At 37.0% G+C, this 71,421-nt stretch overlaps 6 protein-coding genes, 1 non-coding gene and 3 pseudogenes across 9 annotated transcripts; 5 read left to right on the top strand and 5 right to left on the bottom strand.

Annotated features, from left to right (window-relative positions):
* Positions 1 to 488: 488 nt before the first annotated feature.
* TRNAA-AGC (transfer RNA alanine (anticodon AGC)) lies at positions 489 to 561 on the bottom strand. Its single transcript has one exon. It is a non-coding gene; the product is annotated as a tRNA-Ala (tRNA).
* A 4,040-nt stretch (positions 562 to 4,601) lies between these two features.
* LOC149029843 (protein LURP-one-related 8-like) lies at positions 4,602 to 5,742 on the bottom strand. Its single transcript, XM_089151665.1, has 2 exons — positions 5,310 to 5,742; positions 4,602 to 5,197 (listed from the first exon to the last, which is right to left on the bottom strand). Exons 1-2 carry the CDS (start codon positions 5,610 to 5,612, stop codon positions 4,778 to 4,780), a joined length of 723 nt encoding a protein of 240 aa, XP_089007791.1. The 5' UTR covers positions 5,613 to 5,742; the 3' UTR covers positions 4,602 to 4,777.
* Positions 5,743 to 16,164: 10,422 nt separating this feature from the next.
* Positions 16,165 to 22,171, bottom strand: LOC149029842 (uncharacterized). The gene is given in 3 exon segments (XM_089142185.1): positions 16,165 to 17,262; positions 21,150 to 21,767; positions 21,769 to 22,171. Coding segments are annotated over 3 exon segments (1,029 nt in total). The 5' UTR covers positions 21,967 to 22,171; the 3' UTR covers positions 16,165 to 17,049.
* A 9,396-nt stretch (positions 22,172 to 31,567) lies between these two features.
* On the top strand, positions 31,568 to 37,610 carry LOC149029841 (respiratory burst oxidase homolog protein A-like; annotated as a pseudogene). Its single transcript, XR_016172797.1, has 13 exons — positions 31,568 to 32,490; positions 32,572 to 32,620; positions 32,911 to 33,024; positions 34,543 to 34,965; positions 35,108 to 35,488; positions 35,581 to 35,676; positions 35,803 to 35,918; positions 36,023 to 36,196; positions 36,300 to 36,476; positions 36,565 to 36,730; positions 36,831 to 36,959; positions 37,036 to 37,114; positions 37,209 to 37,610. The product of XR_016172797.1 is annotated as a respiratory burst oxidase homolog protein A-like (transcript).
* Positions 37,611 to 43,777: 6,167 nt separating this feature from the next.
* On the top strand, positions 43,778 to 44,926 carry LOC149029840 (uncharacterized). The gene has a single exon (XM_089151642.1). The coding sequence runs from the start codon at positions 43,941 to 43,943 to the stop codon at positions 44,679 to 44,681; it is 741 nt and encodes a 246-aa protein (XP_089007768.1). The 5' UTR covers positions 43,778 to 43,940; the 3' UTR covers positions 44,682 to 44,926.
* Positions 44,927 to 48,084: 3,158 nt separating this feature from the next.
* Positions 48,085 to 50,009, bottom strand: LOC149029839 (putative membrane-associated kinase regulator 2). Its single transcript, XM_089151630.1, has 2 exons — positions 48,640 to 50,009; positions 48,085 to 48,552 (listed from the first exon to the last, which is right to left on the bottom strand). Exons 1-2 carry the CDS (start codon positions 49,766 to 49,768, stop codon positions 48,407 to 48,409), a joined length of 1,275 nt encoding a protein of 424 aa, XP_089007756.1. The 5' UTR covers positions 49,769 to 50,009; the 3' UTR covers positions 48,085 to 48,406.
* A 5,769-nt stretch (positions 50,010 to 55,778) lies between these two features.
* LOC149029838 (RING-H2 finger protein ATL67 pseudogene) lies at positions 55,779 to 58,496 on the top strand (annotated as a pseudogene).
* Positions 58,497 to 59,302: 806 nt separating this feature from the next.
* LOC149029837 (putative methyltransferase At1g29790) lies at positions 59,303 to 62,243 on the top strand (annotated as a pseudogene). Its single transcript, XR_016171201.1, has 2 exons — positions 59,303 to 60,262; positions 60,668 to 62,243. The product of XR_016171201.1 is annotated as a putative methyltransferase At1g29790 (transcript).
* An 88-nt stretch (positions 62,244 to 62,331) lies between these two features.
* On the bottom strand, positions 62,332 to 64,867 carry LOC149029836 (glycosyl hydrolase 5 family protein-like). The gene is made up of 3 exons (XM_089142184.1): positions 64,207 to 64,867; positions 63,518 to 64,115; positions 62,332 to 63,349 (listed from the first exon to the last, which is right to left on the bottom strand). Exons 1-3 carry the CDS (start codon positions 64,795 to 64,797, stop codon positions 62,913 to 62,915), a joined length of 1,626 nt encoding a protein of 541 aa, XP_088998310.1. The 5' UTR covers positions 64,798 to 64,867; the 3' UTR covers positions 62,332 to 62,912.
* Positions 64,868 to 67,332: 2,465 nt separating this feature from the next.
* LOC149029835 (uncharacterized) lies at positions 67,333 to 70,826 on the top strand. The gene is made up of 3 exons (XM_089142183.1): positions 67,333 to 67,667; positions 69,922 to 70,013; positions 70,667 to 70,826. Exons 1-3 carry the CDS (start codon positions 67,422 to 67,424, stop codon positions 70,677 to 70,679), a joined length of 351 nt encoding a protein of 116 aa, XP_088998309.1. The 5' UTR covers positions 67,333 to 67,421; the 3' UTR covers positions 70,680 to 70,826.
* Positions 70,827 to 71,421: the final 595 nt, after the last annotated feature.

Below are 71,421 nucleotides of genomic sequence, written 5' to 3'. Positions count from 1 at the left end.
TCTCACAGCTGAAGGGAGAGAGAATAAGAAAGTAGCTTTTTTTATTTAACCACGTGCTACATTGTACCTGTGGGGTTAATCTGTTGACGGAACGGAATATCAACAAGGAAGTATTATGGAAGCTCGAAATTGAACCACCACGTGTGTCAAGAATAATTTGGTAACCATAGATCAGTTTTTCAGATTTTACATGTGCCTGTTGTGAACTAGCGCTAATTTCGGCTGCCCACTTGCTTATAAGACTTTCCATTCAGTTCCAATTGATACACACCCCATTTAGCAAATCATATGCATTTCCGGATGAGAATTGGATCTTTCATTTCCTTGTACATGTGTGATATGTATTTCTTCAACATCAGATCAAATAATTGAAATTCATTTATAAGTCACATCAAAAAGTTGATTGATGTGATTTGTAAATAAATTTTCATCATTTAATAAGGAACCTTTACTTACAAAATTACGCGCAAGAAGTGAGAATAAAGAAATGGAGATGCGGGGTATCAATCCCCGTACCTCTCGCATGCTAAGCGAGCGCTCTACCATCTGAGCTACATCCCCATCATGTCTTGTATTTCCTCATTACCTTAATTACTGCTGAGAACTTGATCAGGCCTTAATCAACCATTCTTGAGCGAATAACCCTTTATTACGCATGAAGTCGAGCTTGTCAATTTACGTTTCATCACACGTTTAGGAAGAGAGTTTATCTGTCACACCTCTGGTATTGGTCACAAGATCCAGTTTAACGATCGGTAATAATAAATGCACCACCAAATCAAGAGCAAAGAGCAGTTCAATAATTCATGTAAAAGAACAAAGTGAAGAGAGGGAATCGCCAACACTTAGAAAGGGTTTTTTTTTCCGATGAAATTTTGTTCATTGGATTAGAATAAGCCACGTGTTGAAAATCTAATGATCAACTGCAGGAAACTGGACGTTGTCAGTACTGGAGCGGATAAAATCATGCTAGGGATATCAGAGAACAGTGTCCCATACCACAGTCCCTGATATCCCAAGCTAGGAATGCCAGCAAGGATAATCCTTCATGATAGTCGCACCAAATACATCATTCTACATCAAATAATAAATTAAATACATTTAACATCATTCTTAATATGTTATGATCAAGTAATCATATTTAGCTATTGTTATAGTATGTTATAAAACTACATACATGTTCAAAATGGTAGACAATTCATCATAACATATGTCAATCATATATGCAATTGTAACCTTACCTGTCTAAGCTGAAATATCATAGAAAAATGTATTATGTCTCTCAAACTACCACTCCCATAAACCTCAGAATCACTTAGATTAGGGTTAAGAAGTTTTATTAAAGTCTGAGATCCAAATGGAGCAAAAATCATACTAACATGACCACTGTGACCTAGTCGGTCGCTTGGGTCAATTAATCGCTTTTAATGACCGCCCCTCTCTCGGACAAAATTCCAAGTTCGAAATTCGGACTTTTGATCACCCATTCTCGATATGATTTTGGGGTGATTCAAATTCGAATTTCGTCCTTAGAACTCTAGAGAGGTCACCACACTCCAGATCACAGAAGAAGAAAAATTTAAAATCCACTTTATCTTATTTGACAAAACTAGCCATTGATCCACATATGAGAATCCATCTTCGAGCGTGATCTAGTCTAGATCATTCATGGGAATGATTCTAATCACTCAAATTCACCACTACAAAATTTTAGAGGGAGAAACAACTCTCTAACAATATAGAATTTAAGTAAAACGAGAGTGTGATTAACTAACCTCTGAAAGATCTAAAAGTCAAAGTAAGATCCAAGCTTTCTTCGTGAATCAAGGTTTCTTCACCATTAACCACGTGTACACAACCTCCACTTAGTCCACAGTAGCCTCCATGAATATAATAATGCGAAATTAGGTCGTGGACGACTATTTAAAGAGGGTCAGGGGCAAAACAGGGTTTAAACCCTACAACTAGACCAACTGATCGCTTGGGGAGGTTGGTTGGATCAATCAATTGTCTTAAGCAACTACCTCCTAATACTTTTCAGTATTTTGGTGCTTTGCTCTCTTGGTTGATTCCCAATACCAAATTAACTAAAAATAACATGTGGGGGCTTTTACCTTGATTTCAAACATCTTTAAACTTGACTCATCCCATATTGGAAGTCCATCTGCCTAGTCCATCCGGTTCCACTGGATCTTCTTCGGGTTCCCAATAAGGCAAGTTCTTCTCCGACTATATCCAAATCTATGAGCTCAAGTTTGGATCATAGACTTCAATCTGGATAGCTCACAGCTTCTTCCAGCTGGAACTTCGGGTACTCGGATTTGCAATACAAATTTCATGTTATAATTACGGGGGTTAATTTTTACACTATCTCTTAGTGAAAGGAATCTAAGTACCGATAAAATGGATTAAAGATATATCTTCCTCCTAAATATATGGTAGAGATGTGAGGGGAGCATAATGCTTTACCAATCGAAATAAAGGATGGAAAGTTGTTGATTAAAAGAAAAGAAAAAAATCATGTAAAGTTGGTTGTGCCCATAAATTAGTCTTCCATATACATACTTTAAGTAATGAAAAAATATCTCATTTATATCAAAATATGACTACTAGTTTCGCCCAACCAATCAACAAGTGAGTTGGGTGAATAATGAAAAAATGCTAGTCAAAATTAGGTTCCCATTTGAATTATACTGCTCATGATTTTGACATTGCATTAACAGTCGACAAAACCCACATTAATAGAATTGAAGTTTTTCTGTCATGGTTCAAAGCATATATTTCTATATAAGAAAGTAAAACTTGAAAAATACTAGATTAATTGTTGATGATACAACCAATATAAAATTTAAGTGTTGATAGATGTATAATTCAACTCAACAAAAAATTCGCAATATCTGATAAAAATATTCTGTGCACAAGGAATTGTTTCAAGAAAAAAATTTGATCCAAGAAAGATATCAATTGATTGTGTAGTGCATGCATGCTCTTTTAACTCAGCTATAATGTAGGCTTTTGTAATGGAGGAAGCATTTTGCTGGTTCAAGTGGAACCAGAGAGAACAACTTTTTAATTTGTTTACTGGCTTACAAATTAGTGAACTTGCTCCATTGAGATCAAAGCACTGTCAAAAGATACTAAATGTTCTTCCTCTCTTTAATAAATTTGATCTTCAAAGGCCGTATCAGTTGTGTGTATGATATTCTAACCTAATTTCACTCATTGGTTTAATGAACAATGTGCAATGAAAGGCTAGGCTAGGCTAGGCAAGTACATATTTTTATTATTAATAGACTTTTTATCATGTATTTGAAAAGATAAAAAAGATAAGGTCACTACTTCAAAATTCTTCACTTTTATTGTACTAACATTCTCTGTAGATAAAATATGTATAAATGGGAATAAGATCTCTGATGTTGGAGAAAAAGAGAGAATGCTATTTTGTGGATCACCATACTATTTGGTAGCAGAGAGAATACGATCACATGAAGAGGGATAAAAAAGGGTTCACATATTAGGTTTTGAAGAGAAGGGCATTTCATGAGAATGTGTAGAGAGAGAGAGAGAACCATTGTTATATATTTCCTTTCTCAGATAAAGAGTTGTTATATATTCTCAACCTTAAGTAACAAGACTTTCGGCTACCACAAAAAAAAAGGACAAAAAAGAAAAAAAAGGGCTTTCTATCAAAAAAAGTAACAAGACAATCTAGAAAGGAATCCATTACATTAGAAATAAAATCTACTCTATTGTAGAATGCATGATGAATCATATGTGGATGGTTCCTAGAGTGTCTTGAATGTGCTTAATTGCAAGGATATGATCCAGAGTTGAAAGGATTATAAGAAATACTAAAACCAACTAGACATTTAATAAACTAAAAGAGAAGTGAATTATACCTTTTTTTGGGGATCATGCTTGGGTGCAATGTTGCTCCTAGCAGTGCATGGTCAAGATCTAATTGTTCATTCAACGGTATAAATTTGCTCTGGATTCCAAATTAAATATGGGCGGCAGACTGCTGGGTGCAACGCTGCTCCCAAGCAAAATGCTTTTTTGGCAGCTAGCGATGTAGTAGCACAGTTATTTCCACAATCATGTGAAATTTTCTATTCTCACATGTACATGTGTATTGAGAAATGTCAAATTTTATTAGTTAGGGATGGTGCGAGGGACATGCATCGTATATAGGGAGTTTTTTTAGGTTTTCGTATGTCTTTGGCACGTGATGGAATCCAAGATAGTGATTGAGATACAATCTGTGTATCCAAGGAGGGGTAGAGCCAGGATTTAACACTGAGGTGGAGGTGAGGGGGACACTAATGATTACAAAAAATCCTCCTTTTGTTCTTCGGCCTTGGTAGTGGTTAATCCTCCGTGTGAATTTGTATAAATTTGTCCAATACCCTAAAAGCTAATTATTGACAACAGACTCCCATATCATAGAGCAAGAGCATTCGAAGTTGGTATGCAGATGATACACAGGAAGACCGTATTTGAGTTTGGATCATGTCCTTATACAAGGAGTTCCAAAAATAAAGTCCTAGAACCAATCATAAGGAATCCATCATGGTGGTATAGGCAACACATTCTAGAGTGCCTCAGACGATCTTGTGCAAGAACATGATGAAAACTCATCAACCTTTGTTTTCACATTTACAGATTTTAATTTGTTTTGATTTGGTATAGTGCCATGAAGATTTTGAATAACCTTGTGTGTATATATATATATATAAGAGAGAGAAAGAAACATAAGGAAGGTAAGTGAAAAAGATTGTTAGGTGAACATTTGATCTAGAAGCAAAACCAAAGACATTGCAAAGGCAGGATCAAAACCAGATCGAACGACCAAAAGGAAAACATCATGCCCATAAGAAATGCCTCTGATGTTAGCATCCTTCCTCTTGATCTCTGCAACCACTTCTCTTGATAGCCCATCTACCACTTGACATGACCTCCTCTCATAAGACCCTTGAATCGCAAATATTGCATTTCCTTTCTCTTTCTCAGCAAGATTATCAGATGATGATGATGATGATGATGATCCACCAAACACTTGTGCAACCACATCTTGTTGGTTTCTCTGTAACAGCAGATTTACATGTTTCTTCACCCAACAGATCGGTTTCTTCTCCTTCCCATCTCTCTCTTCTGCTTCTCCTTCGAATACTAACCAGTTATCTACGAATCTCCTTTTCTGTTTCAAGCCCAGTAATCCAACCATGTTAATTATAACAGAAACCCAAGAAAATGCAGAAATAATTAATACCCAACAAAGAAAGAGAGAAAGAGAGAGAGAGAGATGATACCTTTCGACGAAGGGTGAAGAGGGGATTTCCAGAAGCATCCATGAGGACGATATCGTCGTTCCGGTCACCTCTGTAGTTGTCGACACGATAGATGAGATTTCCAGCAGAATCAATGACAGTAAAACCATTACAGGCGAATAACAGAGACTTCCTCCACACTGTTAAAGCTGTACCACTGCAACTACTACTCCAACTGGTCATCGCATCGTTTATCTTGTGCTTCTTTTGATCTTCCTTCTCTATGCTTTCTGAATCTCCTACACGCACAGCTGCTGCTGAACCACACCTTGATAGAATAGCCATCTTTTTTCTTCTTCTTCTTCTTCTTCTTCTCTATACCCAGATGAGTAGATCTCAGTTTCTGAAACTCTCGGGCAAACGCTATTTATGGATGATGAAGCCCAGAGAGTCTTGACCAAAAAACGAAGCCCAGAGAGTCTGTCCATCTACAGTGAAAGCGACGAGGAACCGATCGAAGGTGATAGGACAGAATAAGCGCGTTGGCATCCTCTACAATTCTCATCCACTTCAATTTCCTTGTAGTTTCTATCTATATGATTGTGACACGTGGCAATTAATTATCTAATTTCAGAATTATTTGAATTTAATAATCCCTAAAACTAAGCATAAAAAATAGAAGAGAGATAAAATTAGAAGAAATTTTAGGGATTTATTAGATTTAGTCCCTAATCGTATTCTAATTTATGACCCTTGGTTAATTAGCTGCCACGTGTCGCAATCATAGATGAGAATTATAAGAAATTGCACGGGGTGAGAATTGTAGAGAATGTGAACCCAAAGAAGCCTTGGCTGGGTAATGTTGTAGTCATAAATAAGAATTATAGGGAATTGCAAGGAGTGAGAATTGTAGAGGATGTGAACCCTATGCAGGTTTTGATACACTAGCGTGTCCAACATGTTGGTGCCTATCTAGCATTGGATGGGTTTCGCATAAATCTTGGTCGCACAAATAGTATATGCAGAACTACATAGTATATCGATTTGAATAAAATAAATCAATTTTTGTTTGATACAAGGGATATTTTTCTTTTGTGCAATTTTAAGCTACTGTTAACGGTCGAGATCAAAATTTCAATTGCAATACTATTACTGTGAGAGATCACCAGCCTAGCAAAATCCAAGGCCAGCTAACTCTGATTGGTACAGAAAGGGAAAAAGAGTAAAAAAAGAGGGAGAAGAAAGAGACTCTACGCGCCTTTACGGGCCGGATTTGGGAGGTTTCTGGTCCACAGATTATGCTTAATACGTGGTGCTTCTGATCAGAGTTTCAAATTCCTCATGTGAGTTTCAAATGTCACATCAAACGGCATTATGCCACGTGGCTATTTAGTATTTAGTTTTTAATTCTTTCTCTCTCTTCTCTCTTCAGTGCAGTATCTATCTCTGTCAGTGAAATATCAAAGTGGTCCCCGATGAATGATGATTTTGATGTTAGGCGGTCAATATGTTTCTGGTATATCAACCATCCACGTGGCTGGTCACACTTGGCCCGTCCAGCATTAAAATGTGACTTTCGCTTTTGTGAGAACTGGAATTTCACTTTGTTTGGATTTGAAATTTGAACCTCAGAGAGTTTGGAAAAGTAAATATGCCCCATGGAAAGTTCTTAGTTAATTTGAATTTCATCTTGGGGTCAAAAGTAGTAAATTATTGTAGTAAAAAGTTTGGCTCATTGGATTCCATGCAAACTCATTGTGGGTTCTTCAAAAATTGTTGAGATTCAATGTTAGATGAAATTTTCTAATTTTTTTGTTTAATCGTAAAAAGAAATATTATTCATTACGAGTCTAGTGCACAATTACACAGTGCTAGCGGAGAGGTATAGATTATTATTTGTAGTTTTGTTAGGAGTATAGGTCCTAATAAGAGTTTCTTTGTTAGATGAGACAAATAAAGACGAGATTGAGACGTTGATATCATAGTTTTCAAAATGCTGGAGTTAAATGCATTGGATGTGAAATCCATAGAGACATACAAGAAGATAACTATGGACGAGATCACGAGTCACGTAAAAGATAACATGTTAGGTTTCCATCTCCAGAATCAGAATCTATCACGTGGCTACCAAACACTATATGTAGTTGAATTACTTCCCAATATCTCAAAACCTAGAAGCCTAGTTGTAAGAATAAAATACAAGTAGCACACAAACATATACGTACAATTATTTGATTTGTCATACTTAACTCTTGTATACATGCGTATACGCCCCACATTGAATGAGGGCGTAGGAAAAGGTGTCGGTGCTTTGTATACAAGAAACCCACAATGGTAGAGAAAAAAAGAAGAAGAGAGAATCATGAGAAAAGGAAAAAAGAAAATAGGAGAAGGTTTAATCAATATATGGCACTTTTAATTGTCACAAAAAAAGAAAAAAAGAATAAGAGTATCATTCAGACAAGACCCACATAATTATGATATAGAAGAAAAATAATACTGAAAAGCTTCCTACTGAGAACTAAAGAAATAAGATTCTACAATCTTGAGGAAGCTTTTCCCTTTAAATATACATAAAATGAAGGGTGAGGTTATATATGTGTAGCATTTGGGTTGGGGATTATATATATTTCCTTTTGTTTTGATAAAAATGATTATATTTAGTACTTAAAGTTTCCTTATTATATGCCCATATTGTCTGCCCATGTAAGACATGAAGAATCGTTAATATAAGCCTACCCTTTTCTTTTTTTATTTTTATTTTAATGCCCCTACCCAATTTAGCATCTGAAGTGTTATTATATATATACATGTCTTCTTTCTAATTTAGGTGAAAAGGAAGCTCAAACTCCCCCACCCCTCTCCCTCTCTTTCTCCCTTCATCACATCTAAGAAGCCCAAACTAGCAGTGATAGTCATTTTCATCAGTAGTTAGTCAATTAGATTATTATTATTATTATTATCTTTTTATAAAATATGTGTATATAGAATCTTATCAGGTCAGAGCTAAAATTTAACATCAAGAGGTCAAGTACTCATATTTTACATATAGAAAGAGAATTAGAGAAAAATTTTCAAAAAATTATGGGAGGGGGAGGGAAATGGGGGGTTGCAAATGCCAATATTTCACATATAAAAAGAAGGCAAGGGAGAAAATTTTTATTAGATAGTGGTCCTGGGGTAGCTTGCCCCTAACTCTATTATTCATAGAACATAATTTCTCAAATAGTTGATATGGGGTGGCTAGTGTTCTAAAATGCTTTCATTGAAATTTTATAATTCTCATTTAATCCTGATGTGACTTAGTCCCTGCAATTCTAGGGTTAGTATGAGCTCTTGAGATTTGTCAAGCCAAAGGTCTAGATATCCATGTTAGCAAACAGAAAAGAAATAAAATAATTTGTTTTAAAAAAATTAATTATATTGATACACATAAGAGTTTTCTCATTATTTATCTATTACTTTGTTTAAATGCTCACAATCTTTACAACCATTTAATAGAGAGATTTTCCCCCTCATTTCACCTCAGAACCTTGATCCTCTACCTTGACGTGTAAATGATTGTATTCTTTTCTATGTTTTCAACCACATAGTTAGGAGGGAAGTTCACATCTAGTCTACCTTATTAGAACTTAGAGGTAGGACCAAGGTTTAAAGTATTGGTATCGAATATCATCTCGTTCAGGTGATTCTAAGAGACATATCGTTCTGTATTGAGTATTATATCGCTCTGGCTAATGTATTTTAGTGTAATTCAATGGAGAGACGTATCGAGATGTATCGTATTAGTTGGTCAAATATGGATACGTATCAGCTAGTATTGTATGGTATCGTGGGATACTTTAAACCTTGGGTAGGAAATCCCTTCAAAATGTGTGGCGAGGAGGATGTAAGGGGGAGTACAATCATCTATCCTGATGGGTAGAAGATCTCAACTCTTCAACTCATGACTAGTATGTCTTTTTGTTAAACTGAAAACTGCCACCTATTCATGAACTTTACATCAAATAATCTAATAGTCTATTTCCATTTAGCTAACAATAGTTGTTAGATATTTGACCAGTGTTTTAAAAACTTCAAAGTTGATAGAACGAACTAAGTCAAGTCCTTTAACCTATCTCATAGTAGGTTAACCTAATTTAATGCCCATACGTTAGATGACTCAATTATCCACATAACTATAACTGTTTTATATTAATATTAATAAGTGAGATAGAGATTTAGGGCTGTTTCCACTGGAAGTTTTGGTCGGTGTGTTTGGTAATTTGGTGCACTGCTGAAGATTTTTCAGAAACTTGTGCGTGTCACCAAGAGTTTTGATTAGTTGCTCAAATTGATTTACAGAAGTAACTACTAAGTAATTAAGTTTCCACAGAAGTTGAAATGTAAAACTAAGAAACTATGAGAGAAACGAAAATGGTTTAAAAATCAGAATAATTTTGTCTTTGTCTCCTTCAATCCAACTCTGAGTTTAAAAGTCACAGGAAATCCAGGCGTGGAAGTAGACAAGACTTTTGAATGGTGAATTTTGTTTTCGAGTGAATCAATTTTCTTATCTACTTAGTCTGGAATGTACGAAGCAGAGATGTCTCTTTCAAATTTCAATATCTTTCTTGGGCTTCCATTACATGTTTGATAAAAATGACCCACCTGAGAAGAAAACCACTTCTCTCTTTGAACACGTCTCTGCCTGTGTCTCTTCAAAGTCTCAAACACTACAGGAGTAGTGTTTTGGATCTTTCAAACAAAAACTGTGACTTCCAAGAAGATTTTTTTCCCCTTCCTTCTTTCTTAGTATCTCACACAAAGCAGTTGAACAGAAGAAGCACATGTACATGGGTTTGTGTCTCTTTATCATTGGTTTCATGGTTCTGAAAGCTTAGTCAAGGTCACCTGCATGTGTTGGTGTTGCAGCCAAATCTTGAATTCTTCATAGGTAACCGACCATTCCCTTCTAGTCATTGTCTTTTCTGCATGTTATACATATTTTATTCCAATTTCCTCTATTGTCCAGGTCTTACTAAGCATCATCATAGTCCAACACACAAACCCAAAGCAATATTTCAGAGATGAATTGAAGGGAGACCTGCTTTAGTGAAGCTTTTTGAATTTTTAAATTATGAACATCTCCTAAGCAAATCAGAGCTACCCAGATGTCTGGAAGCTTTGGATTGATATGTGTTCTCCAGAATTATTAATATGGTGTTGCAATGTCCAAACCTGTCACCATCTTTCTAGCTATATTGGGAAGATTTTATTCAAAGATCTTCCATTGTTTAATCAAATGGTTGTCCAAACCTAACAAAACTTTCTTCAATAAGTATATAAACTAAGGAAAAAAAGATTCCTTCTTAGGTTTTCTCACATAATGAGCTGTGAGATTCATGTTGATGTTCCATTTCATCTGACAGAACATGGATTTCTATTAAATGATTCTGTCTCCCATCCTCTTATTAGTTTGAATTTTCACGTTGTCATCATCTAAAACATAACCATAGAATATAATTTCTTTTTCTTAAGCTCCTAGGGTTCTTATTCTAGATAAGTAGATATTTACACATGGCAAATTAGCAAAGCTTGCATCATCCTTGAGAAATGAATATCATGAGTTTTGAGATATTACTTCTACGGTTCTACCTACTCAAATTAGAAATGAAAAACCTCGTGGGCACTTCCGATTGGCTTTTTTATGAAAAGCGAAGTTGACTAGCCTTTAGTTATAACCGATTGCCTCATGGCTAATAACTTCATTATGTTATGAAAGAAAATGAAAAAGATTTTGCAAATGTCATGAGAATCTTAACCAATACAATCTACATATTGATGCAAACACATCTTTGGATGTCACAGTCATAACTTACGGTAAATAAGATAGAGAAGAAGAAAGAGTTAATATGCTTGTTTCCAATTCTTTTTGAAAATTTTCATCGAATATCATGAGAAAGTCTCAGCTTCATCTCAAAAATTTTATTTTCAGAACAAAAGATCTCAAACTAGGTAATAATTTCTTTTAGTTTCAAAGAAAATTGTGGAGCAGTTGGGGTTGCTGGGCTTTAGAGAGGATGTGTTCATGCCTCTCACACTCTGTTGCTTTTGCCTCTTTGAACAGTGAAAAGAAAAAAAATGCTGCTTTTGCCTTTTGTTTTTGTCTGTTTGAATAATTAAAAAGGGAGAAACACAAACTTCTATAGCTCTTGTCCCTTTGAACAATGCAAAGACAAGAAAATCTCAAAATCTCCCCAGTTTTTGCTACTTAGAGTTTTTTATTTTCCTCTTTGTATTTTTCTTTCTCATATTTTTTTTGGGTGTGCAAAGATAAGTTAAGTTCTGTAACTCATGTCTTTTCTGACAGGGAGAGATGGAGTTAAGTTATGTAACATATGTCAGAGATGGAGATGATTCATAGCCCACTACAAATATATTGTGTGGCAACCAGTATTTTGTTGAAAACCCTTGAAACCTTAGCTTTTAATGGCATTCTGATATTGTCATCTGTGAGCTCAAATCCTTAAGAATGTAAAGGACACTCTTATTTGTTGGGCTAGGCCCAGGCAATAGCCCAGACCAGTTAATAATCAACTCATAAGCTATAACCAAAGGCAACTTCAAACTAAATAACCTTTACTGATGAGTAACTATTGGGGATCTCAGAAATGAAAAAAGATGCTCTATACCTCGGGACAAACTTGCTTCATTGAAGATTCAAATCCAAAAATCTCAAGTTCCTTCTCACCAAAATCAGTAGCCAGTTTGCCTTTTGGAAAGCGTCCACCCTCTCCTTTGCTGGAAGAGAAGTTCTCATAAAATCTGTTTTACAACCTCTGTCCTTCTATCACATGCAATGCTTTCACTTCCCAAAAGTAATTTGCAAACAGATTGACTCCCTCTACCACAGATTTTGGTTAGGGATCCCTACGAAAAAAAGTAATTGTTATTAACCTTTTGGGATAAATGCTGTACACGAAAACCTTTAGGGGGTCTGGAGTTCAAAAAAATTGAGAATATCAACAAAGCCTTGTTACTAAAACAAGGTTGGAAACTTCTTAAAGGACCCACATCCCTATGGACTACCACTCTGAAAGCCAAATACTTCCCCAATTCGAGTTTGTTCAATCCCAAGGTCAAACTCAAAAGTGGCTCTTGGCCTTGGCAAAGCCTGTAACTGTACAACATCACCTTGGATTTGAAGAATATGATTTCCCGACAGGTAGGAAATGGCACCAACACCTCTTTCTAGTATGATCCTTGGCTCCTTGACGCCAAGAATGTAGTGAGAAGTACCAATCTAACATTTGGTCACACAACACCACAATTGCTCAAATGTCACAGTACACTTCAGTAAGCAGGGAGTATCTCTCAAACTTTAATCTTCCTCAATTCCCACTCTCTCATTTAAATCTCAATCATTCACATGATACCTGGCTATCACACATATCTACCAATGATGAATTCTCTTCTAAATTGGCAGGTAAGGCATTGATGAAACAAAAATTTGCTATAATACCCAATGAATTCATCCAATGGAGGAAAATGTTCTACAAACTACCACTACATCCCAAACTCAAATATTTCTTTTGGCGTCTACTGAATGCACGGCTACCAGTTAGAGCTATACTATCTTAATGGACAAAAATGTACGATCTTTGTGAATTGTGTGGAGATAAGACTGAGACTCTTTGCCATGTCTTCATTTCATGAAAATGGACCAAGAGAATTTGGGCGGCAGAACCTCTTGGATTGCGAACGGACACCTAGCCCAAAGTTCTATTTTGCACTTGTGCAATGATTTCCTAGTTGATTTCCAACTAAACAAACATAAAAACCTATGGTTCTTTTATGTCTTTGTGACTACCTGTTATTTTATATGAGAAGAAAAAAAATAATGTAACAATGAAAAAACTTAAACCCAATTCTCATAAGATTATAATAAATATTAACAAATGGCTTTTGGAGATGAACATAACACCCTTCATGGATAAAAACCCAAATACTCTAGTGCAAAACCCACAATATGAGTATACAATGCTAAATACTTATTCTCTTACATTATTATGTAGGGTATATAACAAATCTTTAAAGATAGCAAGATGGAGTGTGGAACTTATGGAGCATGGCAAATTTATTTTTGCTAAGGCAGAGCAGTTGGAAAGAAGCAATTCGCTGGAAGCTTTAATGAGGGCAATAAAGGAAGGCATAGAGTTTGCAAACACAAATACAAACCAAATCCAAGAAGTGTGGGTAAATGATGTGAATGCAACTCTTCTCTTTCACGCCCTATCCAAATTGCACTGACCTATTCACCTAATACCTGATTTGATAGATATTAAATCTACATTGGTTAATGCCACATTTTGTAATTATACGTCCCCAACACTCCTTAAGTACTCTCTTATGGCTTAGCTAGTAAGTCTATTAGTACTAATGCCTCAACCAACAGACGAGGTAGTTTTAGCTTTAGAGAAACTGATGACCTATTTATGATGCTTAACAGTAATATATGTATTTTTTCTTTGATAAAAAAAAAAAACCCTACCATTAGTCCTGTTAGCATCTCAACAACAGTGCAAAAGTGCATCAACAAAGCCATCACCCAAGATTCCCCATATTTTTCTCCTTCATCTCATGGTTAGACCAACCAAGTTACAACATTTTCTTTTTCTATTTATAAATGAAACTGTGGTTTTCATTGCCAGTTTATGTGTTGTTTCTCACTCTAACTTGTCAAAAAAACAGATCTCAAGAGTCAAGACTGTACATATCAAGGCACAAGAGGAGCAGCCTTAAAGAATAACTAATACCTAACCTAACACCTACCTCCCTCCAAGCATCTCCCAATCATTGATTTCATGGTTCTGAAAGCTTTGTCAAGGTCACCTGGATGTGTTGGTGTTGCAGCCAAATCTTGAATTCTTCATGGGTAACCGACCATTCCCTTCTAGTCATTGTCTTTTCTGCATGTTTTACATATTTTATTCCAATTTCCTCTGACGTCCAGGTCTTGCTAAGCATCATCATAGTCGAACACACAAACCCAAAGCAATATTTCAAAGATGAATTGAAGGGAGACCTGCTTTTGTGAAGCTTTTCGAATTTTCAAATCATGAACATCTCCTAAGCAAATCAGAGCTACCCAGATGTCTGGAAGCTTTGGATTGATATGTGTTCTCCAGATTTATTAATATGGTGTTGCAGACTCCAAACCTGTCACCATCTTTCTATATTGGGAAGAATTTATTCGAAGATCCTCCATTGTTTAATCAAATGGTTACCCAAACCTAACAAAACTTTATTCAAGAAGTATATAAACTAAGGAAAAAAAATTCCTTCTAAGGTTTTCTCACATAATGAGCTGTGAGATTCATGTTGATGTTCCATTTCATCTGACAGAACATGGATTCCTATTAAATGATTCTGTCTCCATCTAAAACATAACCAATGAATATAATTTCTTTTTCTTAAGCTCCTGGGGTTCTTATTCTAGATAAGTAGATATTTACACATGGAAAATTAACAAAGCTTGCATCATTGTTGGGAAATGAATATCATGAGTTTTGAGATATTATTTTTACCTACCCAAATTAGAAATGAACAACCTCGTGGAGAGTTCGGATTGGCTTCTTTTTATTTTTATGGAAAGTGAAGTTGACTAGTCTTTAGTTATGATCGTTTATCTCATGGCTAATAACTTTATTATGTTAAAAAAAATGAAAAAGATTTTACGAATGTCATGAGAATCTTGACCAATGCAATCTACATTTTGGTACAAACACATCTTTGGATGTTAAAGTCATGACTATATCCTTGTTACCAATATTTTTTAAAATTTTCATCGAATATAAGAAAGCAGTCACTAAAATATTTTCTTTTTGACCAATATTTTTTAAGAATTTCTTTTAGCTCAAGATCATGGATCATGCCTACGAATGTGAAAGTCCCAGCTTCATATAAAATATTTTCCTTTTAGAACAAAAGATCGATCTCAAGCTAGGTAAGAATTTCTTTTAGTCTCAAAAAATTCATGTTTGTTGAGGAAGTTCTAATTTGGCCTTATTCCTCAAGATCTTTGGAGCTTATCTTAAGATTTTAACCTTGGGACTTTGGTATTATTTTATTTTTGAAAAATTTCAAGTTGGTGTGACGTTGCACTATATGTGGACTGAAATTCCCCAAAACTCATGCATGCAACCCTTATTAGTACTAACCTCTTTCGTTATAAAATGTATCCTAAATTTGCATAATAGTAATACAAAACTCGCACAAAACTCTTAACAAATTACAGCCCTGTTGAAGGTTGGTAAAGTGAAGTTCATGATATTCCAATCATATCTTGAGGCTGTAGATTGGAAGATTAAGCACCTACTTTGAACAATCCAGAGAAAAGAAAACTCAAATTTCCCAATGTTTACTCCTTATAGAGTCTTTCTATTTTCCTCTTCGTATTTTCTTTCTTATTTTTCTTGGGTGTGGAGCAAAATCTGCAGTACGAGGAGCAAGTGTCTACTTCTGCAACTTATGTCAGCATGTCCCCCCCCCAAGGGCTGGTAATGGGATTTCATCCTGCATTAGTTTCGTCCAGGAGTTAGTAAGATTTGGATGCAAATTGGTTGGTTCAACCTTGTTTCAGGTTTGTTGAGAAACTTTATATTTTATCCACGGAATTGATTAATTTGGGTGATTAATACAATCATAAAAATGTTATCTGCTTTTTACTTTTTTTTGAAAAATTTCAAGGATGCCTAATTGGCCAGAAACCCCAAAACTACGGCAAATGAGCACTAACCTCCCTAAATTTGCATAATAGTAGACTCCATTAGCAAATTATGTTGAATCATAAATTCATGGTTAGATACTTCCATAATTCCTACATTGCCCTTAATCTTTAATGACTTCAAATTTTGGCCTTAGCAAGTATACTTTGGGATATTTATGTTTTTTGATAATTTTCTTGGGTGTCTGAGAAATTTAGGAAAGTATGAATGAATCGGTATTGAATTGATGCTTTATTACACTGTTTTTGTAAGATGATTCATAGCCCATTACAAATATAAATTGGAATAATATATCATTGGTGTATATATAATGTGTGGCAACCAGTATTTTTATTGAAAACCCTTGAAACCTTAGCTTTTAATGGCTTTCTGATATTCTCGTCTGTGAGCTTAAATCCTCAGGAATGTAAAGGACACACTTATTTGTTGGGCCAGGCCCATGCAATAGCCCAGACCAGTTAATAATCAACTCACAAGCTATAACCAAAGACAACTTCAAACTAGATACCCTTTTATTGATCAGTAACTACCATTAGTCCTGTTACCATCTCAACAACAGTGCAAAAGTGCATCAACAAAGCCATCACCCAAGATTCCCCATATTTTTTTCCTTCATCTCATTGTAAGACCAACCACGTTACAACATTTTCTTTTTCTTGCCCTCCTTCTAATTAAATCTCCCAGTTTATGTGTTGTTTCTCACTCTAACCTGTCAAAAAAAAAAAAAAAAAAAAAAAAAAAAAAAAACAGATCTCAAGACTATATATATCAAGGCAAAAGAGGAGCAGCCTCAAAGAATAACTAATACCTACCCTAACACCAACCTCCCTCCAAGCATCTCTCAATCGGGAGAAGGGGAACAGAAAAATTGAGGAAAGCCAAGAGATCAAAAGACCCTAAGCCTCAACTGCTTATTTAGACACCACAGATACACAGCTCCATTCTGATCCATAATCATGGGGTTCATTCCCCAATTAAAAAGACCAGGTGGAATCCCAAGAGCTTCTAGCTTTTCAGGTTTTTGGGTGGTAATGGCTTCCTGGAAAGGTTTGAAGGAAATTTTTCATGGCTTCATATGTGGACCAGCATATTGCAGCTGCTGGGGCATGGAACAGTATCCTTGGCTTCAGACCTTGCAGCAAAGCTCGGGGCCCTTCCTTGGTCACTATCTGCTTGATAGCCATGCCAATAGAATTACTACCAAATGTGTCTGCACCACCCACACCCTGTGACAGAACCATAAGCACAATATATCATTAGGACAAATCTTGAAATCTACATGAGCTTGGTTTATATCTTTAAAGTTCTACTGCCAATTTGCTTGTGGTCTCTAAGATACAATTCATTATTGTATTCACAATGTTGGGGGGCACTTGGTGATAATTTCTCATAAATTTTGTTGAACAAGCGATGGTTATAATTAATAATTTACATGTATATCAGTAGACCTTGCTCTTAAACAAGTCAAAATCACAGTAAAAATCCTGGTTGAGACACCGGCCCTGCTGCATGTACAGTCATCACTCAACACCTATCCTTTTTGGTTACAAAAATACTGACTATAAATGACAGTGAATGGGACAGCACTGAGCACTGCCCACATTTGCAGTGTAACCAACCTCCAGGCTTGTGGCATGCAGGCTCCAGGGCTCAATCATCTCATTTTGGATGCACAAACCAATTGCCAAGGTCACAGTGAGCTTACTTTAATGTACTCTTAGAACATACCAATGGCATAATACCATGAAGAAGGAAAATAAAGAGAGGTAGAATTAGAGGAAGTAACGACATTATTTTTTGGGTCTCCTGTGAAAAGTCTTCAGCTCAACTGTTCTAGATGCCCTACCACAAGTGGGCAGTGAAAAGCACACTTGTGGTTATGCCTACCTCGCTCATTCAGAGAGAACCCATTTCATGCTTGCCTAAATACCTTAAAATAGTTTAAAAAGACTGAACAAAGTTAGAAAGGCTGACCTGCATAGAAACCCTATGACACAAACCAGCGATTCGTATAAGAAAATTAATAATAAAACAAGACAAACAGGCAACAATGGTGCCAGTAACCCCTTTCCTCACACCTTTTCTCTTATTTATAACTCCAAACCAATAGTAATCCTCTCTCTCTCTCTCCTCCATGTGGCCTAATCCTACGGCCCTAACACCCCACCTCTTCACACCATGTGAAACGTCACAAAGTAGTGGTGATATATATATTTATGGTACCCTTCCCAAAAAGTTTGAGCATTCAGGTGAAACAGGAGCTAATATTGTATCAGAGTGACAAAGTCGTGCACTAGGAAGTATATCGGAAGTTTATTCTATTTTAATTCATCTTAGTTTGTTTTGTACTCAATCCATTTCTCCTCCCTGAATGCCATGTGATCCAGGCGATGTGCAAGGACCACGCAACATTGGTTGGCATGTGCAACAAAGTGTTGATGTATGTATTTAAGCTGCCCTAATGCCTTTCTTCCCTAACTATTTGAGCTTTTAGATGAAATGGTAGCTAGCAAGTAGTGCAAGCCCAACTGAAGGATTAACAACCTCGCCCAACCCCCTTGAAGTGAGAGGATATGTCATGCACACCCACTTCCAATGGATCACTATGTACATAAACCCAATTCTGTTAAACCCTTTGGAAGTCTCTCCACTTCCAATAAGAGATTAAAGAGGAAAGAAGAGTCACACAACACAAAACATACACAACCTCACTTCTTCTGTCTCATAATGCATTTCTACCCATACTCTCAATAATTTGCGACTAAAGATCAGCCTAGTCTTTGCTGTTGAGCAACATGAGCTCTTGATTGTGTGTTGTCTCCCCAACTCGCTCTTTGGCATCATTGGCACTCAACACATACAACATGGCTACCACCAGCCACACATCATATAACCCATCATCCACAAACCACCTTGTAGCAGACGATATAGCAATACAATACACAAGCACACACCACAAGACAAGTCCATATTGTTCAGCAGCATACCTGCTACATCCACAGTGCAAATGACCTCTTGAGCTACAACCCAAATCCAGACTCTTAAACTGCAGTACAATGTTCACTGGCAACCCACCACCAGGAACTAAAAGCCCTACTTTATGCAGCTACAACTGCAAGGAAGCACCCAAACCCAATTTGGGTAACATTCACTACCAAGGGCCACATGCCTTTTGGTGCAACTTTACGTCCAATCGATCAACTTGGCAAAGCAATGCAAGCTCGGGTGATCTCTAGAACGGAGATGGTTCCCTTAAATGGACATATCTCTCTCATTTTAACTCTCATTCACTCGAACTTTTTTCCACGTGAAAATTAAAAGGGCAAAAATATGTCTACAACTCAACTCAGGTACAGTGCACAGGTCCCGCAACTGGATTTGAATCTGATGCATGAGAAGAGTCTTCTAGTAAAATTCCAACTTTAACAAGCAAATAAACATTCCAACTGTAACTCTTAACTCTTGCAAACGTATCCAACTTTCTAAAATCGAAAGAGTAGTATATTATAACCAAAATAAATAGTCCTAATATTCCACTAGACCCATGACTCAAATTGGACTTGTTTCATATTGGTCTGGAAACCCAGTTAGGCATGGTTTGGTCCAAGGCAGCATATTCACATCACTTTCCCTTCAATTCTCCTTCCTCCCTACAGGCCAGCCATCAGCAGCTGCTCCTATAAAGGTGGTAGTTAAGTGTGATTACTGGGAATGTCCTAAGCACACTAGAGAAACCTATTGGAAGCCAAAAGGGCATGGTGGGAAACATCAGGTTCATCTCACCAGAATAACTAACAGATTTGCCTTTACAACAGCCTCCTCATTTTCCTCAGGGTAGATGGTTTCGCTCCTTCTCCGTAAAAGGCAAAAAGTAAAAGGAAGATGGTTTCTCTCCAATGCATGAGGACACAGCTTTGTATGACACTCTCTACTATGGCTTCTTCCACTATACCTGCTACTCATTTAGTCCAGTCAGGAACAATTCATGTTCCTTTTCACAAAATCCTCCTCCACTCCTAGATTCCTAGATCTCCAACCATAAAATTGGCTCCTTGAATATGCTCCAATACCTTGGTGCAAGTTGTTAGTTGCCAATGGATCCCTGTCTGCTATTTCTGGCAAAGGATATGTTTCTTGCTCTCTTACTATCTTCATGTCCTAAAATTTTAAATTCCCTAACCTTTTGTGCATATTTACTTCCTATTTATTGTCTCAGTGTCAAACTTGACTATTCGTGTTTACTTCGGTTCCGCTTATAATGTTTTTCAGGATCTAGTGCTAAGAGCAACAACTGGATGTGCAGGATACATGATGGGTCATATGACTGATTGATTAGAGAAACTGGCTTGTAACTCAAGTTTACAAAGCCTGGGAGAAGAAATAATGATATGATGAAACCAGGAAGTTTTTTGAACCATCATTTGATAAAACAAACAATTTTTCCACTAAACTATTACTACACTGAATAATTCTAATTTTCTTTCACTTTTCAAGATAAAATTCTAAGATTGGTCCTGTCCAATGAAGTGTTGTTTGACACATGGATGGCTTACCATTGGTAGTACTGGAACAACTACAGTTTTGCTACAAATCTGTTTTACAAGCTTAGCAATAGTAAGCCATGTGTGAAATCCATAAGTGTTTCACAGAGACTCCAGATCCTATACCCTCAAAGGGTAGAGGATAACACTACCCTCATACTCACCACCACACATTTAAGAGGCGGTCTACCTTGTCAGTGTTCAAAGGTGGGCCCTCCTAAATGTATGGTGAAGCGGTGTGAGCCTGTGATGATTGTGTTGTAGGAGGATGCCAACTTCATTCCACTAATGGATAGCTTATCACTTTCAACCTGGGGGAAGGAGATCACATCATGCTGTCTGCTCCAGCTTGAAGAACAGATTTACACCAAAATAGTAGATTCTTTGATACTACCAAAAGTAGTTATCCAAATAATTAACCCAAGAAACCTAGATTGTTTTAGCAGTAGGAAAAATCTCAACAATGCAACAATTAGCAGCAGAGTCCAGGATGATAACCAGTTATAAAAAATCAAACAGAGAGAAGCCTCATCTATTTCGTTAAAAGTGGGAGCTTTAATTTAAAACCTAACCTGACACTGCAGTCTTGTTTTGACAACATCCAACGGAGTCGTAATCGCACTAGCCAGGGTACCCGCAGCTCCACCGGCAGTAATATGAACAATAAGCTTTTCGTCTCTAGCATTGTCTGGAGATATCTCATTCAGAACCTTCTTGACGGCCTCATAGGTAGAGAAATGCACGGCCGTAAAAGGAGCATTTATAACGATTGTCGTACGATAAGAAGCATAAAAAGCCCTCCAACCTTCCTCCCTAAGCATCTTTACTATACAATCCTTTACTCCACTATATGGGCTGCTCTGCAACTGCAATCTCTGCTTCACAACATCCATAGGAGTGAGAACGGCATCACTAGCAGTGGTAGCGATAACCCCAGAAGCGGCATGAACTAGAGGGTGGTGACCTGAACGATTTCCACCAAATTTTTCCTTGCAGACTTCGTAGACGGCGAAGTAAACCGCATGGGCAGGGCCAGCTCCGAGACCCATAGCGCCGATGCCACGGTAGAGACATGAGGGGCCTTCTGTACGTAGAATTGAGGCAATAAAACGGCCGAAGCCGGGGCGGTGATAAGTCTGAGTGGGAAAGGGCGAAGCAGAAGTGGCGCCGAGCATCTGCATACGGGTCTTTGAGGGTGTCGACGGGGAACATTGCCATGTGTTCGCCCATGCCCGCAATGGAACCCGCCACCATGTATTGCCAGAAACGCAGGCCGTCATGCTCGGCCTCGGCCTCCGCCGCAGTAGCGGTGGTGCTTACGTCGGCAGAGATAATGTCAAGGTGATCGGAAGTGTTGACAGCATCGAGGACGACTGGTTCTTCAGTCATAACTCGATAAGACCCAATTCGAAATCTTTACCTTTAGAACTAGAGGATCCACTGCCACCAACCACTCGGATTTGAGTGAGGACGATAATGGAGGGAAGAAAGTGGGTGCAGTGGGTCTTCGCTTCGTTCTTAGGGTTTTGGTCTCGGAAGATTGCAGAGCGTCACCATTTCTGGTTTGATTCGGTTATGGAGCGTCACGTTTCGTTTCGTTCCGTTTTTATTGGAATAACAGAGACTTTATTACAATGTGGGATATCCCATCAATTTAGCATACATCATATAGCCTGCCATGATTCATAGGGTGTAGCATCCCGAGGTTTCTAACTTTGGGTACGGCATCTCTTGACCTGTATTTTTAGGTACTTTGGAATGGCTTATCTTCCTATGCAAGAAACATGAAACTCAAAAAAATATATATAAAAATAAAATTCAAGGGAGTATGTACGTATTAGTTTACAATTCCAAAAGTGGGCATCAAGATGAGATATCCATCATGTAGGTGTTCATCACCTTTGTACTTTATGTGGGATATCCCATCGACTTAGCATACATCATATAGCGTGCCATGATTCATAGGGTGTAGCATCTCGAGGTTTCCAACTTTAAGTACGGCATCTCTTGACTTGTATTTTTAGGTACTTTGGAATGGATTTCACTAACACCGATGAGTTGAGGAACCACATGGGAGAAAATATTGGGAGAAGGCTTCTCTCACAGATGGGTATTTAGAGTGGGCCCTCCTCTCCGGTCCCGTTCGCCGATGGTGAGGGAGGTAAGTCTCAGGAGCTGCACTACATGGAAGAGGATGAGTCTTCCCATTGTAGGAGGGCTTCACCAGCACCTATTGCTAACCTAACTCAATGGGCTTCTCTCTTGGCCCAACTAAGAACAATAGAACATAATCAGAATTTTTTGGGTCAACAAATTATTGAGCTTTGTACTCAGCAACAAGAGGTAGGTCGCCGAATGAGGGACTTCCTAGACCAACTCAAGCACTGGGATTATGTCCTGCATCAGTACATGCCGCAACCTCCACGTCCACTAGAGCGCTAATGATCTTGGCTCTACATTGTTCTATTGTTTTATTTCCCCAAGTTATTTCACTCGGTTCCATTATGTTCGGACATATAATTTGTATTATTATTACGCGTGTTTGTCCACGCTTGCACTTAATATTTGGGTTGTAATATTTTAGAATTTAAGTATTCTATTAGTTATACACTATAAAATTTCATTTACTTTATTGTGCTTTATGTTTTTGTTTAAGTAATAGCATCTGTGTGATTTGATATTTTACATACTTATTGTATCTTATTCTAATTAGATTCAATATGCAACTGTGATGATAAAATTTCCAAGTTCATATCAAGCCTATTATTAACCTCTATTTTATAGAATCATTTATGGATCAATAACTCAAGATGTCCTTACCATATCACATAAGAGTTAGGACTTGTACGAACTAAGGCTCTGATATCATATTCTGTCACACCTCACCCAGTCGGATCCGGTCATACCCGAATATCTGCGAGGGTGATACACCATAAGACCTAGGTTTAGTGACACATCCATACAACATATAACATAGCAAAATTAAAAGGACAAGAATAAATCAAGTTCAAGTATTAAATTCCAGAAACCTGAATATCAGTTACAATCATCCAACAAAATTTGCTTATTTATCTCTAAAATACTTTGGAGTTGGCCCATAATCACATCTCTGGCCCATCATGCTCCAAGTCAGGCCCATTTTTGCATTTGAGAACTTGAACGGACCTCTTGATGTGTAAAATCGCATGTTTAATACCCAAAACTCCAAATATTCGCTCAAGTCCTGAGAATTCATAAAATCTGCAAAAACAACATAAAACCCAAGGTAGCTCCACTCAAAGTGTGTAAAATGCATGTTTTATGCCTAATATTTCACACATAAATGTGCTCATCAATTCTCCATGTGTTTTTGTGTCCTCTCTTGCCGGTCCCTCATAGGACTTAGCTGGTAGTGGGCCCTCCAGGTAAAAGGAGTTATTATAACCTGTAGTAGAATCTAAAAGAAAATACGTATAAAGGAGTTAGTTCCACAGAACTCAGTCCGGTCAACATAATCACACATTGCATAACAATCAGACGCAGTTATATTCAATATAGTTATAATAAAATAATAAATGATGATGATGATGCAAATATGACCCTAGACTCTAACGAATGTAGTCTCTATGGTAGGCATGTATTAAATTACAACCCCAACTTCCCCTGGGCGGTCTTTTCACTCTCCTTCATGGCACTCAAGCAAGTCTTTTGGATTCCTTGCAGTAATTGAGTCAAATCACATCATACCATGATTGGGGTTTAGGTCTTAACTCTCTCACCAACTATTGGTCCGAGAATTGGCGTGTGTCAAGGATAAACCCAACCCAAATGCAAAATCAACTACATCTCGTGCTACATGTGTTCCGGATACCTTCCCTCATGCTTAGTGCCATTTTGGTCCGCATGTCTTTCCCACCTAGAAGTGGTATTCCTCACGCCACTCAAGCCGTCTTTTGGACTACCATTTTGACCCTATGGTCATCCACATATGTTGGGGTAGACGCCTCTAATGTCTCCACATGACACTCAAGCCGTCTTTTGGACGCCCCTTGAACTCAACACTAACATATGCAACCCGATCACTACACGATAACAATGGGCCTACATGATGCTCACAGGACCCAACCACTACCATCATGGGTCACTCGGCTTCAATACCCCCTCCGAAAGGGTAGTAGAACTCAATCGAGTTTACTAGCCAAACACGTTTAGACACATACCGACTATACATCTAGAGAGTCTATGTAGGTGTAAAGGCACCATGGGTAATGGGTGGACCCACAACCCCGAGTTTGTATATGTATTTATAAAGGTAGTAATCGACCATCAAATTCCAACACATCACACATCATTTGAATGAGTTGAAATAATAACATGAACAAAGATTCCAATAAGTAGTAACATAAACATAAGCATCAAATTACCTTTCATCCATCCGCAGTCTCACACATTTCATAAGAGAATAATTAATTAACATTGATAGTAATGAAAAGTATAACCAAATTAATTACATAATGTATGATAGTGCCCCCTTCATAATATAATAACAAGCTATGAAATCAAACTAACTACATGACATATGAAAATCCATCCCTCACTTGTGAATGATAATAATAAATTGCAATGTCCAAGAATCCAACAAATTTGAGAGTGTAAATGACCCAAAATAACCCTAGAAACATGTAGATCAAATTAGCTATTAATCGGGAATTGATTGAGCGTCAAAGGAGACAATATACATACCTGAACTAGGGGGTAGCAAGATAAGCCTGTTAGGGCTGGTTGACCGCCCGCTCCCCTAGGGCTGCGACCAAGAATGCTCGATTTTGAACTCATTTTGATATCCAATCATTTGGGGGGGGGGTTTTGGGACTTCAAAGGAACATTAGTATTGTCCCAAAAAAAACTTCCAATCCTTCCAATTAGTCCTCAACACAATAGCCCCAATTTGGCTCATAAAGAGTAGCCCGCAAGCATCTCAGAGAGGTTCAATCAGTCTCAAATGGATGAAATGAGACCAACTAACACTCAATAAAGACTAAGAGGCTTAAAGGGAACTTCAAAAAACATTCAATACTACCAAACTTCCACAACTACCACCATTATTGCAAGTATTCATCATAAATACTTCAAAAGAAAGGTTGCAAAGTGGGTTTTAGAGTCTTCTTACCTCCACACACGATTCTCCTTGTGATTCGCACTTCGACACCACCAAATGAGCAAAGATTCTTCAAATCTCCAAGCTCTCCTTCTCTCCCACATTCTCAACTTTCCTCTAGCATAAACAATTCGTTTATGTGGTGGGAAAACCATAAATAGGGTTTTAAAAGCAAAATTACCGAAAATACCCCTCTCCTGGGTAGGTGCGGTTGATCAAAACTGTGCAACGGCCTTATCAAATGGCCCTCTAATTTCTTCATATAAAGGCCGATTTTGACATGCTTTGAAGGGTAGAAACCTCTAAACATCTTCCAATCAATGGTATAATTTACCTTGGCATTTGAGTCAATGGTTGGTCAGGAGAGACACACGGTGGTTGGTCAATGGGAAGATGTTAAGTAAAGTTGGGGTAATATTGTCATTGTTCAAAGGGCATTTGGGTAATTTGAATTTAAATTTTAAATGAGTTAGAATATAAGAGGGTAACAAATTAGGGACATTATTGTCATTTTTATGCCCATAGGGCATTTGAATAATTTGAAATTCAAATTTTAAATGACTTAAATAAGGGTAAGGGCATTTAGGTAATTTTACTCTCCATTTAGTAGTAGAATTTAACTATCAATAACTTGTAATTATATATGTGAGTGCTATGTAATTTTGGAGATAATAGTGGGTGGTCACTAGTTTCACCCGAAAAATAGTTAGTGTCATGTAATTTTCTCAAAAAAAAAAAAAAAAACACTTACCAAGCGCAATAACAAAGAAATAATATTGGTAAAGCATGCTAGACAAGAAATTTATTTGAAAATCCTAATCCTACTATTATGACAAAATACCTCATAGACTTCTAGATCGGTATGAACCGTCTAAACCAAGAATCAACTAGTCTTGGTTTAGTCAAATAGCCGATTTGACACTTTACGAATTCACTTCTCAGATCATCCCTTATTGGTTCTCGGAGCCACGCTGAGAGTGAGCGCATTATGGGTTTCTTGGCTATCACTTCTCTACAAAACCTTGGTCGGGTACGAGATAGTCCTTATAAAGTGGTACGCACATCATAGCATTAAATTCAACATTTAATGCTCCATGCCTATACATTAAATGAGCTACTCTTATCAGAGAACTACGCCAATATGCCTAAATCTCTCGGTATTGCTACTAGCCATTTTGCTAAGGAGATGGAAGGAGACATATCACATCTAAAGAGTAAATTTGGCAGAGTTCTTTGTAAGCTTCGTAAAAAGAGCACCAAACCCAAGGCTTCTCATGCAAGTTTGGTTTTGGCCTGGATGTCCTTTCTAGGATCGGATATGGCGATCAAACGGCTAAGGATTATCTCCTCCATGGTGTTTTATTCATCTATAAGAATGGACATGTGAGCTTTCATGAGGTAAGCCAAGTGAACTTAGCATTGATATCTGCAACCTCCAAAGAGAGCTACATTTTCTTTGGGCATTTACTCCTCCTTGAGAGGAATTGTGTTATCTAGAATCTAACTTTACCATCGAAGGCGGCTACTTGTCCACAGAGGCGGCCTTCTCTCACTAGTTTCTTTTGTTGACAGATCTTTGATTCGAAGCATTTCTTGGTTGAACCGGAACTAGGAGATTTCGGAGCAACACCTACCAAAACTTTTCTTAATTTAGTGACATTTTTAATGCTACTCAATTATTAACTATTTCTAAATTCATTTGAGACATAGAGGGCCAATGTTCATGGACAATTGGCAGTAGTCTTTGATTGGCTATTGAGATTGTGTCATGTTATGGCCTTAAAGCTTGAGCGAGACATCCCGATATGAAGTTTTCCTTGCAATTGCCTTAGGGCCTGTTTGGTTACATGAATCCAGAGATTTCAAATCTCTGGACTCATGAATCTGAGAATTATACCCTTTTGGTTGTAAAAATCTCTAGATTCATGAAATCTAGAGATTCACTTTTTTACACTAAAAACGTGAATCGGTAGATTTATGGGTAATGGGTGAAATCCAGAGATTTCAAAAAAACTATACATTTGCACATTCACAAAAATCACTTGATCAAATAGTTTTTAGGATGAATCCACATTTCATTCCCAACCAACATCTAATTTTATAATTATACTCCATAGATTTGAAATCTATGATTTGAAATCCCTGTTTGAAATCTCCGCTCTGTACCACGGCCCTTAAAGATTGAGCAAATGATTACCAAAAACCAAAAAACAAAAGGCTTGAGCAAATAATCATCTACTTCGATTGCCTGCCTGTTGTCTCTGGCCTGAATGTATAAATGTTCAAGTGTTCAAGTGGATTGGGCGACTAGCTCAATCTTGGAGCATATTGTTCAATTAGTTACAGATTTTATTCCAGTTCAATTCCGTTATTTTTGCAAATCCAAAAATATTTTTGCACATTTTTTGGCATCAAGGTGCTCCCGTTTAAATATTCTTGGGTTTGATGGGGTTTCCCCCACCTTTTATTGCATGGTCAAAACTTTTGCCAAAATTTGTCAGTTCACCACTTGGAAAAACTGCCAAACCAATGAATATCGTCGAAATTTAGGTCGATATTTGCCCTAAAATTTCGCCTAGTTCATTGGCCTCTTTGTTATATATATAGTATTTCTAGTTTTGGGTTTTATATTTTATCTTAAGTAAAGTTTTGTTTTTGTGATGATGAATAAGAAGTAGTTGGTATGTGTTCTTGTTTGTCTAGGAGCCTTTAGAGTAAATCATGAATTTGGTATTGTTTGACAAAGAGTTGTTGGAAAATATCTTCTATATTCTGTATTATATTTTCTAATTTTTCAAAACATTGATTATCTTGGTAGGCTTATAGTTGGTATGTGTTCTTTGTCTATGAGCCTTTAAAGTAAATAATGGATTTGGTCTTGTTTGACCAAGAGTTGTTGGTATTCATCTTTTGTATTTTGTACTCTGTTTTCTAATTTCTCAAAATGTTGATTATCTTGAGTAGCCTTAATGTATATAAGAGCCTCCATTACAAGTCCGTCAAATCAGAATACATTTAATTTAAAATTTAAAATGGAGTTTAGAACTGTGTGAGAGTAAAAAGCCTGGTTGGGTTTTCAAAAAATAATAAAAAATTAAAATTGAATGTTGAAATTTGAGACTGATAAATTGATAGCGACATATGAATGCATTTAAATTTTAAAAACAACACAATATATTGGTTGAATTTGTGAATATATCGTAAATTTTGGCGATATATAGCAATATATTGACAAAATTTCGCTAATATTTTGCATTTCTGGGTTTTGGTCTGAAAAGAACTTCGCTAGCTGAAACGTTCAAAATTTGACAAATTTCGGCCGAATTTCAGCGATATATTTTACTATTTTGTGGGTCTTTCAATTTGTAGTACTAGGCGTTTCAAGCTTTCACTCTTTGAATAATGAAATCTAAATCTTTTCAAACAAAAAAAAAAATCAATAAATAAATAAGAAAAGACTGTGAAAGGAATTTTAAGACGTTAAAAGAATGTTGATGATCTCACTCGTCAAATATAAAACGAAAACAGAATGTTGACAAGATGTGTACGGTGTAGTTTCTATTCTTTGATATGAGTTGGAAGATTATCCTCCTCCCGAGTAGCACATAAGACTATCTTTCACTTGTATTACATCATTTTTCATCACAACCACTAGATCAAGATGTAATATGGAAGAGTCTGGATCACCTTCCTGTCCGGAGAAAACAATGTGTTTTCCTGACGGTTTTGAACCACACAATAGGTGGTGGAACCCATTTGTATATATTTAAAAGAAAACATAGAAAAAAACTGTAATGGACTCCACTTCTATTGTGTACTTCAAAATCATCATGAGATCATTGTTCTCCTTTGACGGAAAATTGATCTAAACTCTACGGGATATGTTATATGACTCAATCAAGATTTCTTATTGAAACATACTTCAAATTTATGTTTGAGATGTTTGGAATTGTAAAGATACATGGCTTCGACTAAGAAAATTTCTCTCTGTCCCTTGTATTTGGTCTCTATTTACTCTTATTCCCCTCTCAAAAGTATAATTTCTGACTCCCTTTAAAAAAATCAATCATTACCTCTCCTTCTCTCTTAATATTTCAAATTGACAAAATTACCCTAATAAAGGATATAAATTCTTCCAATAATAAAGATTAGCTAGTGTAAAATAGACAATTACTTAACAATGATGGCTTAGGCTATAAATGTCGAACTTAGCTATCTCATGAGAGATCCTCAAAATGGTACCCGAAAGAAAAAGAAAAGAAAAAGAAAGATCCTCAAACATAACACGACAATCGAACTTTCTACACACAAAGTCAAAATAGTAAAAGATATGGTTTCCGAACAAAAGACACACATATGCAAAAATTCTCTTTCATATTAATATTAATTACATAATACAAAAGAATACAACTGGCTATGAATTCCTCCGCTTGATGGTTAGATTCTCGCCATCCCTTTTACGTGTTTGATTCACCTACATATTTCGTAAGTGAACCTCGAAGAATTGTTCAATTGACAAGCATCAACACCTCACAATTAACAGTTCATGAGTTCAACTCACCTTGGGGCCTACCAAAATAAAAATAAACATATACCCTAGATTATTCATCCTAGACTAGACCCTTCCGGTGTATTCATGAGGTCAAAAATCAATGTTTTGAAGATTATACATGCATGAAACATGTATGAATAAAGTACCTATATATTTTAGCATGCATCATGAATATCATACTCATAAAATGTGTTCCTTGTTACATACATTTTCTTTAATTAAATAAATAAGTGGGACATTTTTTAACATTCAGAACCTGGATCATGTTCTCGTACAAAGATGTCCAAGGTACTCCAAAAGCCAAAAATATCGAATCTACAAAAACAAGAATCTATAAGTAGATTTTAAATGATTAATTTCTTAAATGTCAAAGGCATCTATGTGCAAGAGCATAATCCTAACTCCTATATTCACATCAAAATAATTTTACTTTTTATTTTTTATTAGAAGCATAGTAGGAACATTTTTTACTAGTTAAATTCCATTTCAATTACAATCATTTGTAGAGAGGTGTGAGGTCATGTTTTCATACAAGGATGTGGTCACCACATGATTTATATAAATAATTTCTCCAATTATTTACATGGTAATATTTTAACTTTACAAGATTGTTTTTTGTGGGTAAAAAACTTTACAAGAGTTATCGGGCAAAAATGAAAAATTCAAAATCCAAAACTATAAAGAGTGTATAATGAGAATGAGGGATAAATACAGGGGTATTTTGTAATAAATTACACATTAAATTGAATAATTGAGTAATCTATATTCGAGAAAATTAACCAAGGAAACACAAAAATTTATCAAATTACTTCCCTACCCTTGATAAAATAAATAAATAAATAATTCAATCCTTCTAAGAATTGTATTGATATGTAGGTCTTCCTATGTGGTGCAAGACCTCAATGCTGCGCATTTAACTGCGCAACATTGAAATTGAAGTGGCTTATATGAGTACATAAATTTAGAGCAGAAGAAAAAACAGAAAAAAAGTTTAGAGCAGAAGAATTTTTTTTTAATTTTCTGAAAAAGAAAAAAGAAAAACCTGTCCAGTTGACTTTTCAGTGTAGATTTTATTTAGTTTTTGCGTAATTGACCATTCAGAACAGTGCTTCACGCGGTTGACGGAGTGGTCACCAGCCGGAGTCAACTTTTTTTTTTTAATTATTATTTTTTGGTTTAACTGATCATGCCCGGAGCCAACTGACCCGGGAATCCAATCCATTTAAATTCGAACTAATCTCTAACATTTTTCTTGGGAATTCATTTTCGTTTTTCCCTTTCTAGGGAAAAAAACAGTTTGCGGTAGGTATCGTTTCGGAAACCGATACGTTTCGCTGAGGGGAAAAAAAGGAAAGAAAAGCAATACAAAATTTTGAATTTCCCTGCAACATTAAGAGCTTCAACAATGATAAGGAGCCACACGAGGCATGAACGACGGTGGGAGGATGGAGCCTCCGGCAGTGCTTTCAGCGGCGTATCTTCGCCGGAAATGGAAGAATACGTCGAAGTGACTCTTGATTTCAAGGATGACGACACCATTATTCTCCGGAGAGTTGAACCTGTTGGAGTTCTTGATATCGAATCCACCCCTGGAAATGGATTTCACTCGCCGTCGATGTCGAGGTCGTCGACGTTGATGCGAAATACGTCTAGTCGTGTCTATGAAGCAGCGTCAAAGATGAGACAATTCTCTCAGAGATTCTCATGGGGCCGTGGAAAATCCCTTTCTGCATCGCAGACTGCTGGTACTGCTGCTGCTGCTTCTTCATCTGGAATTGATTCTGTTCTTGCAGCTCGTGATATGCGAAAACAGAGAGCTCAACTCGATCGTACTAAATCTAGTGCTCAGAAAGCTCTTCGTGGACTCCGATTCATTAGCAATCGCAAAGGTGGTGATGGATGGACTCAGGTGGAGCAGAACTTTGAGAAGCTCGCTAAAGACGGTTACCTTCACCGTACAGATTTTGGACAATGCATAGGTTTTCTACCTTTCCTTTCACTCTGTTAATTCTCTCTTATCATTACGTTCAATGTTCTTACAACTTAGGTTTTTCGATTATTAAGGAATGAAGGATTCTAAGGAATTTGCTCTGGAGGTTTTCGATGCTCTGAACCGAAGGCGAAGGTTGAAGACTGATAAGATCAGTAAAGACGAGTTGTCCGAGTTTTGGAATCAAATCTCAGATGAGAGTTTCGATTCTCGTCTCCAGATCTTCTTCGACATGTACGTATAGTTAGACTATCAAACTCAAAAATGGTAAAGAACAGAATAATTTGGTTATCGTATTCTTTGCATTAATTGCAGGGTGGACAAGAACGAAGATGGACGAATTGGAGAAGAGGAGGTCAAGGAGGTGCGTAGTTTATTATTTGATTTGAATCAGTTCTTCCTCTTTGTCTTTCTCCTCCACAATATTTTGGAAAAAGAAGAGAAAAACTCCAAAGCCAACAACTCAAACCTGCTTCTGCTGAAAATCTCAGTCTCTCTCTCTTGTTCTAGAGATGCTGACACGAGAATCTCATACGAAACGTTGTTGGTGTATATCAAACAGAATTTTGAACGGAATTCCTGAAAACTATTCTGATTCTAGTTTTTATTCGAAAAAAGAACCATTTAATCAGTTGTGAAGAACTTGAAATGCAGATTATCGAGTTAAGTGCGTCTGCAAACAAATTGACGAGATTGAAAGAACAGGCGGAGGAGTACGCAGCTCTGATCATGGAGGAATTGGATCCAGAAGGGCTTGGTTATATCGAGGTGAGCTCCCTCGCACTTTTACTGCTTTGGGTTTCTTATCTTGTGCAAGGGAAAGTGGGAATCTGGAAGGTTTGGAATCACGGGGGAGGAACCACATTCCTCCACGTGGAACGTCGTGTTATATTAATCTTTAGTGCTTCTTCATACTTTTCTATCACACATTCCAAATGAAAGTCACTTCTAAATGCTGGCAAAATGAGGTCCAAGTCTTCTATCTATATGGAAAAGAAATTAAGCTATAAATTTGATGATACATTTCAATCTAAAAACAAAATTATATATTCCATTCTACATGAAAAGATACTATTTGAATCCCTACAAATCAACATCTTAAGCTTGGTGAGTTGGTAAGAACGACACTTGTCTTAAGAAAAGTCCTTTATATGGATATTGATGAAAATAATAAAATTATCAACTCACATGGAGAAGAAAATTTTCAATTCACATGAGTCTAATATGAAATCGAATTTTTGTTTTAAAAATATTTCAAAATGTAGGAATTCAAATGTTTTCTCTATTCATTTTTTCTTTCAAATTAGAGACCATTTTTATATATTTTGGAGGGGTGTATTACATAATAACATACTTTCATTAATAAGATACGATGGTTGAATGATGCCCTTATGGCAGCAGAGGATGTGAATCCGATAAAATGGGCACATCTCCTTCAATGTGGCTAAATATCCTGTTTGTATAAAAATCTCTTCTTATATAGAGATGGAAAGGTTGGGAGCAACATGGTCCAGATTCAATTTGGGGTCTAGAGCAAATCTTGACTATTAAATGATGACTTCACTGAATGGTCCATAGTTACATTGAACTTCAAATTGCATTTGGACCTTTAACTGTTGGGAACAGCGTTGCTCTCAAGCAAAATCAGATGGAAAGTCTCCTTCAATGTGGCTAAATATTCTGTCGGTTGAAAAACCTAATTACTTGATTAATTAGTTTTAAATTTTCATTTACAAAAGTAACCACTCAAAATTTCACTTAACAAAAATAACTAAAATTGAGTTTGGGTTTACAAAAATAATCAAAATAGTGTTTTTTCATCCATTTGTATTGAGGTAAAAATGTCCAAAGGGAATAAAAAATTAATGATTTTCTCCTTTTGAACAAAATAGTGATTTTTCCTTTTTAATTTGGTTAGTTTTAGGAGTTTAAAATGTCAAATGAATGGAAAATTACTATTTTGACTAATTTTGTAAACTCAAACTTAGTGCTAGTTAGTTTTGTTAAGTGAAACATTGAGGTGATTATTTTTGTAAAGGAAAACCTAAAAGTGGCTAATCATGTAATTTTCCCAAAAACTTTTTCTTCTATGGAGATGGAAAGGGAGCGTGCTTGGGAGCAGTACGGTCCAGATTCAATTTGGGGTCTAGAGCAAATTTGGACCGTTGAAATGCATCCGGGCCTTAAACTCCAGCACTGCTCCCAAGCAAAATCAGATGGAAAGAGGAACGACACCTTCTGTCTGTGACCAATATCTGAATATTATGGTGACGATGGTGGATGCAGCTGTGGCAATTGGAGACACTTCTGCTCCAAAAAGACACTTACCTCAACTACAGCCAAGCATTGAGCTACACGAGCCAGGCGTTAAGCAAGAACTTGGCAGGGCTGTCGAGACCAGGCCGCATCCAGAAATTGAGTACCAACCTAGGCTACTTCTGGGAGGAGAACTGGAAGAGGGTCTGGATGTTTGTCTTATGGTTTGGTGTGATGGTGGGTCTGTTCGCATGGAAATGGATTCAGTACAAGAACAAGGCTGCTTTCCAGGTCATGGGTTATTGCCTTCTCGTCGCCAAGGGTGGCGCTGAGACTCTAAAGCTGAACATGGCCCTCATTCTCTTCCCCGTCTGCAGAAACACCATCACCTGGTTGAGGGGTACCAAGCTCCAAAAGATCTTCCCTTTCGACGATAATATCAATTTTCACAAGGTAAGATAAACAAACCCCTTTCAAGTCTCTGTGTAGTTGAGGAGATTTCTCCTCATGTTTGTCTAGTAGTCATTTGTATACCTTTTTCATGACTCTAGTAATAATGACCTCTTTTGATTGATCGTTCCATTGGGTCGCACAGGCGATAGCAGCAGCAATCGTAGTCGGTATTATTCTTCATGCGGGTAATCATCTGGCCTGCGATTTCCCTCGGCTGCTTAACTCAACTCCAGAAGCCTACAACAGATATATGGCTGGGTACTTCGGCCAGACCAAGCCCACATACGCTCAAATCATGTCACAGCTAGAGCCCCTGAGTGGACTTATTATGCTGATTTTAATGGCATTCTCGATGACACTAGCAACAAGTTGGTTTAGACGGAGTACTCTGCCCAAACCCTTCAATAAGTTCACTGGCTTCAATGCTTTCTGGTACTCACACCATCTCTTTGTCATTGTCTACGCCTTGCTCATCGTCCACGGCCAATTTCTCTATATGGTGAAGATTTGGTATGAAAAGACGGTAAGATACTAACCCCACTAACATCTTTTACGAGATTATCACTAACCCATCTGCCTTGAACTCCGAATCTGATGTATCATCTTACTTCGCAGACTTGGATGTATATAGCCATACCAATGTTTATATATGCAGTGGAGAGGGCCGTGAGATTCTTCAGATCAGGTTTCTATGGAGTCAAACTTATCAAGGTAATTATAATAAAACAAGCCATAGTACATAATCACAGATTGGTATGATGACAAGAAATCACAATGCCTTAATTTTTTTAATGACGACCCACATCTTGATTTGGTCCTTCATTGATGAACAACCAGGTTGCTCTTTATCCTGGCAAAGTCCTCACCTTGCAGATGTCCAGACCTCCTCATTTCAATTACAAGAGTGGGCAATACATGTTTGTACAGTGCCCAGCTGTTTCTCCATTCGAGTGGTAAGTTATTGGAGGAATCTCCTCTTGCATTTTCAATCACTTAATCACCTCTCCCTTCAAATCATAAAAGGGAATTGATTACAAGCATTGATGTTATACTACAGGCATCCATTCTCGATAACCTCCTCACCTGGAGATGACTATTTGAGTGTCCACATTCGTCAATTGGGTGATTGGACAAATGAGCTTAGAAGGGTCTTTGAAAAAGTTTGCGAAGCTCCAGCTCCGGCATCTGGGAAAAGTGGACTTCTTAGAGCTGACGAATCAACCAGTAAAACGTACACATCAGCTCATTGATTTGCATTACATCTGTAGTTCTTATTGGCTTCTCCCCGTCTTGTGTGATATTAATCCTAACATTAGTTTTTTCTGCATTTATAGTCTCCCCAAGCTCTATGTCGATGGGCCTTATGGAGCTCCAGCTCAGGATTACCGCAAGTATGATATTCTTCTACTTGCTGGGCAAGGAATTGGTGCTACACCATTCATCAGTATTTTGAAAGATTTGCTCAACAATATATTTAAAGCAGACCAATTGGTATTATCTTTGATCTCGCTGTTAAATTATGGTTCTGTAAATCTTGACCCAACTACTGCTGGAAAATTAAATGGTCTGGAGTTTGTCAATGCCTTGAATTGGAAGCAGAACTGACTTTATGAATCATGCCTGTTCAACATTTCAGGATTCCCACCACGGCAAGGCAGAGCCACTGAGAACTACTCATGCCTATTCCTATTGGGTAACCAGAGAACAAGGTTCCTTTGACTGGTTCAAGGGAGTAATGAATGAAGTGGCTGACTTGGATGACAGGGTAAGATTAGATAACAGAAGAAAAAAACTGTAGTATTGACTCTTGCTAAATCTCAAACCGTAAAGTGATCCTGAAATTTATCTATGATATGGGTTTTCAGGGTGTAATTGAATTGCATAACTACTTAACAAGTGTGTATGAGGAAGGCGATGCTCGTTCCACCCTCATTACAATGGTTCAAGCCCTGAACCATGCCAAGAATGGAGTAGACGTTGTATCTGGAACCAAAGTAAGATTCTTCTTCTTTCATCTTACAAGCTTTCTGTACTTCCACCGTATCATTTGCTCATTGAATCAAATTTCAGGTTCGAACCCATTTTGCAAGGCCTAAATGGAGGCAGATCTTCTCTAGAATCCGTTCAAAGCACCCGGACGCCAGAGTTGGTGAGTCATTTATCACTATGTAACTTTTGGTTCTTCTCTTATTTGTGTATGACCAGCTTTTTTAACTGATATATATGTTTGACTACTTGTGCAGGGGTCTTCTACTGTGGAGCTGCAGTTTTAGCTACTGAGATTAAAAATCTCTGCTTTGAGTTCAACCAGAAACCAAACTCCACAAGGTTTGAATTCCACAAGGAGCACTTCTGAGGCCTCTAAACCATCAATTCCTTTCTTCACTAGCGTTTGCAGAGTAGTACGTGTGAGAAAAATAGGGGGGCAGAGTTATACTTATACAATAAATCTGGGGAAAACCTTTTGTAATCATGGCTCACATTTGGCCACGTGGCAAATCCAACAAGGCAATCTGAGATATGACATGGATTAGGCCTAGGCTTGACACCTAGATGTACAAGTAATGCATGGTTTCATCAATGGATGATCACAAGAAGTTTACCCATGAAGAAGAGATATGAAGAAAACTTATACCCCTCAAATTTTATTATTAATTTCATGTACTTCCTGATTTTTGGTTCATTCATGTTGTATTCAAGCTTGTACGAACTTGAAAGAGTAGAAATTTGAATAGTATATATACTTTTTAAAGTAAAATATGAGTGTTTAATTAAGGTTTTCTATATTTAATTTAACTGATGATGCTATAGTTTTGGGCATATCTATTTACGGGGATTAATTTTGGTATAATTATATAGGATTATATTGAGTAGTCACCATCTTATATGCTATTCAGCATGGAAGAGGACATTGCTCATAAGACAAATGCATAGACTTGCTTCACTATAAAGTACTTGCAGAGTTTTAAGAATTAGATGAGTCGAGATCTTCCACCTCCAGTATTCTCATATTATAAAATTTTTCTCTTACAGTCCATAGATATGCCAGAATAGTCTGTATCAGGTGAGCTATGAGAGGGAATTTTGAAAGTATAGAAATACATGAGTGGAGGACATAAAGAACTTTATCCAGTATTGTTTGGAAATAATATATAACTTTGGTTGATACCATTGATCCTGATGATGGGTCGTATCAAGAATGGGACCATGGGGGTGAAAGATGTGGGCTGTAGGGCTAAAATTTTCCCAAGTACTTGGTCATTGTAATGCATTTCAAGTCCATTTAGTCTTCCTTCTAGAAACATTCTTTTATTTGTTTCTTCTCCCTTTTGTTTCAGCTAGTTAGCGGAAAATCTTGGTTATGTTCCCATTTAATATATATGCTATTTAATTGTTTATTTTTATAGTCTTATATTTAAAATTATTTTAATCACGAAACAAATGAGAGATTTAAAAATTATTTGAAAGTGACTTACCATTATATTATTTGAATATATTCTTTTTATGCTTATGAAATTAAAAAAAAAAATTATTTTCTTCAAGAGAAAAAAAAATGTTATATTTATGGTTTTAACATACTCGAGTATCTCAATAAAAAATTAGGATCCATATTTATGGCTTTATATGTTGGTCTTGTAGATTCTAGTAAAACAAATTATTATTTGACATTGTAAATACTTGATCATATATTTTAGTAGGGTAATTTTTATCAGGACCTCTAAGGTTTAATCTATGTCATTTTTAGTTTAAAAAAAACTGAGACTTTGCATCTGTCCTCCCTGTACTATAGAAAAAGTCAATTTAAGGACAAATTATCACTTCTATGACGAATTTGTCCTTATTTATTTTTTTTAATTTAAAATTTTTATTGTTACATTTTAAGGAGTTAAAGTTTATCAATTTACAAAATCAGACCCTCCTTCATTATCCGATTCCCAAATCCCTAATTCTACCAATTATAAATCCTTCTTTTCCAAATCCTGGTTGAAGATTAAAAAATAAAAATTAATGGGTGAAAGTAATCTCCAACTCCGTTAAGTCAATCGACTCATCAGCGAAGTCAATTGCAAAATCATTGTTTCTGCAAGATTCATCAACATCCGTCTTCCCTTCTACAGATGTATTCTCTTTAGATTTGGCAACTGACTGCTCAACATTCAATCCAGACCCATTACCACAATCAATCGTTTCATTATCATTGTCAGTATCCCAACTCAAATCTTCTTCTTCCACCTTGGAAATTGCTTTCTTCAAAAGAAAAGCTCTAGCATCCTCCATTTGTTTGAGTTTGTAAACCCTGTAAAAGTAACGAGTCTAGAAGATCTCACGATCAAGATCTCTGGGAACTAACTTCCCATTAACAACCTTCATAAACTCATTCTGCCAAATTAAAGCCTCAATCTCCTCTGTTTTCTCCTCTAGCACAAACCAAGATTTCCACTCATTGAAGTCATTCAAATCCTCAGGCTCTACGTAATAAGTTCAAATAGCAGCTGGAATTGACTGAAGCTCTGCCTTAAATCTACAGAGGGCTCATTCGAAATCAGATTTGGATTGATAATCTCCCACGTATCATCCATTAATCTTCAACTATGATTTGGAAAATAAAGATTTAGAATTGGGAATCGGTTAATGAAGGAGGGTTTGATTTTGTAGATTAATAAATTTTAACCCCTTAAAATGTAAAAATAAAAATTTTAAATTAAAAAAAGGGCAAATTTGTCATAAAAGTGTTAATTTGTCTTTAAATTGATTTTTTCTATAGTATAGGAGAGGCAGATGCAAAGTCTCAATTTTTTTTGGACTAAAAATGACATCGACCAAACATCGGGTCCAGATAAAAATTACCCTATTTTAGTATGTATTAGGCTATTAGCCACCACAATTATTGTAACTACTTGATATCTTGTTCCACACGAAAATAGAAAAAGATTTGGTTCTTATAGTTATGAGATTTAACAAAGGACATAAGAATCATAAAAATTAAACTAATAAATTAGGAACTGAACTAGAAGGTGAGAGAAAGTAGCGTCAAGAGTCAACACCGTGTTACACCCTCGGGGTCTCTAAGAAAGTCAAATAGTCAATAAATGGAGCCTCATAATTTATACCGTCACATGCACAAATACACAATTACATGTAGACCCCTCAATTTACAATCACTTTCATCTACTAATCTTGAAAAAAATTCAATTACAAAAGCTCCCTTCTTAAGAAATGGGATTAAGTGATGATGCCACCACTAAATAATAATTCAAAAGACGACCAAAACCCTATCATGAAACATAAAGTTAAAATTACTAAAATACCCTTGTTTGACTAAATACCCAGTGGATGAAGGGATTCCCTTCTTTACCCATCTCTTTCCTTCACCCTACTGGGAATCACTTACTAGTCCCACCCTGCTGGTAACCGCTGCCCATATTTGGGCATGGGATCCGTTGGGGCAAAGGCACAAAAACCGTTTCAAGTAAATGACCCACAAGATGCAGAGTCATTTATGTTTGGAATAAAAAGCATATCAACATATCAAACAATCTCAGTTATGTATGTAATTGCGTCCTTACTTGAAAACGAAAAAAATACGGATAAACATGCAAAGTCCTCACAACCAACAACTCTAGTAGATCCCCCAATGTTTATAGAGGTATATTAGATTTTAGGGATCAAACTGAGCAAAACCAACCACAAAACAGGCACTCAACTAGTCGTTAATTTAAGCCAGTTGCTTAGGACGGTTGGTTCAATCGACTGCCATAACCGAGCTCCTGAAACAACCGTCAATTTTTTTGGCAGTTTTTCAAACTTGAAATTCATACTTTTGATCATCCATCTTTGACAAATTTTTGAGATGATATTAAGCGTAAATCACATTCTTAGAGAACCATACAAGCCCAACCAATCTCTAGAAACAAAAATACAAAACATGACATGGGTCTAAGAATTAACAACTCTCTTAGAAGTAACCGCTATTAAAATAGATATGAGATCTATTCTTCCAATGATCTGATCGGAAATGAAAGAATAAATATTCTTCATCCCCAATCATCTTTCAACAAATATTCAAAATAAAAACTACTCTTTAACGTGAAAAAATTAATAGAATAAGAGAATAATCTAACTAACCTTCTCTAAAATTCAATGGTTAACCAAGTTTCCACAAAACTCTCTACAAATCGAGGTCTTCTTCTTCTCCACGTGACTTCTGACGTTGTAGCCATCCCCAACAATATAGAGAAGTAAAATGATAGGAAATTAGGTTTTATGGACCTTAAATAGGGTGTCGGGGGGCAAAATAGGCAATTATGGCCGAATTTCCAATAAACTGCCCAGGGTGTTGGTTGCTTGGCCAATCAACCATCTTCTAGTACTTTTTAGTACTAAAGCGTTTTGCACTCTCGGTTGATCCCTAACACAGCTACAAGCTTAAACAACATTTAGAGTGCTCTTATCTCGCTCAATAACATCTTCCAAATGGGTCTTCTCGCATTGGATATCTACTTGCCAAACCATTCGGGTTCTGACTAGATCTCCTTTTGGTTCCAATTAAGGTAGGTTCTTCACCAGTTTCATTTAGATCCATGGGTTCTAGGGATGAAACATGAGCTTCAATTTAGATAGCTCACAACTTCTTCTGACCAGAGACTTGGGTACTTGAACCAGAAATTCGAGTTTCGGGTTAAGATTATGGGGTTATTACAAAAGAGTTCCCAACCCCTAATATAAAGCTCCCGATTCTCAAATATATATTAGAACCAAGAAATGAAAGAAGAAAAAAAATGAAAGAGGAATTAGTGAGAATTATAGACGAATTATCAAGTGTAATTATTAAAAAATGATAATAATTATTTTGAATGCTAGAACCTACTAAAAACTGTAAAACGTAAGAGATTGAGTACCTATCTTTTAGGAATTGAATTATGAAAAAAAAATGTATATACATATATAAGGCATGAGGGTAATTTAGGTAGTTCATAGGAGAAAATCAGTTAGGCAAAAAAATTTATTTCAAATTTGTTAATTATTTTAAAAATAGCTTATTCAATAAATCTTTTTTATACCATCTGGAAAATTTTCCCTAAAACCTACATATTGGTCGGAAGTTACATGTTTCTCTCGTACTATTCAATGAAGTTTGTTTTACCTAAGGAAAAAGTAGAAGGTAAGAGAAGACCTAGGTAAGTAGAAGGACTATCTCCATACTTAATTTTGAAAATCCGAGAGATCCATCTCTAGAATTTCGAATGGGTGTTGCTGCTGAAGCACAAGCTGGATTTTTTTTCATTCACTTGCTGCCCACTAGCCTTGCAGTATATGTTGAAGATACATTTAACTTGATGTAGAGCACTCAACTGAAGTTCAAAGAAAACTAGATAGTCATCAGCAAATAACATATGTGATAAATGTCTTCCCCTGTTTTTAATTTGAATTCCTTGGATATATCCTTCCACCTTTCCTTTTCTCATCAAAGCTGAAAAGCCCTAAGTACACAAGACAAATATGGCTGGGGATAAGGGGTCCCCCTGTCTCAAGCCATGAGTGGGGGTAATGCAGCACCTGATTGACCCATTGATGAGAAAAGAATACTCCACTGATGTGATACACTCCATGATTAGCTTAACAAAATGGATAGGAAAATCAAGGTGCAAGAGATTGGAAAGGAAATCCAGTAGTTGCCAGATCCATTCCTATAATTTTTGGTGAAGCAAGGGTTGGAGAAGCGCTGGGTATTAAGGCTAGCTTGTGGTGAGCTATTGAAGAAGGCTGGCTTCATGTAAATATTGAATCAGATTGCCTAACTATGGTGCGCCGGCTGAACAATCCTTCACTCCAGGTACCTACAACTCTAATGAATGTAATATCAGATATTAGACAACTAGCTCTGGCTCCGATTACATGTGTTTTTTTCTTTTATTCCAAGGAATACCAACTCGGTGGCTCATTCCTTGGCCCGGGAGGCCCTAACGCGTGAGGCTGCGTTGGATTGGCCCATTCCCACTTGCTGATTCAAGGAGCATGTTCATTCTCTAGCCCCTGCACCTCTTTTTTCTTAGTAAATCTTTCTACAAAAAAAAGAAAAAGAAAAAAAAGAACAACAGTGTTAAGATAGAGAGTGACAAAACTAGGAAAGATAAGATAAGAAATGATCATATTAGAGTTGGTCTGAAAATTGTTCTTATAAGTGATAAGTTTCGGAAAAGTCGTTTAAGGTGGCACGATCATGTTCAATGGAGACCTATGAATGCTCTTGTATAGAAAAATGATATAATCCAGATTGAAGGAAATAGAAGAACTAGGGGTATACCTGAGATAACCTTAAGAGAAGTGGTGAAAAATGATATGCATAGCTTAGACTTTGTATCTAGCATGGCCTCAAACAGAATTGATTGAAAAGCAAGAATCCATGTAGCTAGCCGATCCCATTTAGTTGGGACAAGGCTTATTATTATTGTTAATGTTGTTTTATAACAACAACTTATTCTACACGACAACCGAAGAAGATATGGTTACTTATATATATGTGATTCAATAAAACATATAAATCATAAAAATTGAACCAATAAATTAGGAACTGAACTAGAATGGATGAAGAAAAAATTTAGCAAATGTGTAGAGCCAGGAGTCAACGCCGTGTTAAAGCCTCTGGCTCGATCTCTGGAGAAAGTCAATAAAAGGAACCTCATAATTTATATAATCACATCTACAAATGCACGATTGCATGTAATTTAAGACCTACCAGAAACAATTGACTGACTATAGACTTAAAACCCCTATTAGAGATTATTCCAAACTTATATAAATTAATCTATATATCAAGATGAGAAGGAACCCAAGAGATCAAATGGAATAGGAGCAGCACAGAGAGAGAGAGAGAGAAGGAAGCTCTTCAACCTGTAGCTTAATCAGTCATCCCAAGTAGTTTCTCTCTCCCTTCCCTGTACCAGTTTGCAGTTGTAGCAGAAAAGCAAGGAAGGATGGGAGCAGAGGAAGAACAAGACAAAAACATGGCACCTGCCTGGAGAAGAATGAAAAGCTTCGAACAAGAAGAAGAAAGTCAGTGGAAATCCACTGGAAAACTCCGCCGGAAAAGATGGATCCAGTGCTGTGGCTGTCTCTCAGCTCTGATGTTGATCATGGCGGTTATCATCATCATCCTCATCTTCACTGTCTTCCGAATCAAAGATGCCACTCTCACCCTAAACTCAATAACCTTTGAAAAGGTTTCAATTTCATTACCGACTTCTCCACCTCCTCTCCTTGGTTTTCTAAATCCATTTGCTGATCAGTCTAATTATCCCAGCATCAACATGACTATGTTAGCAGATTTGTCTGTGAAGAACCCAAATATTGCTTCTTTCAAGTTCAATAACGCCACCACGAATTTCTACTACAACGGTTCTCTGATCGGCCATGCCCTAAGTCCTCCAGGGAACGCCAAGGCTTATAAGACTTTCAACATGAATATTACTGTGGAGATGTTCATCTTGTCCAATTCTTCATCTAATGAAATGGCTCGGCAGCTGTGGAACGATATGAATTCTGGGTCACTCACCATTGACACCTATACTTCGCTTGATGGACGTGTGAACGTGTTAAACATCTTCAAACGTTATATGACTGTCAAGATGAGTTGTTTCATGGAGGTCTCCTTGTCTTCATCGCAAGATGCTGTTGCCATTAAAGAAATGGATTGCCATGCAAGGGCTGAGTTCTAGTTTGCTTGGCCTTAAATTTCAAATTTGAAGTATTAATTGCTTGTAGCTATTGAGTTCAAGATGATTGTAAACAGAATAACCATCTTCTCATCCTTTGATCATGTAAACCCAGATATCAGTTTAGCATACTCTTGTTTAGGTGGTGCATCTTGTCAAATAAAATCTTAATTTTTTCAGCAAAATCAAACTAAATCTCGTGGGTTTCTAGAATGAATGCAAGGACTTCGAGGTTTATTGTATCTCTTTCTGTGCTTCAACGGTTGTATTCAAACTTCAAACTCCTATTGAGTACACTTGTCAAAGCAAGGCTGCCAAGAATTTTACAGTACAGAACCCCACTTGGGCGAAGACTACAAAGTTTGATTCGTTGCTAAAACTTTTCAATGTGGGAAAAATGAAAATTCACTAGAAAACATGAATGGTTATATTTCCACAAAAAATTTAGCTTGGAGTTGACAAGTGATGAAACGCAATTTATTCAAACAATTTGAAATAAATTCTCGAGTCTATGATTCTAAGATTGACAAGTGTCCATCAAAAGCAACGTTTGAGCGGAATTCTCAGAGTCAATGAATGAAACCACCCGCTTTCTAAGAAATAAAAAAACCACCGCCTTCCAAGAAATTTAAAAAAAACACCCCCCTTCTCATTTGCTTGTAACATTTATATTGAGTAACCATTTTGTCGAGTTCATCTACTGATTTGTTTGTCGGAGGCAGTTATTCAATCAATACTACAGTCTATTTTCGTTGTTTATTCTTAAGCATAGATGTTGGATCAATTCTTGAGGTTTAAGCTTAGTTCACTCAGAGCAACAAAACTTGACTAGCTATGCTTGACTATTCTATCAAATCTGTACCGTACAAGTTGTTTTCAGTGGATTTTGTGTGAATGTGTTTTGTACGGAATTAAATGGTCTTAAGGTTTTTTTGGGGGTTCGTATAGAGACCAACGGTCAAGATATTTAGGTTGACATTCCCATGGCAAGTTCTTTAGCAATACAACACTTTCTTGGAAAAATTATATTTTTATTGCAGAACCATTCAATTTCGTGGTACTCTTGTCCTCTCTACTTTTCAGAATTCATTTATAGTGGATTCGGGTGCAACCGACAATATGTGTCGCTCTACCCATCTTTTATCTGATTTGAACACTGATAAATTACAATCCTATCCTCTTATTACTGTTGTTAATGGTATCACTGTCCCAATCCAAGGACAAAGAAAATTGAATATATTTCAACCCACACTAATGCATTATTTGTGCCATCATTATCTATGAATTTGTTATCAGTTAGTAAGATTAGTCAGATTTTAAATTATAATGTGATATTTTCAAAGGACAAGGTAATGTTCCAAGACATTTTAATAGGGACAACGATCGGTGAAGGTAGAATATAGAATGGACTCTATATGTTAGATCCTACAAATAGCGCCTTTGAATTTTATGAGTAATCATAAGAAATCTCAACTCTGGCATTGGCATATGGGTCACCCTTCTGATAGGATTTTACGATCTTTAAATCCTGGTTTATCTTTTAATTCCACTGGTTGTGATGTCTGCCATTTTTCCAAGCAACACAAATTACCATTTCCACATAGTACTCATGTTTCAAGTGCATTTTGATGTTTATCATTCTCCTATAGACTCTAGAGATGGACTCAGATATTTTGTTTCATTTGTTGATGATAAATCTTGAGCTACATGATTATATTTATTGTTTTCCAAGAATGAAGTGCTACAAATGTTTCAGGAATTTTGTCAGATGGTTTTGACTCAGTATCAGACTCGCATTAAAATTTTGCGAACAGATAATGGGACAGAATACATCAATAGGCATTTTCAATCATATCTCAAAAGTTTTGGAATCTTACATCAAACTTGATAGAGACTTCCCTTTGGTTGAACCAATAGGGTGGGTGATCTTTCTACAGACTTCACAAATAAAAAGAAGTTCATATTATAGCTTTACATGAACCCATTCATCACCGTTGCTCTTTATTTGAGCATACAGCTTCACCAGGTGATTTATGTTGAGCATCACCTTGACTCGTGCAACCTTCAGGCAATTTCATTTCTTCAACCTCCATCTGAATATCCACTACTTTCCCAACTCATTAGTAGCCTTGAGAATCAGCCCATATTCAAAACAGTCGAACCGAATGCCTTGCAGTTGCACCCAAACAGGTAGCGGAGGAAGAACATCATCACATCTAAGATCAGGGATAGGATCCAGAGCCAAGTGTAACAACATATTATCCATCCACCAAGTTACCATTGACATCACCTCGTTTCTGTTATTCTCCAAGGCAAAAATAGCTCAGAACCCCTCCTTGCCAACAATGAAGATATCAATCGCTCCTAGAGGCACCCATAGTTCAACAAGTTTTCAGCAAATCTCAAAAATTGGTTCTCCTTTGTCTCGATAGCCTTCCCATATAGGGAGCCTTACAAGTTAGACCCATGAACCCTGTGAATTAAGCCCATGGGCCTCCTATGTTGGCCCATGGGCCATGACACCATGACTTTAGCCCATCATGGTTTGTTTGTGTTGAAACGCCCCCCAACCATCTTCCCTGACGGGACCCATATATTACGTAACATCTAATTTTCCCCCACAAGCCCTAGATGATGGGCCAACCTAATACCAACTTACATTTTTGTGGGCTAGATTATGTGAGGCTTACAAGCTAGACCCATGAACCTTGTTAACTGGCCCATGGCCTCCTACGTTGGGTTCATGGGCCTTCTTTGTTGGAGCCATGGGCCGTGACACATGGCATTAGCCCATCATGATTTGTTTGTATTGAAAGTTGAAACGCCCGCCCTCCCATCTTCCCTGACCCTGACAACACAACGTCTCTGCAAGAACAAGACAAATGGCATGATCTCTTTCGTCACCTGACCTACCTGACCCCCCTCACCCTCAGTACCTTGACTTCACGATAACCAAGGCATGACTTTCACCCAACACTCACTCACTCCCTCTTCTCTTCTCTTTTCTGGGTGAAGCAGTAGAGAAAGAGATTGATGGAGAGAGATCCCCTGTTGCAGACTTTCCAGGAAACATCAAAACATCTAACAAGAGCTGAAGAGAAAGAAAATGGAGAAAGGGAAAGTTATAAAAAATTTTAAAAAAAAAGGGAAGGAATCACCCACAAGCTATGCACTTGCTATGACCTTTCCTTGCCCTTTCTTTTTCTTCTTTCTTTCTATCTTTCTTCAACCCCACATTCCTCCTCACAGCCCAAACACCTCTCTTTTCTCCTTCCTTTTCTAATCCCACAAAGCTTTCACTGTTTCCATCTTTGTCTCCACTTTCCTCCTTCGCTGACCGTTTCTCTAGAGAGTAAAGACAATGTTTCATTCTGCTATTTCATTCGCAGAACTGAGAAATATAATATAAAACAATCCCATATATTAATTCTGATGTAAAACAAAGATTCAAGTCTCGAACAAAACAAAAAAGCAATCCCATATATTATTGCAGGATTCGCTTTGGTTTTTGTATCTATCCATCCGAATCTCAGACTTCTCTAGTTTTTGGCTCACTGGGTAATTTTGTCGAACACAATCCATGTAGAGTAACAAAATCAAACTCTTCTTCTTTTCTAATCTATTTCTTCCTTTTTTATACAGAAAGCTAAAGGTAGTAAATTCACAGAACTAATCACTCGCAGAAAACTTGAAGTACAGCCCAGAAAATCAATGCTTCAAATGCGAACTCAAGCATTTTTTAGTACTTCAGATAAAGCCCTAGACGAAATGACTGGTTCCTTGTGTGAGAGATCCGAAGAATTTCTAGATGAACTAATCAATTTCTCCCGACAGGGATCGCTTGCGCACCGCGAGAGCATAGAGATCTCCGAATCTGAAGAAAAATACAAATGGGTCTCAGGATAATTTGCATAGAATTCATTTAGATTGGAAACCATTAGAGACTAGATCAGATCTATACCTCTAGTAGCGTTGAATGATCTCTTGCAGTGCAAGATGGCTCCTTGAATCCCATCTTCGTACTGCAACAGTGAATCATCTCGTCTACTACCCTGAGAAGGCAATGTCGGCACGGCTGCAACAGCCGAAGACGCTGACCTACTTTTCACCAAATGCTTACGAACAACTCGCAACCCTGAAGACAAGTTCCCCTGTTTTTGGTTCCTTACATTGGTGTGCAACTTCGATTCCTCTGCTTCTCCATGAATGTTCTTGGTTGGGTTTGGAGATGAAACTGGTGTCGTCGTTGGAGCAGGAGCCGGCGCTGTTTTCCCTGAACCCAAGCTCAATTGCCCAGAAAATTTCGGCTTCCCTCCATACCTCTTCGAAACCTTTATGTAGAGCGGCTTGATCATCTTCAAATACTTCTGAACCACATCTTTCGAAAAACTCTTGTCATCCGTTGTTGCCTCTTCAGAGCTCTGTTTCTGAAGCTTACTTCCAAAGCTTCTCGAACTGTTCTCTCTAGTGAAGAGAGAAACGATCGGAACCTCTTCTACCTTGCATTTCACCGTGAAAAACTTCTCTTGAGGCTGTTTTGGGTTAGCCCCATCGACAGCGTTTCTCGTGGATTTGGGTTTTTTTAACCTTAACATGAGAATACGAAACTTGGTTGCAGATTTCAACAAGGAAACAGGAAACTGAGATTTGGAGTCTGGCTCAGAATGGTTGAATACAGGCTCGAGTGGGACAAGCCTTCCTTTGAAGAACAGATCATCAGAAGGGGAAAGAGAAGGATCTGGGTCTGTTCTGCTATCACTCGACCCAGAAGAGACTGTGAAGTTGAACTCCCGTTCTCCATCGATTCCAGCTGATGCAGAGGAAACACTGTCATCTTCCTCCTCCTCGTCTCCGCTGCTGTTACCCTGACCCTGCTCATCTCCACCTTCACCATTATCGTTGTTTGGCACAGTAAACTCCATGTCAAAGAAGGACCCATCATCAACATCGTCGCCTTCTTTTTCCACCGCCGGTTGCTGCTGCTGCTGCTGAAGAATGGTGGATATGGTAGTAGTGCCAGGTATTGTTTCTTCATTATTTCCTGCTAATCCTCCACCTCTCCAGTACCTAAGCAAGCTGAGAGCTTCCATGGTTGGGAAAGCCAGCGCAAGAGAGAGAACGGTAGAACTTAGAGTGGATTGAAGAAGAGAGCTCTGTTAGTTTAAGAGCAAAGGAAAAGGGCAATTGGTCTGAAAAGAAGGCTTTATTTATTGGGTCTGCAGTTCTGAAAATGGCATGACAAGGTCGGTTACAGTAAGGGTTAAGCTTTAGCAACCCAGTGAGAGCAAGAGAGAGAGAGAGAGAAAAATGTTTGCTTTAATTTTGTTGTTTCGTTCTTATAATTTTATGGTTGGTGCAGGAAAGTCATGTGATGGCAGTCTTCGCCCAAAAGAGAGAGAGAGAGAGAGAGAGAGAGAGGAAGAATCAGAAATACCATGCCACTCCTCTTATAGATAGTAATTATGATACAGCAACATAACCCATCAGTCAATCAATCTTGTGTGTTGCGTATTGAGAGATTTTCATCCCCTGTGCATTTTTCAAAAAGAAATGGAGTGGGTGAGGTACATGTGTTCATAAGTCACATCAAAAAATTTTATTGGATGAAATTTTATTTTTTGATGTGATGGATAGACATGTATCGTTTATTAATAGTCAAATTGTTTCAGTCATACATAATTACAGTCAATCGAAATGTCTATCCGTCCAATTCAAAATTTCGATTAAAATTTTGATCTGGTCTGTATGTATTGCTTAACCGTCCTGCACAGGACTGAAGCATGGTCATTTTCTTTTCATAAATGAACAAGATAAAATTTTAGAATATGAGGACTTAGGAAAGCCTAGATAGCCTAAATCCTCTAGTTAAGGTAAAACATGTAGTTTTTCAATATAATAAGGGTAGGGTTCATGTCATATTAATCAAATGAATTACAGATGAGACGTTACTAACATGAGCCTGAATTCTCTACCCGTCAGTATAGACATCTATGCTTCGCTTATACTTTTCTACCATACAGTAATAGTAGGTCCACTTCGAAGTACTGACAAGATGAATCATGAGTAAGAGCCAATGGTAGATTTTACTATTATTATGTGGTGAAGAAATGTGAGAAGGATCGAGACTCATGGAGAGGGAGGTGGGGAAGGTGGGGTGGGTAAGCAAGGTAGGGCGAAGCTTCTCAAAAGAGAACCTTGTGGGTAGACTAGCAATATAGGTCTATAAAGCTATAGAGGAAATGAAGAGAAAAGTAAAGAGGACTTTCTTTCTAACTTTAAAGTGAAAAGGGTAAAAGCCCATTTAGCCCAATGGGCCAAAGTGAGCATCTATCTGCAAAGGAAAAGAGAATAGGCATCTAATCTGGTCGAACCCTTCTGCTCTTGGGTTCAACTTCAACCCACCTTGGCTTTTGTGTACCCTTGAGAGTTGATATGAATTTAAGAGTTGCTTTAGTGGTTGGCTCACTTCCTTTAAAGCATCACTTTATAAGAGTCTTACTGTTCTAATTCCAACTTTAAATCTCCAACCCCATAAAGATTTGACCTCCTTTGGTCAAACTCAATATTTTGGCCTTGGATATGGATTTTGATAATATTTGTCATTTCTTTCTCTTTTCTTTTTCTCCTCTTTTAAGAACAAAGATCAATGATATTAGTCATCTTAAACATTAAAAAACAAAAAAGGAAAAAATTTATTTTTATTGGCATCCTTTATAGTTAGAATTTTAGTCTTGACACACAAGTTATGGTCAAGGCAAAGTTAAGGTATAGTATTTGACTAGTGTCAACATAGGCAACCATACGTGATTGGCAAGGAGTACCAATTTTTGCAGTATCTCAACCCGGCTCTGCATTAACAGATTTATTGGCAGAAGTGGAAGCTATGAGAGAGGCAGCACTTCATTCGTTAGCTGAAGGTATTGACCATGTTATTTTTGAGTCAGATTGTAAAGAGTTAACCTCAATCCTACGATATCAGCTGCCGCCTATTTCAATCCATGCATTCATAGAAGACATTCGACGCTTATGCTCTACTTTTGAAGAATGCCGTTTTTCTTTCGTTTATAGGAGATTCAATAATGTATCGGATCACCTAGCAAGGAGGGCCAAATCACTTTCAAGCATAACTAGTTGGCCTTTATCTACTCCCTGGCTACAGAATATTTGTAACTTTGTTTCTTCGGCTTTGCCTTAATAAATTCGTCTGGTTTACCAAAAAAACAAACATAGGCAACCATACATATTTATGTATTATTTTACAATCCTTGATTGATTCGATTAAAACTACCTCTACTGTCTTACTCAAGCGGTGAAGGTTGGGCGGCATCGATGTTAGAAATAGGGCGCCCTTATGGATTCTTTTGTAATTGGAATTAGGATTAAGTGTCTAACCATACCTTGTCCAACTTGATCCTATAATGTAAAGATCAAGGTTTTGAAAAGCATGTTCCAATTCAAACCCTATTGCAACCCTAATAAGTGTGTTAGATGATACATACTAGTAACCTTCCTCAATACCCTATAAGTGACATGATGCACATATAAGGGTGAAATGGTCAAAATTCTTCTTTGAAGGCGAATTAGGAAAAAATTGTTTGATATAGTTATAGATCCATGCCTACACTTATCTAAAACCAAATTTTTTTTGTTCCTAATCAATAAATACCCATTCCAGTCCTATGAACCATAATTATAACACTGGATGATGAGACTAAGAGACACACATACGAGTTATTCTAACTTCAAGGGCCAATGCAGAGTTGTTCTAGTGGTTGAAACCAACACCTCTTAATGAAGAGGTCGTGGGTTTGACTATTGCTGAGGCATATTAATATCCCTATCAACATCTCATAGTATATTCTCAGAGGTGACTTCATAACTACTTAAAAACCCGACAACACTGCTTCCTAAACAAATTCAAACTCTTGACTTTATAGCATAAGGCATGCTATTTATGAATCAATACAATCCCTTAAATTATTTTTTTTCCTTTTTAAAAATTGTGATTTGCTTGAACCAGCTTATGCGCACTTTGACTACGTTCTTGATTCTCATATGAAATTAATATCATAGAGACGGCTATAACAATTGGAAGGCCCACCATAGCAATGTATACAGACAATACTTTTGGCGGGATCCACTGTGATTGGTGCAATTTTTAATATCTATAAACCAACAAAAAAAGGACCCTCACCTGATCCTAGTCTTATTCGAATTATCATTTTCTAAAGCTGATAATGACAATGGGACTTTCAATTCAAAATTTGAAGCTATCCAATTTACTTTTCATTGCACTCATCAAAAATATTTTACTTTTCAAGGTCGACCCAAACCCACTTGGCTAAGTGAACCAAAATTTCTTCTAACTGTTAATATTAAAATTTGACTTTCTTTTAGCTTGCGCACACCTCGAATACATTATCAAAGGGAATTTTGTTGATCCCTTTCCACTGAGAAGTATGGATCTTATCACTCTACCAACCTGCATTAACTAAAATTTGACTTTGTTGGACCAAAATAGTTCAATTTTAGTTCGCAACATCCTTTTTATTGAGAAAAATTACAAATACCATATCCATCAATTTGATCCGGTATCGACCACAACTTATACTACATTTGATCAATTGTAACTACATTTCAAAAATTGTGTTTTTTGCAACTCTAACCTTAACCCTAAAAGTACTTTATGGTGCACAAAGGTTTAACCAGGGTTTAGATGCTTTTTATCTTGTTTCTTTTTTTCTTTTTTTTTTCAAAGGTCAATCTGGTCTTCTAAGTAGTGATAACCCTTTGTGGGTTTGCAAATGTGGCCCAATGGATCTCTTTGCTGACCCTTTTGTGGGTCCCCATGTATCCTATAGGACCCAATGGATCCTTCTCTCAACCCATTGTAAAGCTTAGTATATCCTTCAACTAGTTTTTAAAGCCCCCAATCATGGTGGCATCACAACTACTTATTCTCTTGAGCTTTCAATCTCTCTCTTCCCTTCCTCTAAGTCCCCTACTAGCTTCCAAAAGAGGGAAAGAGAGAGAACCCACCACCACATTTTGTTTTTCCTACCCTTGTTGTCAATATCATGATTAAGGTGTTCACATGTTGGTCTTAAACCTTTGAAATATTTCAAATGTTCACATCTTATGCTTCTATTTTTGGTCTCTAGACCCCACTAGTGGTGGTCATTATTAAAATTTTGAACTTTGGCATTTTGCTTTGAGTATAGTAGAAAGAAACTTCATAAGAAAATGATTAAATTTTATAAATAAAATAATTATGAAATTGCATTTGAATATATTTTCTAAAAATGAGCAATCTCAATTTAAATTTTGGAGGCTTACTCCTCTTCTACTTTTGTGAAACCCTTTGTTAAATGTTTGCTAATGAACATAATCTTTATGCTTATGTTGAGATATGGAATGAACTATCAAACCAATGATTTTAGTCAATTAGGTTTTTATGGTAAACACAATATCACCGGAACTAGTCCATAACAAACGCTGAATCAATGCAGGGCTAGTGATCCTTGCATGAATGGGTATATATCCTCATATCATGGTGTATCCAACTAGAGCAGAAGAGTTAGGTAACTCATGGTGGTTGAATGGTGAGTGTTAATGGTTGTGGCCTGACACAAAGAAAAAGCCAAATCCATAAAGGCCGCATTGCAGCAACGATGCATCATTATTGAACTAGCAATTCAATAAAGTTATTCAGAGGGGGTTTCTCCAAAGCGAAGGAAGAATCTAGGAAGGGTTAGTTACCAACATGGTAAGCCTAACCATATGGATCACTTGGTCGGGTAAGATGTCATATTTGATATTTTGATGAACTAGAGACTCTTATAATTATAATTATAATTCTATTTTATATTTTTGAATGGTTGAGGCCTCTTTATAGTTGTGGGTAGCTTTCATACTTGTGACCTACAAGGCCATTTTCATCAATGAAAAGAAGAAGAAAAAAAATCCTGCAAGGCCATTGTCTATCTTCAAGAAATGATTAGAATTGTTGATGATGTTGTAGACAAAATCAATTTCACCAACATTATGTCGGTCTAATATGAAAATCAGACTGATACAAACAAATACTTGATACCGATACCAAGAATTTGTACAATTTTTCAGTCCATAATTCATGTACTTGAGTTTACCCCCAAAAAAAAAATTAATGTACTTTACTTTTTTTTTTTGGGTACAAAAATTTATGTACTGTTTTTTTGGGGGTTAAAAAAATTCATGTTGTTGAAGCAAACATAAATGGTTGGATCAACTTGTAACGAGAAAAAAAGGGCTACTTGATTAGTGGGCCCGATTTAGACTAGTTTTAGTGTTGAATTAATTTTCGTTGCAATCCAATTTTGGGCCTCTCACGATCCAACAACATGAAATCAAGCCTATCAATTTCCCCACCTGTAATCCGATTAATAAGGGAAATTTTCAGTGTCATCCCTTAAATTACTCCTAATATTAATGGCATCCTTTGAGTTATTCAATTTTTCAAATAGACCCTCTATTATTAACATGGTTAATCTCAATTCATTTTTTTTTTTTTGGTTTGCCAACCCAGTTTTCAAGGCTTCGCCCTTATTAATCCGATGTTCGACCTGGGTTGCACACCTGACTATGGTGGGTGAGTCTCCCAACGAGATTTTTTACATCCATAAGATGTTTGATATCGGAACATTGCTTAAGCGGACCGAGTTGCTTACCACTTGAACCAACCCTGTTGGTTTCTCAATTCATTTCTAATATCACTTCCATATTATAATTTTCGAGGATTAATAATTTAGAAAGAAAGGAGATGCACAGGGTAGAGGGAGACAAAAAGGCAAGAGTTGAATGTGATTTTTTATTCAAGGTTATTCTTGTCATTTTGAAATACTTAAATAGCTTCCATCGTCACTTAATAATGGTTTTCAAACAGACAGCAGGTGTCTTTTTATATACTTTTACCTTCAAATGGGCCTGATTGATAAATTGAATGTTTCAAGGGGATCAAATTAATTTTAGATTAACTCAGGGGTGACACTGAGAATTTTCCATTAGTACCTTCCATGCTTATAACGTCTTTCTATTAAATGCAGTAGCTGGAGAACGCACCCACCTCTGAGAGAGATAGAGAGAGAAAGTGAAAGAGAAACCAGAAAATCTCTTCCCGTTATTCCTTCCTTCTATCACTCTCTCTCACCTGGGGAGAAATGAAATCTGCATCTCCCACCACTTTTCCTCAAAATGTCCAGCGGCGATCCTCCGCCCTCCACCGGCAAAGGTGGTGGTGGTGGAAGCTCCGGTTACATATTTCATGGTAGCTTCAACAATTTCGGCCTTGGTTACACCATTGCTGTAGCCCTAGGGTTTCTGGTTCTGTTTTGTACAATCATCATCTCCTCTTACGTCTGCTTCCGCTCCCGTTCCCGCCGCGGCGGCCGTCCTAATCCAGCAGTTTCCGATGACTCAAACACTGACGGCGTCATCCTCCCGCGGATTATCTTCGTTGCCGAAGAAGGCGACGGAATCAGGGACGAAGATAGCGTTGTCGGTATCGATCAAACGGTAATCAATTCGTACCCTAAATTCCCTTTCAGAAAATCTAAAGATTGTGCAAGCGGAGATTCCATGTGTCCGATCTGTCTTTGCGATTATAAGGAAGATGAGATGCTTAGAATGATGCCTGATTGTCAACATTTCTTTCATCTCTTTTGCATCGATGCTTGGTTGAAGCTCAATGCTTCTTGCCCTGTTTGTCGAAATTCTCCGATGCCTACTCCGTTGTCGACACCACTCTCTGAGCTCGTGCCGTTATCACAGTATCCGGCGAATCGGAGGAGGTGATGTTCTTGGCTTTCTGTGAATATTGAGATGGCACAGTTCTTAGGTTGTAAGAAAGATTTTGTTTTTCTTTTCCTTTTTTGACTTCTTATGTTAATTAATTTTGTGCTTAGATTAGGATTTTGGGTTCAGATTTAGCAAATAATTCAAGCAAAACTAGATAGATTGTCTACATGAACTACTGCAATACTGTACTCTGCTTCTCTAAAAGGTTTTGAAGCAAAATTTTATACTCTTTCATGCAACATAGATTAGCGTTCTAATTAAACCCAATAGCATTTGAAGCTCTGTATGAACTCTGTTTTGCTGTCTTCTGAAGATCTGGATTCCTTTTCGTCATGATCCAGAGCCAATAAATTGGGACACTGGAATCTAGTCTAATAGGGTAATCTGTCAAATGCTTTTGTGGGTTTCTAAGTTGGGAATGTGATCAGTTGATCTGAAATAACTGTGACCTCACTGGGTTGTACTGAAGTTTCAAGGGTTATGTTTTTCCTTACTAAGTCACTAATTGGTTTTTGGTTTTAACTGTTGTCAGTTGCTGCTTAAGTGGAGTGATCCAATGGTCCTCTCTGAGTTTTATATGGTGCTATAAAAATAAAACAAGTGACAGGTGGAAGAATCAGCAAGGATGTCATTTTGATGTTCCTTCATATCACGTAAGAATAAATCTAGCCAGATCACATAGATTGTTAAAAATATTATATTATTATAATAATGCATGATGATGAAATATACCTTTAAGTAGGATTCATTGAAAATGGAAATCAGCATAATCTTTTCTTTAGTCTCTCATGAAGAACAAACATCAAGTTGATTCTATGATCAACTTGATACTAAATATTTTCCTCTGTGCTCTTTCCCATTCACTGGCTCGAGGGAACATCTTTTCTGAACTAACACTTTATGTGTAAAGAATAATGTGATGCATTAGGGTTTAGAGGAAAGACTTAGCATTATTTATATAAGAAAACTCATTAGATCGTCCATCAAGATCTAACGGTCTCTATTAGTCCACATTAGTCAGTCTATATAAGAGTTTTAATAATCATATACTATCCATATAAAGAAAGTCAAATCAAACTTGTAGCCCAAAAAGAAAAACGATGCTTCCTATTATATTGGATCATAATAAGAAAAAAAAAATTCACTTTCAGGGTTGAGATTTTGCCTTCTTTTCTTACCACAAGTAGGGCTTGAGGGAGAAATATGCTGGAGGTTGGTTTTGCAAATGTTCCACTCTCTCCATTCTTGACAGCCCTAGGGCCAAGGATGTCTGTAGATTTTGGAACATTCATGCCATCTTCAAACACCACCTTTGTCCAATGGTGGTGTTGGATGCCCCTATTACACCAATGGATTGACTAAAGTTGTGATTCTTTCTTTTGGAAAGGACAAGGTTTTGGATAAGTCCTCAAGATAGGAACTTTGGATGGTAGTTGCATAGGCGTCTTTTGCGATTATATTCTTCAAATCTTCTGCAGCCATGGATACGTTGGTCATCTTTCAGTCGAGCAAGGATGGCGTATCAACAGTTGACTAAGAAATCCCACAACTTTGGATGATTTAAAATCTAAAATTTAAATTTAAATGTTGATTTAATTCCACACACTTGTGGCTGCATGTGGACTCCTTATGGTCAACTCCAGGGTGTGAGATGTGTCATAGTCATACCATGATTCTACCTAAGAATAATGATAGTTTCTTAATTAAGGGTCTTTTTGGTATCACTTCTCATTCTCTATTTTGCAGATATTTTGAAAAAATGAATACAAGAATCTATTTTCAGTTGGAAATGAAATTGGAAATGAAAAATGATTTGATGATTTTTGTCTAGAATAAGTTATGAAATAAAAATAAGTTTGACATGTCAAAATGAAAATTTGAAAACAGATCATTAGGGGTTGAGAGTGAAAAACAAAAGAGAAACAATAGGGTTTTCATCAAATGAATATAGTTTTTATTATACTCTTAATTTGGATTTGGATTTTCAGTTTCTTGTGCAAAAATGAATAGAATAAAAAAATACCCAAAAATCAATTATAAATTTAAGAATTATTTATTATTATTTTAAGTTAAAATATGATATAAAATGGATACTGATGCGTCTCAAAATTTGTTCAGCTTGAGATTCCCAAGGAATGACCTGCAAAATCAATGTTAAACATGGCTAGACCTTGGGGTTGGGAGGCCTCCTCCGAATGCTAAGTTAATAATGGAAATGATCACAAAGTTTCAATGAGTTGTAGAGCTTGAATTCAACATAGAATGGAGTGAAACGTTTCAAATACCTCTGTTGGGTGTAAGGCTTTAGTTTATATAAGATGTATCTCCATTCCTTGACCGTTGGATTCGTTTGTGTTTTTTCTTGGTGGCTATTAGATGGTAGGGTTTTTACCTTTCCTTGGCATGATCCTCCACTTCCTATAGCGGTAGTTGCCGTTTATAACTCGATCTTGTGTCTCGAAATCTTCGGGATAACGCTGTATTCTTAATCGCAACATTCCTTCTTCCTTACGTAACGGTTTGGTTCGAACTCTAGACGGATTTTGACCGAATTTTTAGATCCAACCATGGTTGAGCTATATTCGACCGGAGTCAATGACCAAACCAAGGGTAGACCCGGTTCGATATAATTCTTTCCTTATGAGATACCAAATGAAAATGAGAATGGATACCAAATAGACCCTTAAAGAAATTTCAATTTTATAAAACACACCTTAATAACAATTAGGCTCACCGTATGAGGTCCAATAACTCAGACAGTGCCCAAAAATAGGATTTTTTTTTTTTTTTAATCTTAACCCGAAAACGAAAATACTCACTTTCGATCTGATTTTACGTAGAAGTTCTACAAATGATCGTGGAAGGTGCATCTCTTTTATACGGCTGGAATAGAATGCATTATAACAGTTGGTGTTATAAACTTAACATTTCCACATTCTCCCAACCCAATAATTTAAAAAAAAAAAAAAAATCTTAATCTTTGACAATACACATTCTTGTGCCGGCCACCTCAAAATTATAAATAAATTGCATGTGTATTCACAATTTGACCTTTGAGATTTTAAAAACAAAGATGGATGCATGTTCTTCCTGAGAAATTAATGGACCTCTGTTTCTGGGCCACCAACGAAGCCTAAAGAACTGCAGGCGTAGTAACTATTTGACCTGTGAGAAGACAACCCATTTGTTTAATTTTTTTTTAATTGGTAATAATCGGAATTTTATCAGATCCTTGACAAAAATTAAATAAACTCCATTACTGCTAAATGCTAATATCCAGGAATCCTTAAAAACTCATATAAACCACCCCGTTAGTGCTTCTGTTCTTCAGATTTTAAAAATGGGAAGTTTTGGCCAAGTGGGTTTGGCATGGTGATGTTTGTTCGTTCCAGCTGGGTCAATGGCGCACTTCGTTAGTGACTTGGGAGCATTACTCATCGTTAGTTACAAACCCATTTTCCTTAGAATGCTCCAGAAATTTTGACAAATTGCAATCTGCCTCGGTTCCTCTGTCCAGTTGCTGAGTTTCTGCAGATCTGATTGATGAACCAATGCCAGAGAGAACAGATAGAGGTAGTTACTACAAATAGCAACGACATCATGGTTTGCAGTAATCACTGCCCAGAATTGCTGGTGATGACTGATGAAGAATGGGCATAATGGGTCTCCTTCATATTTATCTGGATTGCCCATTAAAGCTAGAGAAGTGCGAGAGGTGAGACACCAAGATCACATGGGGTGAGTAATGCAAGGTGAGTTCAACAATATTAATAGTCGCTCGCATTAGATCCGATTTAGTTAACTTCGTTGAGTAAGAAATACGAAAACTTGCAGTGATCGGCACTGTGGTGTTGAAAACCTACCCCAAAAGCCAAATATGCATTGGATGTCGCTTCTTGATGGGGTAAAATTTACATAAATGGCAAGTCGCAACGTTCCCAAATTATTCTCCTTCAACCCATAAACTTTGGTAATGGATGCTTCCTTCTCAATCTGTAGTTTGCTTCACAATGAATACTTCTTTCGGCGCTTATCTTCCTTTAGGATTTGGTTGGGTCCTTGGTCTAGATTTTAGGTTGGGTTTCTGGTTTTGTCTGGAGTTGTTTCTACGGACTTGATTTCTGCAAATGATACTGATTCCAGATTTCACTTAGCAGAGATGCGGAACTCAAATTTCTTTGTGAAGTTTGGAGCTTGGAAAGGGATACACAGGGTCATGTTCATAGTGGGTTTCCTTGCTATTCTCCTCAGTATTAGCTCCTTGTCCAACTTCTACTCTTTCAGCTCAATTCTTAGCCCTGATAATTTCTCTAACCATATAAGTCCCTGTGGATCAAGAGAGAAATGGAAATGAAGCAAGCAGCACTATCGAGTCTGTGATCCAGAAGATTCATGAAGAAATGACTGACATAAGAGAGTCACCAGCAGAGTCCACTGTGGTAAGATATAGTGCTTTTCTTGCAGATATTTTGGGTCAGCTAGAGTCTGTGCAAGCATCTTCATCATCGATTGAAGGAACTGATCAGGCACAGAATGGAACTGGCTCTGCACATCCTCTGTTCAAGTCCTCACAACAATCTGATGAACCTGCTAATTACTTTCTGGTGGAAGAGATCAGAAAATATGTGAAGATGAAGCCCAATCGGTTAGGCAAACAAAACTTCATGGGAGCAAATGGGACCTTCACCAGCATTGGTCATGCCTGTTTCTCCATGAAAACAGAACTTGAACAATACATGGATTATGATTTGGGAGATATTTGCAATGATGATTGGAAGCTCGCTCAGAAGCTCATTGTTCATGGGTGCGATCCATTGCCCAGGAGGAGGTGCTTGTCAGTAGCTCCAAAGTTCTACAGAAAGCCCTTCCCCATTAATGAATCTTTATGGAAGCTTCCTGATGATCGAAATGTTCGATGGAGTCAGTACAGATGCAAAAACTTCAGTTGCCTGGCTATGAAGAACTCGAAAAAGGGGTTTTTCAAGTGTGCCGATTGCTTTAATCTCGTGGATCATGAGTCACCCAGATGGATTAAACCTGTCAAGGTGAATCCAACTACAAATCTAACTTCAGATTTCCTTATACCTGAGGTGCTGGGTATCAAGCCGGGAGAGATCAGAATTGGATTGGATTTCAGCATTGGCACTGGAACTTTTGCTGCACGCATGAGAGAATTCAATGTCACTATTGTCTCAGCCACCCTCAACCTAGGGGCTCCCTTCAATGAAATGATTGCGCTGCGAGGGCTAATCCCTCTATACTTAACCATAAATCAGAGGCTTCCATTCTTTGACAACACCCTTGACATTGTCCATACAACCAGATTTCTTGATGGATGGATAGATTTTATGCTATTGGACTTCATCTTGTACGATTGGGATCGTGTTCTGAGACCGGGTGGTCTGCTTTGGATTGATGACTTCTTCTGTTTGAAGGAGGATTTGGATGATTTCTTGGAATCATTTAAGATGTTAAGGTACAGAAAGCATAAATGGGTGATTGTGCCAAAGCTTGATAAAGATGATAGAGAAGTCTTCTTTTCCGCAGTTCTAGAGAAGCCACATAGGCCATTCTGATAATCATGTTGCAACAATACTTCAATTCTGTAATATCTTTGTATACTTCCATTATTTAACTGTTCAACTCTTGTATTCACTTGTCGATTTTTCACAAAAAAAAAATCTTCAGAAAAGAAAACGATGAAGTGCAGAGTTTTGAAAGGCTTGATAGTTTAAGCAGAGAAAACTTCTGTTTTTTACATATTGTGCATTTGTGCTCATTGCAAGTGACTTGGTGCCCCAACTCAGAGCAGATGCTATATTCAATCCCTTGCTAATGTATGTATAAGTCTTCTATCCTTTTTTCCTCTCTCTCTCTTGTTATTTAGTGTAAAATGAGCTAAGATCTTCATCTTAATTATCTTTAAAGGTCTATTTAGGTCTAGGTGAGTTGGATGGAAATCATGCAAGGTGCATCAGTTACAGGCTATGGGTTTTATGTAGAGGATGAAAGGATTCTGTTTTTCCTTCCAGACTCGTAGGGTTTTTTTGGTGGAATGAACTTGTAGTTTCACTGCTAGATTCACTGTCAAAACCAAAATATAGTAAAAAGATCTGCTTTTCGCTTCTTGCTTCAATAATTTGTTTCACTACAAACTGGGAATCATTACTCAACTAATCCAGTATTGTACATTTGTTATAACCTCAAGATGGAGATGGCAATGGTTCTGGTGGTGGAACTGAGTAGAATAAATAATTAACAAAATGAACAAAAAAAGGTCCCAAGGAAAGAGCTTCCTTCAGAGTTTTGGTGCTCTATTTTGAAACCCTACCAACTTTTCCAGCTTTTTTAGATTCTAAAATTCAGACATGACTATCAGAAAGGCCCTTGCAGGACAAAAGATCAATTTAGTTTTAGGTTTGTGGGAACAAGTTTAAACCATTTGGTTTCAGGATCCTCCTCACAAGTGCTGTCATCTTTGGAGCAAACACACTTGCTTGTCAAAAGTGTAGAAGAGTTGGAGGGATTGATCTGCAGGCACAAAACTCTGCCCTCCACATCTTTGGCAGCTACATGTAGCTTGGAGTTTGAAACTCTGCTCCAGTTGCTCTGTTCACTAGAGCAATTAGATGAGAGAGTCACTGGAAGTCCATCCCCCATGACACTCAAACAAAGATCTGTACCCAACAATCTGATTGGGGCTTGGTCACCCTTGTAACTCCAGTTGCTTCTCTCTTGACAATCACTTGCTTCAACACTGTTATTCTCAGTCACTCGGACACACAAACCACTAAGTGGATGGAAGATAATGTGATAGGTTGGAGAATCAGACCTTGGATCTGCATGAGAATATTTCAGATTTCTTATGAGCTGATCCAATTTAGGGAGTACTAAATTGCAAACCTTAATGAATTTGGTAAACTGTGATTACCCTGTTTCAAAAACATAGTATATGTAAAGAATATATATGTGTGTTAGTTATGATAAGGAGAAGGAAAAGATCATGCCTTGGATAACTTCTTGCAGGAGCCGAAACCTTTCTTGAAAATTTGGATTCCTGGCTTGGTTCCAATTTCCATCTAATACACCATATGTTTCATCAAACCCTGCTTGCCCATTCCTCAGGTAGTAGCTTCCTTGCAGAGCCCACATAGCCCAATCCATGTCTCTTTCCACCGCAAATGCAAGAAAGCAGCTCAAGAACCTATTATCGGCTAGGTTCTCACCTGTTTGGTCCACACCAAATTCACTGATGAACAGAGGAATTGAATTGTCTCCTTGCATCAGAAAACCTGCTTGGCCTTCAATCCTGCTAATAGCACCAGCACACACCTGCCCTGGTGGTTTTGTTTTCCAAACTTGACGGTTTCCTTCAGTAAACGAGTACCAATGCACCTCATAGACCAATTTGTTATCCAAATTAACTCCTAAAGGAGTTTCCTTCAAGAAGCTCAAATCTGTATCATATTTCAACCCTGAAACAATCACAAGCACATTTGGGTTTGCCGTGTGAACAGTTTTCACTCCACGTCTAATGTATCTGTACCAATCTGTTTCACTCTGTCTCGGCCCTCGAAGTTCATTACGAATGCTCATCCCAACAACCTGCAAGTGAAATCTAATGAACAAGGAAACATTCGAGAGTCAATTATGCAGAAAAGTAAAAGCATGTTTGGCTCAAGTTCATACTTCAAACCTGAGATTTACCACTAAATCGCTTAGCTACAGTGTTCAGACCTTGTAGCCATTCCTCTGGATCAAAATATCTATCTCCAAAGAACCCATTTCCATCGTTGTCACCACAGCACCACTGGGGCTGGCTAACATGGTTATCAAGCACCACCATAAGATTCTTTGCACCAAGCTCGTCGATGACAGCATCATAGGCCTGAAGTAAGGTGAGACTGAACAGAGACGGGTTGTTGTTAGCGATTCCAATAGCTGCCTCTGAAAGTCCTAGAGAGTTGAGTGATTGAGCAACAGTGACATTCATAAACTCTGTACGCGTGAACATGTTGGTCGCCCATGTCAGACGTACACAATTGAAGCCAAGTGAAGCTACCTTAGAAGCAATATCTTGTAATGGCTTCTTGTCAAGCCCTTCAGCTACCATGGGTTGCATATGGGCAACCCAGTTCACACAGCTTAGCTTCACACGACGACCAGAAGCCATGTCCACAACCCATCTCGAACTTGTTGAGAGTGGCAATGAATTACAAAAACCCAGCTGAGATCCAAAGACCAGCAACGGAATTATGAAGAAATATTGCAGGGCTATACCTAGCATCTCTTCTGTGTGATCTGAAGAGAACAGAGACAGATGTGAAACTGTTCTCTCTCAAACTGAGAAGAACAAAAGAGACTTGTCTACTGTTTATATAAGGAAAAAAATCAAGTCACAAAAAACCAAGGTATAGGAAAAATCCGACATACCATCATGTGATCACCAAAGGACAAATCTCAAATACCGACAACAATTATCAATATGCAACCAAGATTTTAGTGGTGCTGTTAACCTAATATGGTTTTAAATTTCTTGAAACATTATCTCCAGAAGTGTCTTTGATGTACCCACTTTTACATTTTTCTGTAAAGATTTTCCAAAGTCAAAAGTTATTGAATTACATGAAGGCTATGTCAGGCTCTTTTAAAGATTTGAAATAAATGTGATAATGACAGAGGACGTTCTGAGCTTGGGTTAGGTTGGGGTAGTTGGTTCCCAAGCAACTGGACCTGGATACCGTGAGTTGTTGGGTTTTGCATATTGTAGATTCAGAGTCATAAATGGTTGGCAAAGTGGCTGAAAATTGGGTAAACAAGCAGTTTATCATCAATAAAATCTCGGGACACTGATAATAAAATAATAAAAATACATGCATCCCAAGACAAGGAGAAGAGAGAATTTAGTGGGCATGGAGCTTTAGTTAATGTGTGGCACTGTGAGGATGGAATGGATAGTCGAGAGCGAAATTTTAATTACCTTTGTATGGTTTTTATTTTATTTTTTATTTTTTCAAGCGTATCTATTTGTGACAAAAAAAAAAACAAACAAAATGAGTGGTCAAAATTTTAACCTCTACGCAGCATTAAAGTTGAACCCATTTAGTGGACAAAATTTAAGAATGAGACATACAATGCACAGCACTAAAGTTGAACCTATTTAGTGGACAGAATTTAAGAGAGAGACATCCGTTTTAATCTGGGCTCTCAAAACCATTGGGATTTTTTTTTTGTACCATCTATCTTTTTTGGGCCTAAGATACCATCTGTCAAATCTTATCAACAGAAGTTCCACGGAATTATGAGAAAAAGAATTACAAACCAATATCAATACCTAAATGGTGGGAATTTTTTCAAAACCTTGGAAGTGATTAATTTTAAATTATTTATTTTTTGGAAAAAAATTTTCATTGTCACTCCTAGCCCTAGGTTATCATTTAAAATTAATGGTACCATTGAGTTTTTCAATTTATTAAATTAGACCTTTTACATGGTGAAACTATTGTAATGAAACTATTTACCATTAAGAAATTATAGTCAAATGTTTTTTTTTTCTTTCCCAAAAATTACAGTCAAATGTTGATGTAACTAAGTTAAACTTTTTAGAAAGATAATTTTAAACGAAAAACTATATGCTTGACTTGTTTTTTCATATTTCTTTACCATTTGTGACTCTTCCTCTCTCAATTGTAAATTCTTATTATTGCGTGTAAAATTTGATGCATGCAATCTTGTGCTAAAGATAACATATAAAACAACATGCCCGACTACAAGCGTGTTGAGTTGATTTTGTTGTTCCTTTGTTCCCCAGTCTCTAACAGTTTTGTTGGTTGCCACCATGGCTTCTTCATGTCCACTTCCCGTAAATGATGCCAAATACTGTTGCTTCCATAACTTAATCAACTGCTAAGGATGACTTGCAAAATTAACTTGCTCAACCATGGGTGGTCGGGGGAAGTTGCTGACTATCAAGTCAATGGCAGCACAACAGTCAGAAGAGACTTTGGACGTAAGTTGCCTTAAAGCCTTGATGGAAACTATGAGTAATGAAGGATGCACGTTTACATGGTAAATGGTAGGGTTTATTTAGGTCAATTGTGTTTACCGTAGTTTGTTAGATGTGATGTAGGTCCCGGATTGGAGATTGCTCAATGTAGGGTGTTCTCTCTTTGCCTCATTAGTAGTGTCCTACTCAAGTATAGTAAGTGGATATATCATATATGTCCAAGTCAATCCCTATTTCTTATCGATGCACTCCACGTATCTTGAAAGTGGTCGTTTGATATTTTGTGCCTTTAACAAAATGGGATTCTATTCCTTAAATATCCCTTACTTTGGCCGATTGCCCACTGGGCACATTGGAATATTCGGCTTCCCTGCTTGGCTAAGCCCCTCTTTCAGTTGGACTTACAATTTAACCATATCATTCATGAAGTTTGGGCGACATGGTTTATGGCTAGTTTTTTTAAACTTAGGATAGAATGTGGGGCTAATATTGAAAATTAACAGAAAATAACATGCTAGTAATAGGGGCCTAACTGAAATTTTGGATAATAGGAGCTGGTATTAATATTAGGGGAACTCTGGGGTTAGACGAAATTTTTTTCCCATTTTTTGGGTTATAAGATTAATTTTCAATAAGGCCGTGTTTGGATGAAAGTTTTGCTCTATTTTGAATATTAAAGTGAAAAGACTTTGATTTTGGAATGCATTCTAACAATCCATGACAAACACTTCCTAAGAATCTTGACTCTCCAAATTCCAAAGATTCGAGTATTTTGGAGTATGCTAGTCATCGTTCATTTACTGAATCATTGACAGAAGCCAAGGCTTCCAAGCATATTCTATTTTTTAGAGAATCGAATATGCTTTCAAACAAATTCACTCAGCTACCATCCTCTGTTTTCTGCAATGGCGACACGGGTTTTTCCAAACTCAAACTTGGGCAATGGAGGCGAAAAGCGAGGGCAAAATATTGTAGGATTCTGGCAGAAAATGGGTTCTGTAGCTTCTTCTTCTTCGAGAGCTTCTCGGGATGATGATGGCTTCAACCAAGGCGTTGCTTTAAATGTTGCTTCATTGGCTTCTCTGTGCCTACAACAAGCTTTGCTTCAGCATCTCAGTGCCAAAATGTGTTTCTCAAAGATTGAAACAGGGGTATTGTTCTCTGATTGATTGTTTTTCTGCAATTTATTATTCTTTACTACTAATTGCAGAATTTTTTCCAATTCATTGATGTCGGTTCTTGAATGTTTTTCTTCCCATTTCGTGTGAATTTAATCATATGATGCTGCTTGAATGTTTTCCAACTTTTAATCTTAAAGGACATTGATATTCCTAAGAGGCTTGAACTCTTTAGTCGCTTGCTGAAGGCCTATTACGCTTGGTGAGTACATGTTATTACCTTGAGGGTTTCAAATGGTTTTAGAGACATTACACAACAATATTATTTCTACTCTTCCATCTGGAGAGGTTTGAGGTTTTTAACCGCAACTGTAATGCTTAAAACCAGGCAAAACCTGAAGAGTGAGTTCTTTGATTTCGCCCTGGACTTCTGAGGATTGCATTGAAGTTGCTCACTGGAATCTGTATTACTGGATGATAAGAACGATGCTGTACCTTTGTTGCATCTGACCGTATAAAGTTGGGCTTCTCCCAAACATTTGGAGCGTTTGGCCATATAAAGTTGGGGATGAAAAAGGCACAATGTCTAAGAGTAGGGAAAATAAATGCAAAATCTTTTCATTGTGTACAAACCTGGGATCTTTAATTATTCAAGTGAATCAAGAAAATTAAATTTTCAAAATGCTATAAATCTAGCTGTAGCTGCAGATGAAATGGAAGGGAGGATAATTGACATGGAACTCTCCAGCTGAAATGTTGCTTTTAATCATATCTTTTGGGTAGTGTTTTTTAACTCTGCCATAGCCATGTTTTTGCTTCTTTGTTTTTTTTCTTTTCCCAGTAATTATGAATTTATGGTTTAATGGCTATTGACCCCTCAATTAAGTTGCATTATTGCCTATTTGTGAGCCTTGACGCAATGGTTAAGTTGCACTATTGCAACCTGCTGGTTTTAGGTTCAAATTTTGAAGAGAGCCTCTCCTGCAAAGCATAGGTTGTGTAATATTGCCCCTCACAGATCCTTGCTGTAGCGGGGGCCTCATGCGCTGAGACACTCTTTTAGAAGGTCATGCTTGGTACATTTGTCAGGTGTTTATTTTATGAATATTTGTCACTAGTTCAAGTCCTGGAAATAGCCTCCGGAAACTGGAGTAAGGCTGCAGGCATTTGATTCTACCCAGACCCTAATAAACATGGATGTGTTGAGCACATCCTACAGCCTTTTCTTTCTTCTTCTTCTTCTTCTTCTTCTTCTTCTCTTGGACTTTTGTAGACTATTGTAGTTTGCATATTGGGCCTATTAGATCCCTTATCATGGACTATTGTAGATTGCATATTGGGTTTTTAGAGTAGTGTTTTTTAATCCTTTTTAACTAAAATTTCTTTGGTCAAAATAACTTCTGTTCTCACCCTGCTTTCATTGTTTTAATTCTAGCTTCTTCTTCTTTTTGGGTGGGTGGGTGGGGGGTGGGGGGCATCGAGGTGTCTCACAGGAGGGCAATCTTACATGGCAAGGACTGGTATCTGACTTGCAATTATATCCATAAGTAATATCCCTGTAGTGTTACTCTGTTTCTTGAGAAGCTTGCAACATCTGGTGAAATGCAGAAAATGCCAGTTTTTATGTTCTTTGTGGTTCTGTTCTATACCTGGTTTCCACCCTCCACATGTTTTAGTGTCATTCATCCTGAATTTCTGGTGGTTTGAGTGTAATCTGATCAAGTGATTGGCCACCATCCAGAAAATGATGTTAACTTCTATGGAACCTTTAAGTTACTTGTCATGAACAACATGACAAGTTTTGAGAAATTTGTCTTCTTTATACCTGCAGTTTTAGTACCCAACATTATGCAAATATATGCTTCTTTTTCTAAAAAAAAGTAAATTGGGATTAACATGAAGCGAAAAAGATGGATTTTGTATTTTTCTCAAAGGATGCTATTTCAAAGGACCTAAGACAAATGTTTTTCGATGACAATGAATGTATCCATGTCAAAATTAAAAGAGATGGTTACCTCCTTATCTTATTTAAATGCTATACTGAATCTTGTCTTGGAATTGTCCTCCTTTTTCTTCAATGAAGTATATCCAATTGCATCATTATGATGGTTTTCTACTAGCTACCTGAAATAAATCATGGATGAAACATGGTTCTCATTCTGAACACATTCATAGGGCAACAGTATCCAAGTTTTAATGCTATGCTGCCTATTTTTCTTCTCTTCTTCCCCCTTAAAATGAGTTATCTCTCTGTTTTTGTAATGTCACTGCTACTTGGTTATTGCAGATCATGATGAAGACTTCTATCGTAATCAATTATTTGAAACAACAATATTGGAGCTGTAGAGATGGTAGAGTTGATCTGAGACTTCTAGAAAGGTTTGTTCTATACTTCCAGGAAAAAAAAAAAGTAAAAAAAGTTGCATTCAGTGTACACCTGTAAATGCAGGTATATTTGAATTCCTAATGAACAATTAAGGTGCAAAGGATAGATCAATATGAGAAGAGGGCGATAGCATTAGAAATTTGATTATTTGGTCACTCCATTTGCTGGAGACATTATTTGGACAATAGATAAAGACTTAGATAATGAGGAGTTAGCTTGTAAAGGATTCTATATAGCTGCTAGGAGTGGAAAATTGGTTTATAAAGGGCTTTTAGGCTGAATGATTTGTTAGGACTATCGAATGAACTGAGATGTCTGTTCCAATAAATGGATGTGAAACAGTAGTTTAAGTTTCTTTAGTCTACTAGGATGCTTGATCTCCATCTATTCCTCAGAGGGAAATCTGAAATATTTGGGTACTTTGTATTTTCTCCAGATATGTCCTGGAGAAAATAAGAGCTCCTCACTAGATTTTTGTTCTTCAACTGTGCTTTATGTGTTTCCCGCTCTCATATTTATTAAGTTAACATGACGAACAGCCAAAAAGGAAGCAGCTTAATTAACCTCCTGTATCCGTAGGCCTTTATTATTGGATGCTCGTAAGTTTTTTTTTATTTTACTGTACTTGTCTACTTTTGTTGTGCAGACATGTGATTTAACACCATCAAACAACATTCGAGACAATTCTTTCAGCAATTGTCCTATAGGTGAAAACTTTGATTTTCTTCTAGAATATTCTTCCTTCACAACTTTTTTAGCTATCAGATACTGAAACCTTATCTCATCTAGGCTGTATGTCACAGCATCATGGATTTTGTTATTATCTTTTAAGTTGCGATTTTGGTGGAAAGCTAATTTCGTTTATTTGACCCTTGGTTCTAGGCTTTATATGACCTCCATTTCATTTGCTTTCTTGCCTTCTACCTATTAAAGCATAATAAACACAATGGAACTAGTATTTTGCCTAAAAAAGACCACTCAAAAGTTATCATTCAAGTATACTAACATAATGATTAGTTCCGACAAGTACAAACTGTATTGCATACATGCATAGAATTATCAACATACATGAATTGTTTGATAGAATGGTTATATATACAACAAGTCAACAAAATACAATGACCAAGTGATGGTGTCTCACATGTATTAAGTTCAAACCCATATATCATGTATACATATGTATTTTGCAATATACAAAATAGTTTTAAAAATAATAAACTTTAAAAAATATTTGCAATAATCAAAATATAAGTTTCACATGACGCAGTCATAGATCAATAGTCCTAGACCAAACCTAAATTAATTTCAAAGCAATACAAGATCATTTAAGGCTTGAAGAAAATAATAATAATAAAAAAAAATGGAATTCTGGAACTATTGGGTATGGCTCATGCTTCACAT

This window comes from Hakea prostrata, chromosome 1 (assembly GCF_041222555.1).
Source record: "Hakea prostrata isolate BN-2017 chromosome 1, UWA_Hpros_2, whole genome shotgun sequence".
NCBI lineage: Eukaryota > Viridiplantae > Streptophyta > Magnoliopsida > Proteales > Proteaceae > Hakea > Hakea prostrata.
The sequence above is the reverse complement of the archived record's forward strand: the minus strand, read 5'-3'. Positions and strand labels throughout refer to the sequence as shown.

Bases quoted from the DNA above. Each gene is read 5' to 3' on its own strand.
- LOC149029835 (XM_089142183.1), top strand. From the start codon at position 67,422: ATGGCGACACGGGTTTTTCCAAACTCAAACTTGGGCAATGGAGGCGAA. The intron at 67,668-69,921 runs GTATTGTTCTCT...TGGTTATTGCAG, and splicing joins TCTCAAAGATTGAAACAGGG to ATCATGATGAAGACTTCTAT.
- LOC149029836 (XM_089142184.1), bottom strand. From the start codon at position 64,797: ATGCTAGGTATAGCCCTGCAATATTTCTTCATAATTCCGTTGCTGGTC. The intron at 64,116-64,206 runs GTTTGAAGTATG...TTTCACTTGCAG, and splicing joins GATTTAGTGGTAAATCTCAG to GTTGTTGGGATGAGCATTCG. The intron at 63,350-63,517 runs GCATGATCTTTT...ATTCTCATGCAG, and splicing joins CCTGCAAGAAGTTATCCAAG to ATCCAAGGTCTGATTCTCCA.
- LOC149029840 (XM_089151642.1), top strand. From the start codon at position 43,941: ATGGGAGCAGAGGAAGAACAAGACAAAAACATGGCACCTGCCTGGAGA.
- LOC149029839 (XM_089151630.1), bottom strand. From the start codon at position 49,768: ATGGAAGCTCTCAGCTTGCTTAGGTACTGGAGAGGTGGAGGATTAGCA. The intron at 48,553-48,639 runs GTATAGATCTGA...ATTTTTCTTCAG, and splicing joins ATCATTCAACGCTACTAGAG to ATTCGGAGATCTCTATGCTC.
- LOC149029843 (XM_089151665.1), bottom strand. From the start codon at position 5,612: ATGGCTATTCTATCAAGGTGTGGTTCAGCAGCAGCTGTGCGTGTAGGA. The intron at 5,198-5,309 runs GTATCATCTCTC...GGCTTGAAACAG, and splicing joins TCTTCACCCTTCGTCGAAAG to AAAAGGAGATTCGTAGATAA.